The sequence below is a fragment of the Pelobates fuscus genome, chromosome 5, assembly GCF_036172605.1.
Source record: "Pelobates fuscus isolate aPelFus1 chromosome 5, aPelFus1.pri, whole genome shotgun sequence".
Lineage (NCBI taxonomy): Eukaryota > Metazoa > Chordata > Amphibia > Anura > Pelobatidae > Pelobates > Pelobates fuscus.
In genome coordinates, this window is record NC_086321.1 from 183,802,050 (window position 1) to 183,874,138 (window position 72,089).

A 72,089-nucleotide genomic window follows, 5' to 3' on the forward strand; every position below is an offset into this window, starting at 1 on the left:
CTGGGCAAAATTAGGACCTGGGCCCCCTGTAGACCAATATAAATGATGGTGTAGATGTACCGTGTATTTGATTGTATGTGCATGTAAAGTGAATGAATGTTTCTGTGTGCATATTCACTGTGAGCTCTGATGTAAGTCTTCAGAGTATAGTCCTTTTTTTTTTCTCTTTAAATAGGGTAGTAATTTTTATGTGTGTTTACGTAGCATGGCAATATGTATAAAAGGGTATGCAGGCCTCCAAATTTTGCGTCTTAAATTACAAATCAGGTGTTAACCATTATGAGGAACACTATAGTGTAAAAAAATAGAAACGTGTATTCCTGACACTATAGGTTTAAAAATAGACGTTTAGGTCCCAGCCCCTCCTCTCCCCCCATTAAAAAGGTGCAGCCCGGGTGTTCTTCTTGGCTGAGATCATCGAATTAGATCTCAGACAATCCAATACTTTCCCATAGGAAAGCATTGGAAGGAAATTGCACATGAGCAGCAAAATGCCATGCTGCACCAATCAGCATCTCCTCATAGAGATGCATTGAATCAATAATTTGTATGTGTGCAGGGTCAGAGTACGTGAACATATGGATATAGGTTTATGAATGCTGGGTCATGTGTGTGCACAGTCTGTAAATGCAGCTGTGTATTTGTATGGAGAGTGAATGTGCTTGAATGCAGGGGTTATTGTGAATTAATACAATAATAATAACCACCACTAAGGCTGTAGTGGGTATAGGGGGCTGGGGTTAATAGGGACTGTAGAGTGGGTGTGGGCTGTAGTGGGTGCAGAGAGTATAGGGGATCTAGAGGGTGCCTCGTGGAAGGACCTGTAGTGGGTGCAGGGGTCAATAGGGGCTGTAGTGGGTGCAAGGGGGTATAGGGGATCTAGAGGGTGCGTGGGGGTAGGGTCTGTAAAGTGTGCACTGACTAATTGCCAGCCTCTTGCCTTGTGACTATGGCCCCTGGGAGAGTTTGCCCTTTAAAAACATTATTTAGGCATATTAGATTTTATTGCACTGTTTCTGCCCCTTTTATTCCATGGAAGAATGTGCCTCTTCCCCTCCCCCTTTTCCTGTCCATTATTCTCCAGCAGGGCGTTGTCCCAGGGCCACTGCCAGACCAGTTGAAACTGTCTGCTTTGCCCCTTCTCAATCTCTCATCAGCCCTTGCTATTGTTTCACCCCATGGCGATCCAACTGTATTAGTGGGATCTGAGCGCTTTTTGGACATATTGAGCGCTCAGATCCAGGCTATCTGGGGATATGTTGGACACATAGGTTAAACATTGTATTATATAAGTTATGTATTTTTATGTAGTTTTTGTAACAGTTTTTGGACTTAGAGATATTTTCTGTACCTGGATATAATTGGCTTACCACACCCAATTATCTCCAGAATAGAGGAGAAGATAGACCGGCTGCACAGCCTAAATCTGTGGAACTGTTTTGGGCATGAAAGCCATGCTTGCAGTTGGTCAAATAGGACTTCCATTAATCTTTTGAACCACTGGACCAAATTGTATGATTTTTTAATATGTTTGTATACTGATAATGCCGGTTCAGAATGGAAATTGTATGTATAGTTTTGAAGTTATGAATATTGTGTAAAACTGTATATTTTCCTGCCTGTGATAATTAAGTTAGCCCATTGTGTTTAGTAATTATATCACAGGCAGAGGGGAGGGTTTATGTGCCTTGGCTGGGAGTGTCTGACTGTACTGTAATGTTTTAATTGGCTATTGTAACTGCATTTCCTGTATCCCACAAGGTCCACGTGGGTGGTAACCTTGTGGGAAAACCTGCATAAAAGAAGGAATAAAGCCTCAGTGCATTCTGTTCTTCTTTGACTCTCAATACGTAGCCTTGTCTCGTTATTGGAGGGAACTGCTATAATCAGACTGGGGATTGCTATGCTCTGCATACTCCCTGGAGCTTTAATCACTTAGCTCTTCTAAGAGCTGTTCCTGATACGCTCTCCTGGAGGAGAGATCTTCCCCACACAGTGGGGAAGGAAGAGGTCTTTCCCACACGGTCCTGGAAGACAGAAGCTGATTCAGGGTGGAAGGAAGAGGGCGAGACTACCAGTTAAGCTACAGCGGTTATGGAGTCTGCGGTGGTTGTGGTGTCAGGTGCAGTGCTTGTGCTCCTCGGCGCAAGCTAGGAAGCGTCCATCAACGGAAGGTACTCGGTCGGAGTACGGGTGATCCGTTACACCCATACCCACCTTTTTAACAGTCAAATGCAGACACTCTAAGTTATGGGTCAATATGTCTACAGCTTTATTAAATATTATAATATGAATAACTTCAAAACATAAACTGAAACATGTAAAGTCATTGCCTACCCCCACTCAACCATGCCTCAACAATATATATCCCATCATCGTAAATAAATGCAATGACCCATATCGTAAACATTATTGTAACAATATAACGACACATAAACATACACCCAACTAAACATAAATGTACACAAATAACTTCAACAAAACTTAATCGGCTCCTGGTAGGGGAATACCCGGATACCCCTACCCCACCAAGTTTCTGAGCCACCAACATTACACCAATATTGTCTTCAACCAACTTGTAACCAATCGACCAACATCCTTAACTCTGCTTTAACTAAAACAGAAACCTTTTTCTCCCTAGCCTTCCCCTCACCAACCCCGCCACAGTAACTAAACAAGGCCATAAATGAAAGAGTCTAACCCAACGGAGGGAGGGAGGGACCAACACAGACTGGTGAGTTAATTAATTGTGACAGGGTTAAAATGGCCAACCTGCCCCTAATCTAACCTACCAATAACCACCCTCCCATCTTCCCCAAAGCCCACCTCCTAGCCCTGTCAAGGCCCTATTCCACTTATGCTGCTCTTGTTCCATGGCGCCACATATTTTGTGCCAGAGGGACAATGCGGCAGGGCGTAGGTATGTAGGGGTGAGTGGTTATCATTTAGCAGGGCCATAACAGGGTCAGGGGACATGGTTATTTCCAGCATGGTGCTCACAATCTCAGAGAGCTCATTCCAGAAAGCTGAAATATGAACAAACACTAATCACTGCTGGTGATAAAAATATGAAAATATACTTTTTGGAATTTTTTGTCAGACTCTTTTAATCTAAGATGATGGCTTCATGTGATGTCGGTAAGATGTGGTGATCACACACAGGGCTAGCCCAACACATTGTGCTGCCTGGGTCCAAGGATAAAATGCTGCACCCACACCCCCCACCAGAACCACGCAAACATCCATTATGTTATGCAGTGTGTGTAGTGAATAAAGTGTCTGTGTAGGGAATGCAGTGTGTACACGTGTATAGTGGATGCAGAGTGTGTGTTTGTGTAGTGGATGCAGAGTGTGTGTATATATGTAGTCAATGCAGTGTGTGTTTGGTGGATGCTGTGTGCATGTAGTGGATGCAGATATATTACTCTTCACATATTTTGAAAAAGATGTTACAATATTTAATCTCCTAACGATTTGACTTACTGTAATGCCTTAAATAAAGAAATGAAAAATAAAATTTCTTGTAGATTTTTTTTTTTACAAGCTCTTCACAAGATGCAAATACTTCATATTAGTTCACAGCTTTAACACGTGAATTTTTTTTGCATGTAATTGACATTGACATTGGCAAGTCCTTTAACATCATCATCATTACTAATAGTATTTCTAATATTCTATATATAAACAATGGAACTGGAAGCAGATGTTTGCAAACAATTAAAATAAGTAACTTAATTATTAGAAACAAAATAATTTAACTTCTTGGACAGGAAGACAAGTTCAATCAAAATTAGTGTATTTTTCCATGTATAATACTAAGTTAAAAAAAATAATTTAGTCTAAAATTGGGGGTCGTCTTATAGACGGAATGTCACTGCAGGGGTTAAAAAAAAATCACACTTGTACGCGGTCCTAAGTTAAGATCGTGCCTGCGGCATTTAAGTGTGCCACAGCCCAGACACATACAAGGCCTCTCTCCCGCTGATCCACTTCTGAATGTTGTGGAATGGAGGAAGAGGACCCTATTTGCGTGGGAGCTGCAGCAGACATCAGCACTTACCACCAACAGAGCTCTACAGACATGCCACACCACACCACAAAAGCAGCAGCCATATTAAGGTTTGCTCCACCTCAGATAGGTCCTGCTTTCTGAATTATATTTACAGGGGAGGAAATGGGGATCAGTGAGCAGAGGGAATACTACTGTGATGTCCCAGCATGCCCTCACACCACCTGCTGTATCGTGAGAGCTGTAGTCTCCCAGCATGCACTATGGAGCCATCAACTTCACAGAGTACTGTAGCACAAGGAAGGCATGAGAATCAGAAGTGTGTTGTTCTCCTCAGAAGTCACCTCTAACATCTATTTGATGTTCAAAATATAGATTTTTTAATTTTGGGCTCAAAAAATAGGGGTCGTCTTCAGGGTCAGACTGGGGATACGAAGTAGCCCTGGAAAAAAATCTATGCCAGCCCCATGAGTCATTGTTCTATGTAGGGTATATATATATATATATATATATATAGACTGTGCTGTTGAATTCTTTCAGTCTGAACTCCTACAAATTTGGAATCTGCATGCCCCGCTGCGTAAGGTGAGGGTAAAAGGAGCACATATGAACTGGATCACAGCTGACCTCATCCAAATGTACCAGTTTCGGGATTCTTTGTGGTCAAAGTTTAAGCGTACTGGCTCTATGAATGATCACTGTGCATATAGACAATGGCGAAATATATGCACAAAACAAACAAAATTGGCCAAAGCCCAATATTTCTATGACAATCTGAACAATAACATCTCAAACCCTAGAAACTTTTGGAAAGTCATAAATAAACTACAAACTCCCCCAATCCACTCCCAACCCTCCACTGTCAAAGTGGATAACCAAACCCTGAAACTTCCCTTAGATGTAGCAAATGCCTTTAACAATTATTTTGTCGGATGCTCTACTGCCCTGATTGCCAAGCTAATAAATGGCACACATCCTGAAACTACAAATGTGGATCAGGTCTCACTAAATTTGCAAACGCCCAATATAGACAAGTTCACTTTTAGACCTGTACCTGTTAGTGTCATTGAAAAACATCTTAATAATCTAAAAATGGAAAAACCAGTCCGGACCTGACCAAATCCCAGCAATGCTGTTGAAGCTCAGTGCACCGGCAATTGCTAAACCCGTCGCAACCCTAATTAATGAATCCTTGGTGTCTGGATACATACCCAAACTTTGGAAGACTGCAAGAGTAGTGCCTATCCATAAAAGTGGTGACACTACCTTGGTTTCTAACTATCGCCCTATATCATTGCTCCCGGTATTGTCAAAAATCTTAGAAAAATGTGTCCACACGCAACTATGTGAGTATTACCAACAATCAAACTATCTGACCCCTGATCAATCGGGCTTTCGCCAGAATCACTCCACTACAACTGCCCTCTTAAAAGTTTGCAATGACATCCAAACTGGCATGGAACAAGGAGACCTAACTGGAGCTATTTTCCTTGATTTTGCTAAGGCCTTTGACACAGTAGACCACGACATTCTACTGCACAAACTCAAAAACTCAGGTATTGGTGATCATTCGCTAAACTGGTTTCGATCGTATGTATCGGAACGCTCGCAATATGTGTCCATTTCTGACAGCGACTCCCTCCCTCTCCCAGTCACGTGTGGTGTTCCCCAAGGTTCCATTCTCGGCCCCCTACTATTTTCATTATTTATAAATGATCTGCCTAATGTCTGCAAATCCTCAAATGTACACATGTACGCAGATGACACAGTAATCTATGCGAGCAATTCCGATCTACCGCAGCTTGAGGCTGTGCTCCAAGACCAGTTTACAGAGGTAGAAAAGTGGATCGCAAAAAACAAACTGTTCCTGAACACTGACAAAACTGTCACAATGATCTTTGGAACAGTACCTAAATTACACAAATTACACAATCCCCACCTATCCATCAAAACAATTTCAAATGGCACACTGACCGCAGTCATTCTTTCAAATACTTGGGTATGATGTTAGACCCCAATCTATCTTTTGGCCTGCACATAGAAAAGCTTGCATCTAAACTTTATCCAAAACTAGGTGCCCTGTACAGAAACAAATCCTGCCTAAGCCCTTCAGTAAAGGAAAAGATTGTACAGCAAATGCTGATGCCAATCATTGATTATGGGGATGTAGTATATGCATCTGCATCACAATCCCACATTAATAAACTCAACACATTGTATAACTCGTTCTGCCGATTTGTGCTACAATGTAATTACAGGACCCACCATTGTGACATGCTAAAAGAACTAAACTGGCTGTCGCTGGAATCCAGACGCACCCTTCATCTTTCTAGCCTTGTGTTTAAGAGCTTTTCTGGGAAACTCCCACCCTACCTGAACGCAATGCTTTCCCCGGCTGTTCCCACTTCCTACAACCTCCGATCCAGTACCAACACTTTACTTAGTCTACCTCAATATAAAAAGAAAGCAGCCCGATCCTCCTTCTCCTACAGAGCACCGCATTTGTGGAACGACCTCCCGCACAAATTAAAATCTTCCCTAAGCTTAAAGTCCTTTAAGAGATCCTTCTCTACATACCTCAAAACAGAATGTACCTGTCATGGTTGATTATATATTTCCTACCTGTTCTATGTTAAATGTTGTATATATTGTATATTAATTTTGTATTTTATTGTACACTAACTGTAACAATGCAATGATTTGTGGACCCAGGACATACTTGAAAACGAGAGAAATCTCAATGTATCTTTCCTGGTAAAATATTTTATAAATAAATAAATATATATATATATATATATATATATGCAATTGAAATAGTTGGCTGCACGCTCGGATTTCCTTAAAACTTAACTTTTATTGAAATATTTAAGAGAAGATCAACGTTTCAGTTCCTCTTGTGGACTTTCATCAGGATCATGATGAAAGTCCACAAGAGGGACTGAAACGTTGATCTTCTCTTAAATATTTCAATAAAAGTTACGTTTTAAGGAAATCTGAGAGTGCAGCCAATTGTTTCAATTGCCGGGATACTGGAGCCCTGGTGATGCACCCGGTCACACAACTTTGAAGCCTGAGTGCAAGGTACAACAGTATATATATATATATACATACACATATATATATATATATATATGTGTGTGTATATATATATATATATATATATATATATATATATTATTGATACATTTCTTCTTCTAATTCAAAATATTAGTTCTTTCAGGGTAATTAAACTATACAGTAAAGTATACTCACGCACAATCTTACTGATGCACACAAATAGGCTCATTGACAGACAATCTCAATGACACACACAGACAAGGTTACTGGCACACACACAAATTTAGTACAGACAATCTCTGATACACACACAAGCTTACTACAGACAAGCTCACTGTCACACACATACGCTCACTACAGACAAGCTCACTGATGCGCACACACTCTCCCTACAGACAAGCCCATTGACACACACATGCTCCCTACAGAAGAGCTCACTAACACACAGATTCACTACAGACAAGCTCACTGACACACACAAACTCATTAGCAGGCGCACACAGACAGAGGCTCCCTCACTAGCAGATGCATGCGCGCACGCACGCACACTCACACACAGAAGCTCGTTTGCTCACTCACTAGCAGATGCACAAACACAAAGGCAGACAGTCACTGACACCGAGGCAAACATCCACACATACAGAGACAGGCAGACAGCCACACACACATGCAGACCGTCACACACAGAGGCAGACCGTCACACACACAGGCAGACAGTCACACACATGCAGACAGTCACACACAGACAGTCACATACACACAGAGTCACACACACACACAGACAGTCACACACACACACACACAGTCACACACACAGGCAGACAGTCACACACTCAGACAGTCACACACACACACACACAGTCACACACTCACACACACACAGTCACACACAGGCAGACAGTCACACACACACAGTCACACACACACACACAGTCACACACACAGAGGCAGACACTCACAGGCAGTCACACACACACAGGCAGACAGTCACACACACAGACAGTCACACACACACACACACAGTCACACACAGTCACACACACACAGTCACACACACAGTCACACACAGACACACTGACCTGCTTCTTACCTCCTGCTTGGAGCTTCTGGAGGCTGGGTGTTGGGGAAGCAGGGACTCCTTCCTGCTTTCCATGCTGCATTAACCAGGCCCCGGCCACACAGCAAGCTCCGCCCCCACGCACAGCAAACTCCGCCCCCGCCGCACAGCAAGCTCTGCCCCCTCCGCAATTTTTTTATTTTTTTATTTTTCAAAAAAATGAATGATCCCAGCCGGCCATGTGTGAGGTGTGCCGGCCGCCTGGCTCCCCCTGCTCCCATGTGGTCCTGTGCGGCGCACACCTCACACATGGCCGGCCGGGATCACAGGAGCCTGATCACTGATAAGGGCTGTCAGCCCAGCCCCAGGTGCCGCGGCCCAATCGGAAATTTCCTGGTATCCCGGTGGGCCAGTCCGGCCCTGGTCGTCTTATACATGGGGGCATCTTATACACAAAAAAATACAGCAATCTTCTTTCCCATATCCCTCAGGTATGAATCGGTATGGCTTTAAGGAAGTGTGTAATCTTTGCCTTAGCCATACCTCTAGTGGAATTGGAGGAGGGTGTGTTCAATGGTTTAACACTGTACCAGGGGATCCCAGGCACTATAGCCAATTCAATTAGATCAAATAGTTATAGTACCTATAGTGTTCCTTTTAAATCAGTTTGCACTAAAACAGATTTCTTCATATGGTACCAGTGCAAGTGTATAATCAGGCAACATACCCTATACATTCCAACTTAAGTGGGAGACTTCACTCTTTCTCATTTTATCATGTCAAACACAACAACTATATGCTCTCATTGGTCACAAGAGATGGGTTGATTTTGAACATCTTATTTTAAGTGTTTCTTTCCATCTCTGTACATCTGGTTCCACAACAAAGATTACCTCTCTAATGGTTGATCTCTATGGACTTGAATCTCTTTTCAACCTAGATTACTATGTGACTATGTAACCTCTTCTCAATTGACTTCTTGAGTGCTCAAACACTGATACTCCTTGTGGGATACTGTAACGGACCGTTTCAGCAGACAAGGGGTTAAAATCCGTTTAGGCGATAATCCCCTTTTTGAGAGACAGGCACAGCTACTGCAGAACACCAAACTCCCGAACTGGATACAAGATAACACTCCGAACTGGAACAGCTGAACAAGAAAAGCATACAATCCGCTTACACTCCTGGCAGTCACCATACAATCCAATTCCCCCCAAGAACGAGACGACACTTCATTTTGAGGGTTAAACAGGAACTCAGGACTGGCTCATCCAGCCTGGCTTTTATTTCCAACTCACACATACAGGCCACACCCAGGGGGAGGCATAAAAGAACCAATGACATAGATGTTACATCCCACACATCCCCTCCCCTTAGTGTGAAACATAATCCCATTATGCATACAGTTTAAAATATACTTTTACACAACTTTCATAACTTTGAAACCATACATCGCATCCACATAAAAATCACATATTCAGACTCAGCATACTTTAAACATAAACACTCTCAAAAATCATACCAATCCCTTCAGTAAATAAAAAGTTACACGGAAGTCCTTTTATGACCGACCGCAAGCACCTTTTCTTGCCCAAAATAGTTCCATGGATTTGGGCTGTGCGGTCGGTCCCTTCCTGGTATAAAAACGACTAAGTCCTGTTCGAAGTGTGTTCGGTACTTCGACTTTAGTCGAAGTGTCGAAGTGCAGTCGATGGTACGGGTCGGCGGTGTTCGAGTTAAAATGGCCGCTGCCACGTGGTCCTTTGTCCGATGCCGGTCACTTCGACGACTTCGACAACTTCGGTAACTTCGACACTTCGGCAACTTCGGCACTTCGGCTGCATCCGAAGTGCCCTCTAGTAAGTGCCAATCCTTCTCCCATAATAATTAAAGGGGCGAACACTGTGTTTAAAGGGCCCAATCTTCCAGGGCCATAATCACTGGGCAGGTGTCAGGATCGGGACAGGGATTCAACACGCAGAGTACAAACAGGTGGTAGGTACGTATACCGGACCTTAGAATGGCCGGACTTAACGTAAGGAGTAAGTAGAGAATAGTCAGGGACAAGCCGAGGTCGAGGGAACGAGAGGACAGGTAAGCGAGAGGCAAGCCGAGTCAAAGGGTAACAGAGATAAACAGGGTAGTACAAACAAGCCGGGTCAAAACCAAAGAGACAACTAGAATACAAGAGCGCTGAGTGACTAGACAGGCTAGAACCACGACAGGGCAATGAGCAGATGCCAAAAGCCATACTTTATACCTAGATTCTAGAGGGTAATCACGCCCCCGACAAGTCCTGATTAGTGCTCGGAACTTGACTGACAGGTCGACCCGGGTTGGCGTCATGACGTCGACTACTGAGTGTCGCGTCATATAAGGAAGTGGATCCCTCACGGTCGGCTTGTAAATGGCCGAGAGGACCGCGAGGAACGGCAGAAACAACCCCTCTGGGAGGATAAACGTCTAAGTCTCTCACCTCCTCTGAGGTAGAGACTACAGGTACCCTGACAGTACCCCCCCTCTCAGAAACGCCCACCGGGCGGAAGGAACCGGGACGAGATGGAAAACGGGAGTGAAAAGCCCTGCGGAGGCGAGGAGCATGTACATCCTCCTGAGGTACCCAAGTCCTCTCCTCAGGACCATATCCCTTCCAGTCAATAAGATATTGTAACTTCCCCCGGGAGATTCGAGAATCGATGATGGAGTTGATTTCATACTCCTCCTGACCCTCAACCTGAACAGAGCGAGGAGAGGATATAGTGGAGGAAAATCTGTTACAGACTAACGGTTTCAGTAAAGAAACGTGAAAGGAGTTAGGAATGCGTAAGGCAGCAGGAAGAGCTAGGCGATACGCAACTGGGTTAATTCGAGACAGAACCCTGTAAGGGCCAATGTAACGAGGAGCGAATTTCATAGAAGGAACCTTTAAACGAATGTTTCTTGTACTCAGCCATACCCTATCACCTGGAACAAAAACCGGAGCCGCCCTTCTGTGCTTATCAGCGTGTTTCTTGAACAACATGGAATTATGTAGGAGAATTTGTCGAGTCTGATCCCACAACTTCCTCAGATTGGCAACATGAAAATCAACCGACGGTATCCCTTGGGAAGGAGAAACCGAGGGAAGAATGGAAGGATGAAAGCCATAATTCATGAAAAAGGGGCTAGAACGAGTAGAATCACAAACGAGATTGTTGTGTGCAAACTCTGCCCAAGGAATCAGACCAACCCAATCGTCCTGGTGTTCGGAAACAAAACAACGCAAATATTGTTCAATCTTTAGTTGGTGCGTTCAGCAGCTCCGTTAGACTGAGGATGATAGGCAGAAGAGAAATTCAATTTGATACCCATTTGAGAACAGAAGGATTTCCAAAAACGGGAAACAAATTGGGAACCTCTATCGGAAACAATTTCGGAAGGTATCCCATGTAAACGAAAAATCTCTCTTGCGAATATCTCAGCCAATTCAGGAGAAGATGGAAGTTTAGGTAAGGGCACGAAATGTGCCATCTTAGTAAACCTGTCAACCACCGTGAGAATCACAGTCTGTTTTTTAGAAGCAGGTAAATCGACAATGAAGTCCATGGCCAAACAGGTCCACGGTTTCTCGGGGATCTCCAAGGGATGCAAAAACCCACATGGAAGTGTCTGAGGTCGTTTAGTCTTCATACAGACCTCACATGCTTCAACAAAATCCCCAATATCTTTACGTAATGAAGGCCACCAGAAATCTTTAGATATTAGGGAACACGTCTTGCGAATGCCAGGGTGCCCAGCCACCTTACTGTTGTGAAAGCATTCTAATAGTTCCCGTTGCAGCTCAGGAGGAACAAAGTACCTTGCCCCGGGTCCCTGTCTAGGAGCCAGATGTTGTAACTTCATGATCTCGGCAAGCAACGGAGAATGAATCCTGAGACTCGTGTTGGCGATAATATTACACTTGGGAACTATAGAAGACAAAACCGTCTCAGATATAGTAGAAGTCTCATGCTGGCGAGACAAAGCATCGGCCTTAGAGTTCTTAGAACCAGGTCTATAAGTGAGCACGTAATTGAAATGAGTGAGGAATAAAGACCAACGAGCTTGCCTGGAGGACAAGCGCTTGGCCTCCCCAATATAGGACAAGTTCTTGTGGTCTGTTAAAATAGTAACAGGATGTAAAGTGCCCTCCAATAAATGTCTCCACTCCTTTAAAGCCATGTCTGCTTTCAGGACCTGATAGTTTCTTGGAAAAAAAACCACATGGATGTAAGGGCTTATCCACACCTAACCTTTGGGACAGGATAGCACCTACACCTGTCTCTGAGGCGTCTACCTCGAGTAGGAAAGGCAGAGTCGTATCAGGGTGAACCAAAATTGGTGCAGAAGCAAACAGTTCCTTGAGTGTTTTGAAGGCAAGAAGGGCTTCAGTAGACCAGTTCTTGGTGTCAGCCCCCTGTCTGGTCATATTGGTAATAGGAGCTATAATTGAAGAGTATCCCTTAATGAAGCGCCTATAATAGTTGGAGAATCCAATAAACCTCTGAATGGCCTTGAGGCCCCTGGGTAAAGGCCAATCCAAAATGGACTGGAGCTTATCCGGATCCATCTTAAACCCTTCCCCAAAAATCACATAACCAAGAAAGTTTATCTGGGATTGGTCAAAGCTGCATTTATCCAATTTGCAGTACAAGCCATGTTGGAGAAGCTTGCGCAATACCCTTCTGACTTGTCTGTGGTGAGTCTCAATCTCTCTAGAGTGTATAAGTATATCATCCAGATATACAATAACGCAGTCATGTTGAAATTCCCTAAGAACTTCATTGATCAGGTCCTGAAATACTGCCGGTGCATTACAGAGACCAAAAGGCATTACTGTGTATTCATAGTGCCAGGGCCGGCGCCACCTGTAAGGCGACCTAGGCAGCCGCCTAGGGCGCAACTTACTAGGGGGCGCCGGATCCCTGTCCCCGGTGCGCCTCCTCATGCTGCGCCGCCTGAGCGCTTTAGCAAGCCCCAGGCGGCGCAGCACTGCTGTGTGAGGGCGGCCGGGTTTGAGTGACCGGCAGGAGGGAAGCGCAGAGCGCTCCCTCCTGCCGGTCTCCATGTAGCGTGGCCGGGCAGCGCGGAACGGGGACAGGAACCTTTGTTTCCTGTACCCGGCCGCCGGCGGAATGACAGGAAGTGCTCACTCAGTGAGCATTTCCTGTCATTCCGCCGGCGGCCGGGTACAGGAAACAATGGTTCCTGTCCCGCGTTCCGCGCCGCCCGGCCACGCTACATGGGCAGGAGGGGAGGGTAAGGACCACTAAGGGGGGGGGGGTGTTAAGGACTACTAAGGGGGGGGGGTGTTAAGGACCACTAAGGGAGGGAGGGAGGGTTTAAGGACCACTAAGGGGGGGGGAGGGTATAAGGACCACTAAGGGAGGGGGGGGTGTATAAGGACCACTAAGGGAGGGGGGGTATAAGGACCACTAAGGGAGGGGGGGGGGTATAAGGACCACTAAGGGAGGGGGGGAGGGTATAAGGACCACTAAGGGGGGGGTATAAGGACCACTAAGGGGGGGGTATAAGGACCACTAAGGGAGGGGGGGTATAAGGACCACTAAGGGAGGGTATAAGGACCACTAAGGGGGGTATAAGGACCACTAAGGGAGGGGGGGTATAAGGACCACTAAGGGAGGGGGGGGTATAAGGACCACTAAGGGAGGGGGGGGGTATAAGGACCACTAAGGGAGGGGGGGTATAAGGACCACTAGGGGAGGGGGGTATAAGGACCACTGGGGGAGGGTATAAGGACCACTAAGGGAGGGAGGGGGTATAAGGACCACTAAGGGAGGGGGGGAGGGTATAAGGACCACTAAGGGAGGGGGGAGGGTATAAGGACCACTAAGGGAGGGGGGGTATAAGGACCACTAAGGGGGGGGGTATAAGGACCACTAAGGGAGGGGGGGTATAAGGACCACTAAGGGAGGGGGGGGGTATAAGGACCACTAAGGGAGGGGGGGTATAAGGACCACTAGGGGAGGGGGGTATAAGGACCACTAGGGGAGGGGGGGTATAAGGACCACTAGGGGAGGGGGGGTATAAGGACCACTAGGGGGGGTATAAGGACCACTAGGGGAGGGGGGGTATAAGGACCACTAGGGGAGGGGGGTATAAGGACCACTAGGGGAGGGATGGGGGGGTATAAGGACCACTAGGGGAGGGATGGTTGGGTTAAGGACCACTATGGGAGGGGGGGGGATAAGGAGCACTATGGGAGGAGGGGGATAAGGAGCACTATGGGAGGGGGGGGGATAAGGAGCACTATGGGAGGGGGGGATAAGGAGCACTATAGGAGGGAGGGGGGGATAAGGACCCTATCCTACCCCACAAACCCTCTCTTTTACACTACACACATACACAATGCATCCCCCCACACACACACAGAAACAAACAATGCATTCCTACTCACACACAGACACACCCGAAACACACAATTCATCCCTTACGTTCTCTTACATAATTAATGCACCCCTTACAGACACACACTGCATTCAATTACATACACAGAAACAAACCTTGCACCCCTTACACACACACACACACACACACCCAGAAACATACAATGCATTCCTTACAAGCAAAAACACACTACATCCCCTATAAACACACTACATCCCTTACACAAATTGCACACATAAAACATCCCCAACTCACGGATGGGCCATGTAGGTGGATTTATGGGTGGGCATTGTAGGCGTATGCCCCCTGGGGGCCCAGACCTTGAGCTGTGTAAGGGGCCCTAAAAAATGGAGCTGCTTCCTGTTCGTTAATTGTTGTGAGCACTGTTAAAAACAGTCTCTAGAGAGCCTCTTCTACACCAGACCTGTGGAGCCAGACTGAGCCCATCATCAGCCTCTTGTCCTCATCTGGTGGTAAGTAGGCAATCCAATATATTATTAGTGGCACTAATCTCTAATTTACCTCACATTAAATGGATACTATAGTCACCAGAAGCACTACAGCATAATGTAGTGGTTCTGGTGTCTATAGCCTGTGCCTGTAGGCTTTCTAATGTAAACACACTGTCTTTTCAGATAAGACACTTTGTGAAGACTGGCGTTGGCCCATATGGGCGGGGCATTGTGATGTCACATGGTGGGCTGGACATATGGGGGGGCGGCAACATTTTTTTGCCTAGGGCGGCAAAAATCCTTGCACCGGCCCTGCATAGTGCCCATAACGGGTATTGAACGCCGTCATCCACTCGTGTCCCTGCTGAATTCTCACCAAGTTATACGCCCCTCTGAGATCTAACTTGGTGCCTTTTAGACGATCAAAGAGCTCGGTAATCAAAGGAATTGGGTAGGCATTTCTAATGGTTATTTTGTTCAAACCTCGATAATCAATGCAAGGTCTTAGTGTACCATCCTTCTTCTTAACAAAAAAAAACCCAGCCCCGGCAGGGGAGGAGGATCTCCTAATGAATCCTTTTTCAAGGTTCTCACGAATATACTCCTCTAAGACTAAGTTCTCTTTAGTAGACAAAGGATATACATTACCCCTGGGGGGCATAGTACCAGGTAGTAGATTAATCTTACAATCAAAAGACCTGTGTGGAGGTAAAGTATCAGCATTCTTTTTGTCAAATACTGCCTTTAAATCCAGGTACAGAGGCGGTATTTGTACCTCTGTAGAGTAGGTAGAATTACTCGGTGTGTTAACTGCGCAAAGCGGTGACACTGTCCGTAAGCACCTGTCCTGACAACCCTGACCCCATGAGACTATCTCCCCTAATTCCCAATCAATAATAGGGTTATGTCTCTTTAACCAAGGATACCCCAGGACTATGGGAACAGATGGAGACGAAATCAACAATAAAGATATGTCTTCCTCGTGTAAGATACCAACAGTTAATTTAACGGGTATGGTTTCACGAAAAATCACAGGCTCAACTAAAGGTCTACCATCTATGGCCTCAACGGCCAAGGGTGTCTCCCTTAACTGGGATGGGATAGTGTGTTTAGTAACAAAAACTTGGTCGATAAAGTTCTCAGCAGCTCCGGAGTCTATCAATGCCATAGTTTCTAGTACTCCCCTCTCCCAAGTTAAAGAAACGGGTAGCAGAAGCCTGTGATCTTTATAATTATGATTAGAGGACAAAATAGAAACACCCAAGGCCTGTCCTCTAGAGAAACTTAGGTGCGAGCGTTTCCCGAGCGACTAGGACAATTTAGGCGTAAATGACCTCTGACTCCACAGTACATACACAACCCCTCCCTTCTCCTGTACTGTCTCTCCTCTTCTGAGAGGCGAGTATTGCCTATCTGCATAGGTTCTGGAAGAAGTGAGGTTGTGGATTCAGCACTTTGAAATTAAGGGGCTAGTTTAAAGGAAGGTCTACGGTCTCTCTCTCGAGTGTTCTGCCTCTCTCTTAAACGTTCATCAATGCGAGAAATAAAAGAAATTAAATCCTCCAAATTTTCAGGAAGCTCTCTAGTAGCAACCTCGTCAAGGATTATGTCTGATAACCCGTTTAAAAATACATCTATATAAGCCTGTTCATTCCACTTAACTTCTGCCGCCAAGGACCTGAACTCTAGTGCATAATCCACAAGTGTTCGGTTTTCTTGTCTAAGGCGCAACAGTAATCTAGCTGCATTGACCTTTCTACCTGGAGGGTCAAAAGTTCTTCTGAACGCAGCTACAAAGGCATTATAATTGTATACTAACGGATTATCATTTTCCCACAATGGATTAGCCCATCTCAAAGCTTTCTCGACAAGTAATGTGATAATAAATCCAACCTTCGCCCTATCTGTAGGATAGGAGCGGGGTTGTAATTCGAAATGGATACCTATTTGGTTTAAGAAACCACGACACTTCTCTGGAGAACCACCATAACGTACAGGTGGGGTGATACGGGAAGAAGCACCTACAGTGGCAACCTCTAGACCTGAACTCACAGGAGAGATAGAAGTATTACGCATCTCCTCTGGTTGATTATTAGCACGAGATAGTAACGCCTGTAGTGCTAGAGCCATCTGGTCCATTCTGTGATCCATGGCGTCGAACCTAGAGTCAGAAGGACCAACCTGAGTGTTTGTGCCTGCAGGATCCATTGGCCCTGTCGTAATGTCAGGATCGGGACAGGGATCCAACACGCAGAGTACAAACAGGTGGTAGGTACGTATACCGGACCTTAGAATGGCCGGACTTAACGTAAGGAGTAAGTAGAGAATAGTCAGGGACAAGCCGAGGTCGAGGGAACGAGAGGACAGGTAAGCGAGAGGCAAGCCGAGTCAAAGGGTAACAGAGATAAACAGGGTAGTACAAACAAGCCGGGTCAAAACCAAAGAGACAACTAGAATACAAGAGCGCTGAGTGACTAGACAGGCTAGAACCATGACAGGGCAATGAGCAGATGCCGAAAGCCTTACTTTATACCTAGATTCTAGAGGGTAATCACGCCCCCGACGAGTCCTGATTAGTGCTCGGAACTTGACTGACAGGTCGACCCGGGTTGGCGTCATGACGTCGACTACTGAGCGTCGCGTCATATAAGGAAGTGGATCCCTCGCGGTCGGCTTGTAAATGGCCGAGAGGACCGCGAGGAACGGCAGAAACAACCCCTCTGGGAGCATAAACGTCTAAGTCTCTCACCTCCTCTGAGGTAGAGACTACAGGTACCCTGACAGCAGGAGGCTAGCAACCAGGCTTCTCCAGTTCACAGTGGCGAAGTTGGTTTCACCACACTTCTCCCCTTTACCAATTAGACTAACAGGGTACCTGACCTCCTGCCGGTCAGTGCCCTGGTTAGTCCAGCAACCCACCCACAACACAGAAACAGCAGTACAGCCCACCCACAATAACTGGTTACTACACCTGGGTAGAGAAGAACTTTGTCCAGGTCCAGGTGTCTCAATACGGCTGTGTGGGGGACTGGTAGTCTGCCTTGGTGGGTTGCTGAGTGGGCAGAGACCAGCGGTACTCTGCCCTGGTGCCAGTACTACTGCGGAAGTAGCCTGGTTGAAGCCTGGTTGTGGGAGGGAGAGACCGACTGTCTCCCCTCTGGCTATACTGCTCTGTGGTTGGGGGACAGGACCGACCGTCCCTACCCCTTGGGCTGTAAGTGCAGAGACTACGGTCCCATCTGCACAGTTGCGGGGCTCAACATCTCCCCTTGGTGGGTCAGGCTGCCGCTGGAGAGAGGGTGTAACAAGCTCCTCTCTCTGGACGGTGAACTGCCGCTGGGGAGAGGGGTTAGCAGGCTCCTCTCCCTGCCACTCTCTCTGCTGGTGGAAAGGGAGACCAGCTGTCTCCCCTTTCCTTCTCTTGTCCTGCTGCTGGGGTGCGAGACTGACAGTCTCTGCTCCCTGCAGGACACACTGCCGCTGGGGAGGATAGACGACACCATCAGCTCCCTGGGTTACACACTGCCGCTGGGGAGGAAGGACGATACCTTCTGCTCCCTGGGACACACACTGCCGCTGGGGAGGATGGACGACACCATCAGCTCCCTGGGGTACACACTGCCGCTGGGGAGGAAGGACGGCACCTTCGGCTCCCTGGGTTACACACTGCCGCTGGGGAGGATGGACGACACCATCAGCTCCCTGGGGTACACACTGCCGCTGGGGAGGAAGGACTGCACCTTCTGCTCCCTGGGACACACACTGCTGCTGGGGAGGATGGACGACACCATCAGCTCCCTGGGGTACACACTGCCGCTGGGGAGGAAGGACGGCACCTTCGGCTCCCTGGGTTACACACTGCCGCTGGGGAGGATGGACGACACCATCAGCTCCCTGGGGTACACACTGCCGCTGGAGAGGAAGGACGGCACCTTCTGCTCCCTGGGTTACACACTGCCGCTGGGGAGGACGGACGACACCATCAGCTCCCTGGGGTACACACTGCCGCTGGGGAGGAAGGACTGCACCTTCTGCTCCCTGGGACACACACTGCTGCTGGGGATCTGAGCCGACTGCCCAGCATCCCTGTAGGGCTGGTAGAGAGACCTCGGTCCCATCTCCACCTGCCTGCTGGGGGCCTTTCCAGTACCACTCCATGCAGTCCTCTACTTTGGGTTTCTCTGGTTTGTGTTGGAGGAGGATATCGGCTACCTCATCTCCTTGACCATGTCTCACCATGAACAGGCTGAAATCGTGCTCGAGATCACGTGACCTCTGGTTCTCTTGAAGCAGTTGCTGCACAGCTGCATCAACAATCTCCTTCCGGGGATTCGGGCCATATTTGGCTATTCTCCTCAGTACCTCAGTATCAAAATCTACGCCTTCATATCGATAGAACATGACTGCTGGTGGCGACGCTGTACGGGTACTGGCGTTGCCCTCACTTTGTAAATCCAGGGGATGGTGTTACCTGTAGCTGTCCTTCTGGTTGTAGGAACGATCCCGCCGCTTGCCACCAATTGTAACGGACCGTCTTAGCAGACAAGGGGTTAAAATCCGTTTAGGCGATAATACCCTTTTTGAGAGACAGGCACAGCTACTGCAGAACACCAAACTCCCGAACTGGATACAAGATAACACTCCGAACTGGAACAGCTGAACAAGAAAAGCATACAATCCGCTTACACTCCTGGCAGTCAGCATACAATCCAATTCCCCCCAAGAACGAGACGACACTTCATTTTGAGGGTTAAACAGGAACTCAGGACTGGCTCATCCAGCCTGGCTTTTATTTCCAACTCACACATACAGGCCACACCCAGGGGGAGGCATAAAAGAACCAATGACATAGATGTTACATCCCACACATCCCCTCCCCTTAGTGTGACACATAATCCCATTATGCATACAGTTTAAAATATACTTTTACACAACTTTCATAACTTTGAAACCATACATCGCATCCACATAAAAATCACATATTCAGACTCAGCATACTTTAAACATAAACACTCTCAAAAATCATACCAATCCCTTCAGTAAATAAAAAGTTACACGGAAATCCTTTTATGACCGACCGCAAGCACCTTTTCTTGCCCAAAATAGTTCCATGGATTTGGGCTGTGCGGTCGGTCCCTTCCTGGTATAAAAACGACTAAGTCCCGTTCGAAGTGTGTTCGGTACTTCGACTTTAGTCGAAGTGTCGAAGTGCAGTCGATGGTACGGGTCGGCGGTGTTCGAGTTAAAATGGCCGCCGCCACGTGGTCTTTTGTCCGATGCCGGTCACTTCGACGACTTCGACAACTTCAGTAACTTCGACACTTCAGCAACTTCGGCACTTCGGCTGCATCCGAAGTGCCCTCTAGTAAGTGCCAATCCTTCTCCCATAATAATTAAAGGGGCGAACACTGTGTTTAAAGGGCCCAATCTCCCAGGGCCATAATCACTGGGCAGGAGGCTAGCAACCAGGCTTCTCCAGTTCACAGTGGCGAAGTTGGTTTCGCCACAGATACAATATCTAATAAACACCACTTAATAAAGAATCCATTTATTGCTGACACCCTTACTACAGAATAAAGCCTTTGCTCTTGGCATGGCTTCGAAGACAGAGAGAATAGAGGAGCAAACCAATTTGTTCATACTACATGCAAATATGTGAACAGAGAGACAATGCATGGGCGGTAGGAATAGTAGGCTATTAAAAAGCCATAGATTGCATGAATTTGTACCCCTCAGCACCCACCCTGCCGGATGCATTTTTGTTTAAAATAGCTTGCTACATTTTCCAGATGTAGGTTTTCAGTGTGGAAAGCAATGACTTTAACCAAGACACTGTATGCATCCAACCAAATGGTGCAGGTTAAGTCAGGATGACCACAATTTAACCACATTTAGGTTCAGTAAATGTGAGAATTGCCTACCTGTGCCTCGATTACATTCTATCTGAAAACCCAAGTTGAAAGGTTTTGACTGGTATTCTTAACAAATTGAGTCTGGTTTTAATGTCAGTTGAAATCTAGAAGATGAACCTGATAAACAGCTAAGTGACTCGTGAAATATCATTGAATACATGTGCTCTGGAAGTACATTTAACAGCATTTTTAAAGACTAACTCTGTCATAAAAATTATATAAAATAAAAACCTGTGGATGTCAAAATGACTCTCACATTAGTACAAGGGAGGTATTACACATATTGTACCACCCCAGCCCCTCTGATGAGTGGCAGGTGGGAGCTCTAATGGTATAAATAAACCTGGGGACACCAGCCCCACCCATGAGTGGCAAATGTGGGATATATTAATATTAATAAACCAGGGGGATTTGAGACTCCACCCATGGCAGCGATTGGGGCTATAATTAAATATATAAGGAGTGGTGTACATGCCACCAAAAAATTGTTATCAATAAATCTCCAAGGATAGCCAGGGTTCCCTAGTTACCCCCATAAAAAAACCCTGGCTACCACACATCCTAACAGGAAAATCTCTCTTATCTTTAGAGTTGCCCAGAAAAGTTCACAAAACCAGGAGCTGAAGGGGAACATTAGGTCTCCTCATTTATTAATAGTGTTAGAGCCCCTACCTTAGGCTTTAAAAGTGTGGGGGGGGGGGGGGGTCTGGGGCAGACAATAGGACTTAAATATCAACCCTCTTACGCAGCAAAGATCCAATGATGTACTCTTAATGAGCGCACACAAACCTCACCACTCTTTTATACAGCATGTGTACTGTTTACCCAACTTGCTATTACAAATATCATGCACTGACAGTACCCTTTCAAATTGCACGTCACCTCACCATACTAACTCCTTAAGTTCTTCTGCTATAAAATGCATAGTAAGAATAATAGTAAGAATCATTAAACCTTTAGAAGGCTAGTGCTGAAAATCAAGTAGTATACCAGTGTACTTAGAGACCAAAAACAAACAACAGAATCAAAGTCCAACTAGAAGACTATTCCTATTGTTTGAAAGGGGATTTTTAAATTTTAGGCCAACAATAATGAACTGGAAAAAAATGCCAGCTCACTTTTTGTACAACCTTGGCTATTTTGGCTAAACTTTGGTACTCTCTGGTTAATCCCATATTATCCTCATGTTGGTTAAATTAAGAAATCCACAGGTTTGTAATATCTGGTCAAATAATAGAAACAATTATGCTACTAATAACTACATACATATCTCTTTGATATAACACTTTGTGTGCATAAAATGTTGAAAGTATTGGTTGATATTTATCAATTTTGGGATGAAAAAATATATACATTTTTGTTTTTGTGAGATTTTTTTATTTGTAATTTATGTGTTGATTTTCAATTAAAGATATAATAATACATACATTATCTCTAACATGAGTCTTGCACAGGAATATGCATCTCAAATCTAGTGCCTAGCTTAGTTGAAAAACTCGAGACATGGAGTTACCAAAAATATATTATGACTTTCTTAGATCCTTCACAGTTTTCTGAATGTTGAGTTTAATAAAAAGAATGTTTGGTGGTTCCGGCTCCTCACTGCTCAGTTTCTCATGAAGTCGTAGTAAGCTCAATAATACTTTTTTAAGCTTAGGACTTCCAAGGATGAGTATAATAGATTGTGCAGGAGAGTAAGTATAAATAATCATTAAGCAGGCACAGAATCCAGGGCTACTGGGTGGGAATAGATCCACAAACATCATGATCTCAGAAATGTAGAAGGACATGTAGAGTAGAAGAAGACTACCAACAGTTCGGGCTGCTCTTTGTCTGGCTTCTGCTCGAGGGCTCTGACTATTGTTTGTTTTCTCTATCATATTACTGGGGGACTTAAGTGATCTAAGTATTAGACCGTTAGATATAGCGACAAGCACTAATGGCAGTGAACAGCCAATTATATTACTAGGAAGTAGGTATGAGATACTCAACTTGGGGAAATCACTTTCAAATGTTTCATTGCTAGATACATTTCCATTAAATGGGTCTCTGTGAGTGCTCCAGATAGCAGGGACACTGATAGCTACAGAAATGAGGACTGAGGTCACAAGGAAGAATGGAACCAATGTGGCGATACCCAGTTTTAGACGCATTAAGAAAGAATTGGTGAATATAACAATCTGTAAACAGTAGTAGACACAAAGACAGACCGTGAACCAAAAACTTGAAAAAATAGGGAAGAAAAGTAATGCATTGATAATAGAATAGACTTTGTCTGAGAAGTACAAATCACTCCAGAGAAAGCTTAAGAAGTCATTGGCTGTCATTACAAATTGGAAAGTGATATTCGATATTCCAAGTGTTACCAGGATAAGATCTGAAGAACCAAGATTCTTTCCTCTCATTTTTTCAACAAGATTTACAGATAATATTATACAGTTTGATATGATTCCCATAATGGTGGTAGATCCCAAGATAGCCATGGACATAAGTAGAAAGGCAGGAAGCATAATCTCCTCTTGAAGTGAAGATCAGAACCAACTGCTGAAAGAATAAAAATGAAATACTATTAAACAAATATAGAAGGAGACAGAGGGTATAGGGTGTTGGAAGAAACCAACTCCCCAGCCTCTGTAGAGGTTACAAGAGGTATAAGGGGCTTGACCCTGAAACAATAAATAGAAAAAGAGAAGAATAGGCTGGAAAACCACAAAATCAAAGAGGTGGGAATCCTGCTCATTCACAAATATATACCTCTAAAAGTACATGTACTGTCACATAAAAGGGGGAGGGAAAAAAAAGAGAAGGGAGGGTTGTTAAACCTTTATTGGGAAAAACCTTAAATATTTAATTATATAAAGCTGGTTAGGACATTACCAGAGACAAATACACCACAAAGGTTTATAAGTGAGTGAAATAAATGCTCACAAACACTAGCTAGAACGAGCACAAGTACAAAGGTATATATATAGACCACTTAAAAGATAGAGCACTATGGAAATGCAATATATATGCTAAATAGAGTAATCATACCATAGAATTGGTATTGGAGCGAAGGGGAAGTATGGGTGGGAATATATAGTATGCCTTGGTGGTAGTAATAATGCCACTGGGAGCAGTAGCTATAGTTGCTAATACAGGCAAAAATATGAGTGTAAAGTGGATGCCATGTATAAGTAATTGACTCTCATGAAATAGTAACTTGCCCTCCATAGCATAAATAACAAAAAGAATGAGAGACAAAAATATTGAGTACAGGTGCTACTGATGCAGGAGTCCTATTTGGGATCCCCCAAATATCGCCACACACATGCCCTGAATAGGCCCTGAACTGACTAACTGTCTCCCCAAGAAGGAAAACCGGTTAAACTACCTGCTGCTTCAAGGCAGCCTCAAGGCTATCCCTACTAAGCAAACCCCTGCCCGTCCATAGAGACCCTAAATGATCTATGGAGTAACAACAAAGTGCCCCTAGCGAAAAAAAAAAAAAATGAACAATAAAACCCAAAGGAAAGACCCTCCGAGTGAATGCATCGGCATTTATAGTTTGCTCGACACGCGTTTCGGCGTACATAGCCGCCTTTGTCAAGAGCTGAATGGTGTCTGTGTAAATGGATGTTTATAAAGGGAGATACATCCCTCCCATGGAGTCCAGACCGAAAACCCCCATCCCGGACCCGCCCCTTAAGGGCACGTCATACTGGTGCCTCCTACTATATCGGAGTGTCCAATAGGAGGCAAGGGGGAGGGGAGGGGGGGCGGGAAGCTTGTGAATTTGTGAATGAGCAGGATCCCCACCTCTTTGTTGTGGTGGTTTTCCAGCCCATTCTTCTCTTTTTCTACTATTAAACAAATACAGATACAAAAAAAATGATGACTGGAGTTTGCTTGAAAGTAGGCTATTTAAAGTAGTCTCTTTTAAGTAGGAGTTAAAACAACAGGAGTTTGTTGGAGAACTGGTGGACTGGTGGGTATCAGTTAATACCAAGTGGAAAAAAGCAGGTTTAAAATTTTTTGTATTTTTTGTTTTGTATTTTATTTTTAACTTTTACCCTTTTTAATTTATTTTTCTCCTTGCTGTTTTGATTTATTTTAATTTTTTTTTTTTACTTTTTTTCCCCTTTTCATATATATTTTTTTTCTTTGCTGGATATATTTAAACTTTGTCCCTTTTTTTCTTTTTTTTTCTTCTGTATTTTCTCCTTGCTGATTTTATTTAAAATGTTTTCCCTCCTTTTTTTCCCCTCTCTTGTTGTTTCTATTCCCCTCCTTGTGGGTGCTGCTGCTGCTGAGCTAATTAGGGGGAGTGCCCCTTAATTTCCACCTGTGTGGGATTTGTATTGCCAATATAAACCCACTACTGACTCACAGAGCTTGCTCACTGGAGTTTGCTTGAAAGTAGGCTATTTAACGTAGTCTCTTTTAAGTAGGAGTTAAAACAACAGGAGTTGAAATCAAGAGGGTAAATATTGTTTTTGCTCACTTGTGTTTTTTGTAACTGGGGATGAGTGCTAGCAAGATTACAAGTTGTACTCAGTGTACATCCTGCTGCATGTATGCATGCCTGGATAAATCTGTCCAGGGTCCATACCTCTGTGGTGGGTGTGAGCGAGTGGCTTTTCTGGAAGCTCGGATTGGAGATCTGGAGAGGCAAATTGCAACACTGAGGGAGATTGATAATCTTGAGAGGAGTCTGCTGCTCACTGAGCAGAGTTTAGTGGGTGCAGGTAGTGGAGTGGGATGAGATGAGACAGTTGGAGAACAGGCACATAGCTGGGGAACAGTGGGGCGAGGTAGCAGAGGGGGAGGGAAGAGGAAAGGTTTAGCTAGTCCTGATTTAGTGCAGCCTAACAGATTTGCCTGTTTGAGTGAAGATGTTGGGAGCATCAGCTCAGGAGTAGCTGTACTGCAGGAAGCTGTTCCTTCTAACAGCCGTGGGAACAGCCCCTCTAGTACAGGTGGGGTTGAGAGGGTAAGGAAGTCTAGACAGGTTGTGGTGGTAGGGGACTCTATTATTAAGAGAGTAGATAGGGTAATCTGCCACTCTGATCGACTCAACCGGACAGTTTGCTGTCTCCCGGGTGCTCGGGTCCAGCATGTTGCCGACAGAGTGGAGGGATTATTGGGAGGGGCTGGGGATGACCCAGCTGTCATTATCCATATTGGTACCAATGACAAAGTCAGAGGAAAATGGAAGGTCCTAAAGAGTGAGTTCAGGGATCTAGGAAGTAAGCTAAAGAAAAGGACATCCAAGGTATATTTTCAGAAATATTACCTGTGCCACGCGCTACAGCAGAAAGACAGCGGGAGATTAGAGAGGTCAATGCGTGGCTGAAGTCTTGGTGCAGGAAAGAGGGTTTTGGGTTTTTAGAGCACTGGGCCGATTTTGCGCTTGGGTACAACCTGTATAGTCGTGATGGATTGCACCTAAACGGAAGAAGGTCTGCTGTGCTGGGGGATAGGATGGCTAGAAGGTTGGAGGAGATTTTAAACTAGTAGTAGGGGGGGAGGGTCAAAGCAATCTAGAAAATGGAGATAGGATAGAAATGAGATGGGCTCTAGCTCAGAACAAAGGGGGTGGAGATGGGGGAGGGGAAAGCTCAGAACAGAGGAGGTATGTAATATTGATAATTCACAAAAAGTACAAATGACTCATGGTAATATTAAATGTATGCTTACTAACTCAAGGAGCCTATATAACAAAATGGGGGAACTAGAGGCAATAGCATACACAAAACAATACGATATAATAGGCATAACAGAAACATGGTGGGATGAGACACATGACTGGGCAGTTAACTTAAATGGGTACACGTTATTTAGGAAGGATAGGAAAAACAAGAAGGGTGGTGGGGTATGTTTGTATGTCAGTCATGAGTTAAAGTCAAATCTTAGGCATGTGGAGTGTGACGAGGAAAATGTGGAAGCTTTATGGGTAGATATCTGCTTGGGGCAAACAAAAGGAAATACGTTATTGGTTGGGATATGTTATAATGTAAACATTAATGAGGAAGAACTGCTGTTAGAGCAAATTGGTAAAGCTGCAAATCGGGGTAACACGTTAATTATTGGAGATTTTAATTACCCAGACATAAATTGGGATAGAGGGACTAGTACTTCAGCTAGGGGAATCCCGTTTTTGAATGTGTTAAATGACACCTTTATGTCACAACTGGTACAAGCACCAACTGGAAAGGATGCTTGTCTGGATCTCGTTATAACAAACAATGTTAATCTTTTAACCAACATTCAAGTAGAGGAGCATTTGGGAAATAATGATCACAATATGGTAACTTTTGAAATAAACTCAAAAAAGCAAAAGTATATTAAAACGTATAATTTTAAAAAAGCCAATTTTAATAAGATTAGGGCAGCTCTACAACATATCGACTGGCATAAACTCCTTAGTGATAAAAACACTGAGGAAAAATGGAAACTATTCAAACAAATATTAGAAAGGTACATTTCACAGTATGTACCATTGGGCAATAAATATAAAAGAAACACATTAAAACCAATGTGGCTTAGTAGAGAAGTAAAACAAGAGATTAAAAATAAGAAAAGGGCTTTTAAAGCATTTAAATCGGACAAATCAGAGGCATCCTATATAAGATATAAGGAAGCCAATAATACTTGCAAAAAGGCAATTAAAGTGGCTAAACTAGAAAATGAGAAATTGATAGCCAAAGAATGCAAAACCAACCCCAAAAACCTTTTCAAGTACATTAATTGTAAAAAAAACAAAAAATGAAAGTGTAGGTACACTGAAAACAGAGATGGGTCTGTTAGTCAATGAAGACCAGGAAAAGGCAGAAATTTTAAATAACTATTTTTCTTCAGTATATATTAATGAGGATCCTATGGCAAGAGATATGCAAATGATTGCTGCAACAAGCTTGCAGATAACTTGTGATTGGATAACTCGAGACAAGGTGCTACAGCTATTAAAGAAAATGAATGTTAATAAAGCTCCGGGGCCTGATGGTATTCACCGATGAGTACTTAAGGAGCTAAGTGGGGAAATAAGTGAACCTCTGTATTTAATTTTTCAAGATTCTTTTGTTTCAGGTGTTGTACCGGAGGATTGGAGGAAGGCAGATGTTGTTCCTGTATTTAAAAAGGGTTCAAAATCCTTGCCTGGAAATTATAGACCTGTGAGCTTAACTTCTGTAACTGGGAAATATTTGAAGGGCTATTAAGGGATAATATTCAGGAATTCATTGGGAAGAACCTTGTTATTAGCAATAATCAGCATGGTTTTATGAAACATAGGTCATGTCAAACTAACCTAATTGCATTCTACGAAGAAGTAAGTAGAAATATAGATCAGGGTGTTGCAGTTGATGTGATCTACTTGGATTTTGCCAAGGCATACAGTTCCTCACAATAGGTTAGTCTTCAAACTAAAAGAAATTGGTCTAGATCAGGGGTTCTCAACCCAGTCCTCAGGACCCCCTACCAGTCCAGGATTTGGGGATTACCTGGGTGTGTCTAAGGTGTTTAGTAAAAGGGGAAAAAAACACCTTAGATCAGGGGTAGGCAACCTACGGCACTAGTGCCATGCACGGCACTCGAGGTGCCTTTGCACGGCACTCAAGGCTGCTAGAGCCAAACAGGCTCTGGCCTATCAGGAGTCCCAGTAAAACTTCAGATATCTGCTAATACGAAGAGGTGGTGAAGGACAATCCTCAATTTATGCATTGCAGCACATAGAGGAAGTGATCTCAGAGCACTTTATTCCAGCACTTGTGAATAGGAAGCCACTCTGTAGTAGAGCAGCTCGTAGTTGTTGTTGCAGCTCCTGTCCTTGGCCTGTACCTGGCTGGCCTGGTCCCCACTGGAACCCAGGGAAGCCACCCACACTGCTAGATATACACAGAAATGCAGAATAACCCTCCCCTCATACAAATAACACGGACAGCCCACACACAAACATACACACAATCCGCACAAACGCAACACCACTAACAATCCACATACATGCACACAACCCCACATGCAGCCTCTCACATGCTATACCCCAAACAGCCCCCACACACACTACCAAACACACAATGTGACATATCCATCCACACACACACAATTCCACAAGCTGCCCCCATACACAGCCCATATTCATATGTATCATACACGATACCACAAACTACTCATGAACATATACAATATAACAGCTCATATACGCACAAATACAACGATGCAAAGCAATTACAGTATAAATAACACAAGCAGAATACAGCAGCATACACACCTCAATTAAAAAAAAAAAATAGGACCGGCACACTCTGGGACATCACAATCCTATATCGGCACAGTGCTGCTAAAAGGTTGCCTACCCCTGCCTTAGATTATAAGGTGTTTTTTTTTTTATTTTTCTAAACACCTTAGACACACCCAGGTAATCCATAAACCCTAGAAAAAAACACCTTAGACTCTAAGGTGTTTTTTTTTCTTTTTCTAAACACCTTAGACACACCCAGGTAATCCCTAAACCCTGGACTGGTAGGGGGTCCTTGAGGACAAGGTTGAGACACCCTGGTCTAGATGAATATTCTTGTTCTTGGGTAGAACATTGGCTTAAAGACAGAGTACAACGAGTTGTCCTAAATGGTAAAATTTCAAGCTGGACAAAAGTGGTAAGTGGTGTCCCTCAGGGTTCTGTTTTGGGACCGCTTCTATTTAACATATTTATAAATGATCTTGAAATGGGCATTGAAAGCTTGATCTTGAAATGGGCATATCAGTGTTTGCAGATGACACAACACTTTGTAAAGTAATAAAATGTGAGCAGGATATTGCCTTGCTGCAGAGGGATTTGGATAGATTGGGGGACTGGGCACTAAAATGGCAGATGAAATTTAACGTAGAAAAATGCAAAGTTATGCACTTCGGGGTTAAGAATGCACAAGCAATTTACACCCTAAATGGTAGTGAACTAGGGATAACCACACACGAGAAGGATTTGGGAATTGTTATAGACAACAAATTAGGTAGCAATATGCAATGTCAATCTGCCGTTGCTAAGGCCAGTAAGGTTTTGTCATGTATAAATAGGGGCATAAATTCTCGAGATGAAAATATAATTTTGCCTCTTTATAAATCGCTGGTAAGACCACACCTTGAATATGCTGTGCAATTTTGGGCACCTGTTCTAAAGAAAGATATCATGGCACTAGAAAACGTGCAGAGACGAGCTACAAAATTGATAAAAGGAATGGAGCATTTTAGTTATGAAGAAAGGTTAAAAAATTAAATCTCTTTAGTTTGGAAAAACGGCGCCTGAGAGGGGATATGATAACATTATACAAATATATTCAGGGCCAGTACAAACCATTATCTGGAAATCTATTCATAAACAGGGCTATACATAGGACACGAGGTCACACATTTAGGCTTGAAGAAAGGAGATTTCATCTAAGGCAAAGAAAAGTTTTTTTTACAGTAAGAGCAATAAGGATATGGAATTCTTTGCCTGAAGAGGTGGTTTTGTCAGAGTCTATACAGATGTTTAAACTGCAATTGGATAAATACTTGCAAAAACATAACATATAGGGATATAATTTCTCATTAGTGGGGTAATAGCTGATTGATCCAAGGAGACATTTGACTGCTATTTTGGGGGCAAGAAGGAATTTTTTCCTAGTTTGTTGCAAAATTGGAAGCGCTTCAGACTGGGTTTTTTGCCTTCTTTTGCATCAACAGCAAAAGCATATGTGAGGAAGGCGGAACTTGATGGACGCAAGTCTCTTTTCAGCTATGTAACTATGTAACTATACTATGTAACTATGAAGAGATTGTTTCAGCAACATGGTTTCCTTACTTTTAAATCTGTCAATCATGATTGGGTTAGTTTGCTTAAAAATGTTTAAGGAGGGACTGAAGAAACATTTATTGAAACTATTTTCTCAAAAAGTAAAACATTTCCTTATAAGCAAGCAACGTTAATTTTGTTAAATAAATCATGACACGGTGTAATATGTCAAGTGTTCATCTGAGGTTGTATTTTTCTAATTTTAAGACCGGCTAATGGACAGATGTTTGTTATTATGGCCCGATATGTAAGCCATAGAATTCAAAGCGGGTGTACTTTCTATTTCCCATGACTCTCTCAATTTTGTGATTACAACTCATGTGTGTAGCTTTATCACCTAAATATTGATACTAATAATGCTGGGAACTTTAATTCAAACCATACTCAACAAGTGGACACCTAGCTATGACGTACGGGAGTTACAGACAACATCAACTAACATCAACCAGAATTTGGGACCAATGTGGGCCCAGCTTTATAATGGTGCTCTCATTTAAGTTGCTTTAATGATGATACTATCTTATGAATGTAGCACATTTGCAAAAACACAGTTCTGGTGCTCAACATTTGCAGTACACCTCCTTGACATCACTGTATCATTAAGATGAAATGAAATGTAGATATTATTATAAGGAGCTATGAATATCATTAGGAGACAAATAGGTGCTAAATGAGAAGGAAAATTGGAGACCAATAAAACAATAAGATTTCAGTTTTTTGTATAAAATAACTATATTTGTGAAGTACATGATGTTGACATGAAAACAATAGGAAACAGAATATAAACGTTTTTGATAATGTTGTCGTACCTCATCTTACCTTTTACTTTGCCTTATTACATTTCGTCCAAGCAAAACTTCTAATGGTAGAAAAACAAAAGAATGAAAGGCTGAAGGGAATTTATACCGAAACAACCATGGTAAACCTTAGAGGCCATAACAGGCTAAATCTTTTTTATTTTTTTTATTTAAAGTTTTATCATGATAGGTTACCATTGATAATCAACTTTTTTCAACAAGAAACCTGCCCTTGAAATGTAACTGCGACAGATGTAGAGTAATGTGAATGTCCCTTTTTGTCACTTTGTATGTCCACAAGTCTTAAAATAGTAGTAACAGCCCCCTTATATCTCCGGCATCTTTATTTAGTACTTTGCACTTAACTATTTCAATTCTGTTTTCATCAATGTGTCATAATAATCAAAGTGTTACATTTAGCAATATGCCATTGCTCCCCATTACCAACGTAACTGTATCCTCTGAGTGAAAGGCTAAGCCTATTAATGCTTTATAAAAGAATATGATACAAACCTCTCTTGGAAATCTTCAGCTTATTGATTTCCATTAAGTTATTGATTTTACTTTTGTAAGGGCCAAATGTAAACACAGATGTCGTTATCTCGTAAGTGTTTTTTAACTGATCGTAATTGCTATTGAAAGCAGACATACAATGCTAAAGGTTGTAAAACTCAAATAACATATGAAGACGCGCAATTTTGTATAACACCCCTCTTTCTTTAGATTACCTGTGGTTGTATACCTATCTTACCAATGTTGAAGCATTAATAAAAGAAACCTTTTGATGACTTAATAATCTTCTCTTGTGCTGTTTGTGTTTTCCCACTTCCGTCCCAGTAAAGCTATGAGTCCTCTTTATTCTGATAGTGAGACCATTTACATTCTTATATGTACCCCTGTAATTAAGAGGCGTATCAGTGCTCTAAGCGTAATTATATAGTGTCATTAACTTACAATTCCCATAACAACTACAAATGATAGGTTTTCATTATTTTATCCACATGGCCATTTTCCTGTAGGGACACTCTATTTAAAGCTGTAACCTCCCTATTGGATTCTGTTTTACTTTCAGGCCATGGAAAAATCTCACTAGAGATTGTACAGGTAATTTAATATTTCTTACTAGTTGAATTATATAATAGATAGATAGAATACTTTATGATAGACAAATATTCCATTGCAGACAGGGATGCAAATAAATATTATAAAACCACCTATGTTAGGTGGGATTTAGTTAGGTAATACGGCCATACAATGTATAAATCTGACACTCCTCCAAAAAAAAACTTTTTTTTTTTTTTAGCAAGTCCTAACTTCAGGGTTTCTCTATAATTCACTGTTCTGTCAATAAGAATACGCTTGTGCAAGGGTTAATTCACCAAGTTTGTGAGTTTATACAAGTGCACCAATTCTCCTCGGTACTGCTGGAGTGTAGGATGGGCATGCCCGGACTCAGAGCTAATGCAAGAAAGACTATTTTGCACCCTAGGCAAGACCAGCTACTTGCGCCCCACCTCTCAAAAAAAAACAAAAATTCCCAACTGTGTGTGTTTCTTTCTCTTCCCTAGCCCCTGTGTGTCTCTTTGTCCCCCCCAGCAACTCTGTTTGCCTCTTTGTCCAAGCAGTTCCTCTGCATTCTCTTTGTCCCCACAGCGCCTATGTCTGTCCCATTCTCCCCCCAGCTCCTCTGTGTGTCTCTTTGTTCCCCTTAGCTCCACTGTGTGTTTTTTTTGCCCCCCTTCAGTGCCTCTTTGTTTCTCTTTACCCCTTCCAGACCCTCTGTGTGGCTCTGTGTGTCTTTTTGCCTGCCAGACCTCTCTGTGTCTCTTTGTCCCCATAGCCCCTCTGTGTGTCTCTTTGTTCCCCCACCCCTCTGTGTGTCTCTTTCACCCCAGTCCCACTGTGTGCTTCTTTGTCCACCCAACTCCACTGTGTGTCTGTTTGTCCCCCCAGACCCTCTATGTGCCTATTTGACACCCAGCACTCTGTGTGCCTCTTTGTCCCCCCAGACTATTTGTGATCTCACGCTCACCCCTTTATGGTCTTTCACCCCCCATGTCCCTTTGTGATCTCTCACACCCCATCCCTTTATGATCTCTCATCCACCCTGTCACTTTATGGTCTCTCACCCCTGTCCCTTTATGCTCTACCCCCCAACACCCTGTGCCAGCTCACCTGCCTCATGTAGCAGGGGACATAGTCTCCGGGTGACTGACAGGAAGGGAGTGCACTTCCCTCCTGCCAATCTCAGCATGAAGCGTGGAAGAGCCACGGACCACGATTGTTAGGCTTCCAGCCTGCCTATATCTCTGGTCAGCTGCAGGTGCTTCGGATCCCTCTGGCATTCCATCTGATATATACATATATATATATATATATATATATATATAAATGCGACCGAACAAAGTACCGAATTTGGCATTTGCTGGACCGAACGCAAAATTCGGTAGACTGAATTTGGCGCTTAAAAATGACGTCAGAGGTCAAAATAGAAGGGTCAAGTACTCTCCATGAATAGCAGTTAATTCCAACCAGAATTGGACCAATCAGAATTAAGTGATGCCTATATATAATTACCTCTCCCATTCCTGTTGTGGTTCTTGGAAGTCTTATAGCGCGTTTCTCTTTAATGATTATTGGTATTATTTCTGGCTTTTGTTAATACGTTTCTCTTTAATGATTATTGGTATTATTTCTGGCTTTTGTTAATACGTTTAACCTGTCTTCTGTACTACTTTGGCCTCATGTTGTTTATACGTTTATCCTGTCTTCTGAGGATGCATCAGGGTCCTGGTATGTGAACGCTGGTGCTCAACACCAGGGGGCGTGAGGTTACCCTGCACCAGACCCTGCTAATCCATTCCACACTGTGACTCCTAACTTCAACATCAGGCATACTGGGTCCCGGTGGTCCGACCGCTGCCCAGACAGTGTCTGGGTCCCGGTCACCGGACTGCGAAACTGCGAATGGCTCGTTAAATCTGTTATGGTTCTTTTTATCACTTCAACTGTTACTTGGATAACTGTGGGAATTCTAAAGATAATACATGCCGACGGCTGCTCCACTTTTGCACTCTGCTCCCTCTTATGCTGTGCTGGTGCCTCTGTGCGACCAGTGCCTCTTCCACCAAACTGCACACGTCACTTGCACGACCTTGATTCCATGTGGGGTCTAGGTCCTCATCATCCTCCACATCATCTTCCACCCACTCTTCAACCCTGCCCTCCTTGCCGGTCTGCACACTGCAGAAAGCAACAGCAGTTGGCACCTGTGTTTTTCCAGCATGTAAAGTCTGCAAAGGACATATGGAAATTGTTTTAGAATTGTATCCAGGCAACAGTTTCCCCTATAAACTGACCTCCCAGTTTGACTTGTGAGGGTATTGCCCCCAAATTACAATATTGTTATATTGGTATTTGACGGTTCTATTTGACTGTCAGATATGAAGTGAAGGCCGCAAATGTACTATTTAGCACCCAAATTTTTTTGAATTGGTCAAACTGCGCTGTAATCACAGTATCTGACGGTTCTATTTGACTGTCAGATATGAAGAGCACGCCACAAATTTACTATTTAGCAGATTAGCACCCAGAAAATAAGAATGTTTCAAACTGCGCTGTAAGCGCAGTATTTGACGCTTCTATCTGACTCTCAGATATGAAGTGCACCGTGGGCCGCAAATGTACTATTTAGCAGCCAAAAAATGTTTAAAAATGCTACGTCACAGCACTATTTAACAGTTCTATTTGACTCTCAGATATGAACAGCACACCCCAAATTAACTATTAAGCAGATTAGCACCCAGAAAATATGAATGCTTACAATTGCGCTGTAACCGCACTATTTGACGCTTCTATTTGACTCTCAGATATGAAGAGCACACCCCAAATTTACTATTTAGCAGATTAGCACCCAGAAAATAAGAATGTTTACAATTGCGCTGTGACCGCACTATTTGACGCTTCTATTTGACTCTCAGATATGAAGAGCATGCCCCAAATTTACTATTTAGCAGATTAGCACCCAGAAAATAAGAATGTTTCAAACTGCGCTGTAAGCGCAGTATTTGACGCTTCTATTTGACTCTCAGATATAATGCTTGTTGATTGGCTGCCCTGCAGCCTTTCAAAACGCGCCATTAAATCGCCGAACACCAAACTCCAACCCGAACATACAGTGATATGTCCGTGTTCGGGTCCGGTGTCCAAAAAACGTAATGTTCGCTACGAAACCGAACTTTACAGTCCGGGTTCGCTCAACTCTACTCGTGAGACTTCACGGAAGACAAATATTAGTGTTTAGGCCCTGGGGAGATAGCACAGCTAAGCGGACAAGGGCACATGTAGGAGTGTGGGGATAGATGCATGGGATTGGTAGGGAAAGAGTCTGTGGGTGGGATTATGTTCTGTGTAAGTTAGTGTGGGGGAGGTCTTACCTCAGTGCCACTTGGGATTCGGGCCAGCAAACAGCTTCCCTCCCGCCCACCCTATAGTATATTTCATCGCAGCTAGCCGGGGGTATGTCCTGGCCAATTGAGTTTTAGGTTACGTTTAAGTATATGGAATGAGATGAACAAGTTTTTTAAGGTCTCAAACCTCCCCTGCTTTAAAGGTTAAACTTTAGGTTGCCTGAGGTCTCGTGCCCATCGAGCGTGGATAAGGTCGGCTGATGGCAGGCATTGGAAATATGTGATTTTTATGACGAGTGGGGAGGTGAGAGCGAGTGGTGATTAGGAACCACTCTATGTTTATTGGCAAGGACGGTTGGGTCACTGTATAACACTATGGGTGGAGTTATATATGTATATATGTTAATTTATGCTTATTTATGTCTAACGTTTTGGTTACAGAAAAGAAGAGATTTAATAAATAAAGGTATGGATGTGTTATGCAGTAATTTAGTTTGTGATAATAAATGCTGTGGCCTGTTTCAGCCATACTAAGTGGTCTGTCGTTACTGGGGGGTTGAATGCAGGGGCGGGCTGGGCCGGGGGGCAGGGAGGCAATTGCCCCCCAGGCCGCCCGAAATTCTTTTAGGACCGGCCGCGGCGGGCCGGCCCTTTAAATGCTGCAGCCGCCGAGCGCTCTGTAAAGAGCGCTCAGACGGCTGCAGCTGCTTTTCCCTCCCTCCCCTCCCCTGTAGGTGGCCGAGTTGCACTCCGGTCCGCGGTGCCCGGCCGGAGTGATGGGAAGGTGCACACTGAGTGTGCACTTCCTGTCAGTCCGGCCGGGTACAGGAAACAGAAACTCCTGTTCCGCGCGGAACAGGAGTTTCTGTTTCCTGTACCCGGCCGGACTGACAGGAAGTGCACACTGAGCACCTTCCTATCACTCCGGCCGGGACCGCGGACCGGAGTGCAGCTCGGCCACCTACAGGGGAGGGGGTAAGAAGAAGGGGGGGAGGGGAGGGGGTAAGAAGAAGGGGGGGGAGGGGAGGGGGTAAGAAGAAGGGGGGGGAGGGGAGGGGGTAAGAAGAAGGGGGGGGGGGGGGGAGGGGGTAAGAAGAAGAGGGGGGGGGGGGTAAGAAGAAGGGGGGGAGGGGGGGGGGGGGTAAGAAGAAGGGGGGGAGGGGGGGGGGGGGGGGGTAAGAAGAAGGGGGGGAGGGGGGTAAGAAGAAGGGGGGGAGGGGGGGGGGGGGTAAGAAGAAGGGGGGGGGGGTAAGAAGAAGGGGGGGGGGGGTAAGAAGAAGGGGGGGAGGGGGGGGTAAGAAGAAGGGGGGGGGGAGGGGGTAAGAAGAAGGGGGGGGGGGGGAGGGGGTAAGAAGAAGGGGGGGGGGGAGGGGGTAAGAAGAAGGGGGGGGGGGGGGAGAGGGGGTAAGAAGAAGGGGGGGGGGGGGAGGGGGTAAGAAGAAGGGGGGGGGGGGAGGGGGTAAGAAGAAGGGGGGGGGGGAGAGGGGGTAAGAAGAAGGGGGGGGGGGAGGGGGTAAGAAGAAGGGGGGGGGGGAGGGGGTAAGAAGAAGGGGGGGAGGGGGGAGGGGGTAAGAAGGGGGGGGGAGGGGGGAGGGGGGAAGAAGGGGGGGGGAGGGGGGAAGAAGGGGGGTGGAGGGGGGAGGGGGTAAGAAGAAGGGGGGGGAGGGGGGAGGGGGGAGGGGGGAGGGGGTAAGAAGAAGGGGGGGGGGGGGAGGGGGGAGGGGGGAGGGGGGAGGGGGGAGGGGGGAGGGGGTAAGAAGAAGGGGGGGGGAGGGGGTAAGAAGAAGGGGGGGGGAGGGGGTAAGAAGGGGGGGGGAGAGGGGGTAAGAAGAAGGGGGGGGTAAGAAGAAGGGGGGGGGAGGGGGTAAGAAGAAGGGGGGGGAGGGGGTAAGAAGAAGGGGGGGAGGGGGTAAGAAGAAGGGGGGGGGGGTAAGAAGAAGGGGGGGGGTAAGAAGGGGGGGGGTAAGAAGGGGGGGGGAGGGGGTAAGAAGGGGGGGGGGGGAGGGGGTAAGAAGAAGGGGGGGGGGAGGGGGTAAGAAGAAGGGGGGGGGGAGGGGGTAAGAAGAAGGGGGGGGGAGGGGGTAAGAAGAAGGGGGGGAGGGGGGAGGGGGTAAGAAGGGGGGGGGGAGGGGGGAGGGGGGAAGAAGGGGGGGGGAGGGGGGAAGAAGGGGGTGGAGGGGGGAGGGGGTAAGAAGAAGGGGGGGGGAGGGGGGAGGGGGGAGGGGGGAGGGGGTAAGAAGAAGGGGGGGGGGAGGGGGGAGGGGGGAGGGGGTAAGAAGAAGGGGGGGGGAGGGGGTAAGAAGAAGGGGGGGGAGGGGGTAAGAAGGGGGGGGGGGAGGGGGTAAGAAGAAGGGGGGGGTAAGAAGAAGGGGGGGGGGAGGGGGTAAGAAGAAGGGGGGGGAGGGGGTAAGAAGAAGGGGGGGGGTAAGAAGAAGGGGGGGGTAAGAAGAAGGGGGGGGTAAGAAGGGGGGGGTAAGAAGGGGGGGGGGAGGGGGTAAGAAGGGGGGGAGGGGGTAAGAAGGGGGGGGGAGGGGGAGGGGGTAAGAAGAAGGGGGGGAGGGGGTAAGAAGAAGGGGGGGGGGAGTAAGAAGAGGGGAGGGAGGGGGGGGAGAGTATGAAGAGGGGAGGGAGGGGGGGGAGAGTATGAAGAGGGGAGGGAGGGGGGGAGAGTATGAAGAGGGGAGGGAGGGGGGGAGAGTAAGAAGAAGGGAGGGAGGGAGGGGGGGAGAGTAAGAAGAGGGGAGGGAGGGGGGAGAGTAAGAAGAGGGGAGGGAGGGGGGGAGAGTAAGAAGAGGGGAGGGAGGGAGGGGGGGAGAGTAAGAAGAGGGGAGGGAGGGGGGAGAGTAAGAAGAGGGGAGGGAGGGGGGGAGAGTAAGAAGAGGGGAGGGGGGGAGAGTAAGAAGAGGGGAGGGGGGGGAGAGTAAGAAGAGGGGAGGGGGGGGAGAGTAAGAAGAGGGGAGGGGGGGAGAGTATGAAGAGGGGAGGGAGGGGGGAGAGTAAGAAGAGGGGAGGGAGGGGGGGAGAGTAAGAAGAGGGGAGGGAGGGGGGGAGAGTAAGAAGAGGGGAGGGAGGGGGGGAGAGTAAGAAGAGGGGAGGGAGGGGGGAGAGTAAGAAGAGGGGAGGGAGGGGGGGAGAGTAAGAAGAGGGGAGGGAGGGGGGGAGAGTAAGAAGAGGGGAGGGGAAGGAGGGGGGGAGAGTAAGAAGAAGGGGGTAGTAAGAAGAGGGGGGAGTAAGAAGAGGGGAGGGGGAGTAAGAAGAGGGGAGGGGGGAGTAAGAAGAGGGGAGGGGGGAGTAAGAGGGGCGGGGGGAGTAAGAAGAGGGAAGAGAGGGAGTAAGAAGAGGGAAGAGAGGGAGTAAGAAGAGGGGAGGGGGGATAATAAGAGGGGGGAGTAAGAAGAAGGGGAGATAAGAAAAAGAGGGGGGTAAGAAGAAGAAGGGGGAGTAAGAACAAGAGTGGGGAGTAATTAGAAGAGGGGGTAAGAAGAAGAAGGGGGAGTAAGAAGAAGAGGGGGGAGTAAGAAGAAGAGGGGGGAGTAAAAAGAAGAAGGGGGGTAAGAAGAAGAAGGGGGGTAAGAAGAAGAAGGGAGTAATAAGAAGAAGGGGGTAAGAAGAACAAGGGGGGGAGTAAGAAGAACACAGGGAGGAGGGATGGTAAGAAGAACACAGGGGGGGTGAGAACACACAGAGGGAGGAGTGAGAAGAACACAGGGAGGGTGGAGGGGGGATGAGAAGAGCACAGGGAGGGTGGGTGAGTGTGAGAAGAGACCGCTAGGGGAGGGTGGGGGAGAGGAGAGACCACTAAGGGGCAGGGGAGAGCTCTAAGGGACAGAAGGGACAGCTCTATAGGACAGGGGGCAAGACAGGGAGCTCTTTAACACTACGCGCACACACACACACACAATGCATCCCTATACATACACAGAAACACACAATGCATCCCTATACATACACAGAAACACACAATGCATCCCTATACATACACAGAAACACACAATGCATCCCTATACATACACAGAAACACACAATGCATCCCTATACATACACAGAAACAGAACAGGCTTCCCTTACACACAGAGAAACACACAATGCATCCATTACACACACACACACAATGCAACCCTTACACACAAAGACAATGCATCATTTGCACACATACACAGAAACATACACTGCAAACCCTTACACACACATGCAAACACACACACTGTTTTTCTTACATACACACAGAAACACAATGCATCTCTTACACTCAATGCACACACATACAGACACACACCTTGCATCCCTTATGCATACAAACACAGATTCACACAATGCATCCCTCACACACAACCAGAAACACATAATACATCCCTTATACACAAATACACACTGTTCCACTACACACAAACACACTGCATCACCTGCACAAACTGGTATCCCTATACACTACATACCATAAGCACACATATTAGATAACACATAACACATCCCCTACACACTCCACTCCCTGTGAGCGAGCTCATGGGTGGGTGGAACATATAAGTGGACTTATGAGTGGGCCTTATGGGCATACTCACCGTCAGGCACTGGAGCCCAGACCTTGAGCTGTGTAAGAGGCCCCCAAAAAATGGAGCTGCTTCCAATTCTCCCAGAACGTTGAATTTTGTGACCACAGTTGCAAACAGCCTCCAGAGGTCCTGTTCTACACCAGACCAGTGGAGCCAAACTGCAGCCCATCATCATCCTCATCCAATTGTAAGTAGGCAATCTAGTATATTATTAGTGACACTAATCTATAATTTACCTCACATTAAAGGGACACTATAGCTTAATGAAGTGGTTCTGGTGTCTATAGCTGGTCCCTGCAGGCTTTTTAATGTAAACACACACTGTGTGCAGCACTGGCGTTAGTTCATATGGCAGATCATATGGGTGGGGCATTGTGATGTCACATGGGGGGGTGGCGCAATGGGCCACTTGACTGGTTTTGCCCCCCAGGCCTAAGGCTGCCAGCCCTCCCCTGGTTGAATGGGGTTAGATTTTGTTCTAGACTGCATCGCGATTCCCCACTACGTACATACAAGAAACAGTAAAACATATCACAGCAATTATATCGTCAGTAAAAAGGCATTTTTTTTGCATTTTTCACACACAAACTGTACTTTCACTGACGATATAATTGTTGTGATACATTTTATTATTTTGAAACTCTAATATTTGTGTTCAACAAAGTCTCCCGAGTATAACAGTACCCCACATGTACAGGTTTTATGATGTTTTAAAAAGTTACTGAGTCAAATATAGGGCTTGAATTTCCTTTTTTCACACTGAAATTTGCACGATTGGCTATGTTGCCTTTGAGACCGTATGGTAGCCCAGAAATTACCCCCATAATGGCATACCATTTGCAAAAGTAGACAACCCAAGGTATTGCAATTGGGACATGTCCAGTCTTTTTTAGTAGCCACTCAGTCACAAACACTGGCCAAAATTAGCGTTCAAATTAGTTTTTTGCATTTTTGCCACACAAACAAATATGAACGCTAATTTTGGCCAGTGTTTGTGACTAAGTGGCTACTAAAAAAAAATAGACATACCCCATTGGTAATACCTTGGGTTGTCTACTTTTGCAAATGGTATACTATAATGCAGGGCCATCCTTATGCCTTACGCACCCTGTGCAAAACATTGTCACAGCGCCCCCTTACTTATGAACAAAGTATTTAAAGGGGTGTAGTGTTTATATAAGGGATTTAATAAATGTGTGCGAGAGGCGTGATGTCTGTGTGTGATATGTATGCTATGTGCTGGCTGTGTGAAATTTGTGCTGGGATTATTGGCTGTGTGTGATGGGTATTTAACTCAGATAAAAATATGCATGTAGGCCCATGTGTGAATGCAGGTGGGTATTTTTGCAGATTCACGTGCACACAGTATCACGGTCAGATGCACACAATTATACACATACACTGTCAAATACAGCCACATGCACAAAGTCCCAGGCACATAGTAACATACAGTTACAAGTAAATAGTTATACACACAGTTGAAGGCAGTCACACACACACACACACAGTGACAGACTGCTACACACACACAGTTACAGACAGTCTCACACACAGGTAGAAGCAGACAAAGTTACAGACAGTCTCTCTCACAGACACACGCACACACTGGCAGACTCTCTCTCTCACACACATACATACACACAGTTACAGACAGTCTCACACACAGGTACAGGCAGACAAAGTTACAGACAGCCACACACACTCAGTTACAGACAGTCTCTCTCACAGACACACGCACACACTGGCAGACTCTCTCTCTCACACACATACATACACACACAGTTACAGACAGTCTCTCTCTCTCACACACACAGTTACAAAGAGTCTCTTGCTTCCTCACACACACATTTAGACAGTTTCTCTCTCACAAACACACACACATCCCGGTACAGACAATCTTTCTCTCTCTCTCACACACACACACACACACACACACACACATTTAGACAGTTGCTCACACACACACACAGTTACAGATAGTCACACACACACATTTAGACAGTCACACACACACACACACACACAGTAAGACAGTATCTCTCTCACACACAAAGTTATAGACAGTCTCTCGATCACATACACATTTAGATAGTCTCTCACAAACACAGTTACAGACAGTCTCTCTCTCACACACACAGTTACAGCTAGTCTCTCTCTCTCTTATGGGCTGGCTGGGGGAACAGGTGTCTGGGGTATAGGTGTCTGGGGAGCAGGGACTCCTACCTGCTTCCCCCACAGTGTGCACATGTTACCAGGCAGCGTGTTCTGGCGGTGTGTAGCTCTGCCCCTGCCGCTCATGTAGCTCCACCTCCTCTGCTAATTTACCACCCCTGCCTTATTAGCTAGTCTGGCCAATAAAAATGAAATGCTCCCCTCAGGTGCAGCGCGGCCATGCTACATTATAGCAGTGCTCTGTGCACTCCCTGACACATCTCACCCAGGGAGTGTGTGAACGCTGTCGCCACATGGCACCCTCTGCTGCCAAGGCGCCCTGTGCACAGCTCGCACACCCCTCGCACAAGTCCGGCCCTGCTATCATGGGGGTAATGTTCATTCCTGGGCTACCATATGGTCTCGAACGCAACCTAACCAGTCTGGCAAATTTCAATGTGAACAAACTGAAAAATGTAATGTGTTGTATTTGACCCTGTAACTTTCCAAAACACCATAAAACCTATACATGGAGGTACTGTTTTACTTGTGAGACATTGCTGAATACACATATGTGTACTTTGTTGCAGTAACAGCTAGCATTATTATGACATTCACAGTTAAAATGCCTTGCAGAACTAAATAAATAACATTTGTTAATTTCTCAATTTTTTTATATGTTATTTGTATTAAATTATGTTTAATATGTAAATATTTTATGTGACATGAAAGCCCTGTTTCTCCTGAACAAAATGATATATAATAAGTGTGGGTGCTTTAATATAAAAGAGGTGGATTACGGTTGAACAGACACAGAAATAAATCTCCAGGTTTTGTTTACGTTTTGTTAAGATCACAACTTATTCAATTGGCTCAGTCTTTTAGGGGTTAAAATCTATGCAAAGTTTTGGTCACCCTCAAAGGTCTCAAATTTTTTTCACAATTGAATCAGAATAGATCTCAATGCCGACAATTGCAGAGCAGGGAAGAGTAGAGGAGCCCTTATTCAGGTGGTTCTCTTGTTCTCAGTCACAGTAATTACATTGCATGAGCATTAGTTGCTGTGATTACATGTGTAGCAAATATGAAGTATCTCATCATTGATGAAGATTACCCTGCTTTCTTTAGTGTCCCCAGGTCAGAGAGGGACAGGAGGAGGGATGAATATAAAGTGGGTGTTATGGCTGTGGAAAAACCACAAACCTTCATTCATTGAAAGTGAGTATTACCTTCACAACTAGTAAAACAAATATATCAATTATCACTGTGATAAAATGCATTTGCATTAGGAGATGTTATCCATATCCATGTGTGAAAACGTGTGTGTAGCAATAGAAGTGCACATGTATTAGTCTCTCTGTGTTAAAAGTGTGGATGTGCCATTACTTGTGTCAGTAGACGTGAATATATCCAGGGCCACCATTAGGTCACTAAAACCCATACTCAGGCCAGAGACTGGGTCAAGTGGCCCATTGGGGCCTTCACCAGCTGCCTCGGACCAGGCCTCTGGTTGAAAGTTGGTGATTAGACTTAGCTTCCTCTCTACACATACACAGAGTTGCCCAGGGAGAGAAAGCAGCCAATATCCAACATACACAGAGTTGCCCAGGGAGAGAAAGCAGCCAATATCCAACATACACAGAGTTGCCCAGGGAGAGAAAGCAGCCAATATCCAACATACACAGAGTTGCCCAGGGAGAGAAAGCAGTCAATATCCAACATACACAGAGTTGCCCAGGGAGAGAAAGCAGCCAATATCCAACATACACAGAGTTGCCCAGGGAGAGAAAGCAGCCAATATCCAACATACACAGAGTTGCCCAGGGAGAGAAAGCAGCCAATATCCAACATACACAGAGTTACCCAGGGAGAGAAAGCAGCCAATATCCAACATACACAGAGTTGCCCAGGGAGAGAAAGCAGCCAATATCCAACATCATTTAACAGTGGACTGGACTCGAGGGAAGCCACCCTTCTGCAATCTAAAGGAATGAAAACAAGAGAGTGGCTAAAAAATATGCATTTATTTCTCTGTGTGATAGTGTGTATCTGTGTATGGCAGTTTGTGAATATTTGTATGAGTATATCAGTGTAGGTGTCAATGTGTTTGTATCCGTAAGTGCTTGAGAATGTTTGCCATTAATTATCAGTGTGTGTCATCGTGTATCTGTGAGTTGCAGCGTGCATCTGAGTGTGTGACATTGCACATTCAAGTGTGATGTGGCAGTGTGTACTGTATTTGTGTATTTGGCAATGGCAAACATTGTCTGGGAATGCCTAGTAGTGTATATATTTATTGCAAAAGTAGATGGCTGTACTCTCGGACTTTAAATAAAAATGAACTTTTATTCCATAATCTTAACAACAGGATCAACGTTTCAGTCCTTTTCAAGGACTTTCATCAGGATGATGACTCCCAGCACACTCTACCATAGCTAATGAAGCACACACATTGTTCTTGCTATGTGGGAGACATCATATGTGGGAGACACCAGATCTGGTATTCATTTATTTATTCATAAAATATTTACCAGGATGGATACATTGAGATTTCTCTCATTTTCAAGTATGTCCTGGGTCCACAAAACATTGCATTGTTACAATGGGATACAATATTACAAAAATATAATATACAAACTATATATATATATATATATATATATATATATATATATCTCAATTGAAAAGAGCTAGCACTCATGGACTTCAAATAAGTAAAAAGTAAAAACCTTTTATTCCAGTGTCAAAAAGACAGGGTCGACGTTTCAGTCCACCGTTGTAAACTTTCCTCAGGACATAAAATACATTGTACAATGTTCAACTTAAATAAGGAAACTAACTTACCAAAAATACCTTCACCTGTGTGCTGGTGTGTTCCGCTCCCTTCTGCGCATGCGTGAGTGCCGCTATTACCTTCCGGTGTCAAAGTGCTACTAGATACATCACCATAGAAACGAGTAAACAGATCGCGAAAATAGCAATCCGGTTAAACTTGCACATCCATTAACTTGGCAAGTGCTCAGTGTCCATTCTGCAGCTAGATGGAAATGATTGCTGCAACCTATTAGCACCCAATTAACACCCAGTGAAATAATGAGTGACTAACAAAGCCGATCGTGATATATGAAATCACGTGAAGAAAATATATTTAAAGGCATAGTGATAGCATGCCGTATGAAAACTATCCATGTAGATACCATTCAAAATATTGATGGTAAGGTGTGTAGTGCTGAACACCAGGGTAACTATATTTCTACCCAATATGTATATCAAAATAAACTTATTAAACAGTGCTCATATGAAAGCCGTGATATTGTTGAAACTATTTAAAGTGACATGTGCAGAAGAAACAAACTAAATATATATTCAATATACCTGTACACAGACAGATGTGACACTGTGAAGTGACTTATACATAGAAAGCCAACATAATCTATGTTCTATGTTCCACCTAATGGCTATATTATAGAAGGGAAGGTAATATGGCTATCGAGGGGCTGGTATAGCCAGGCTAAGTGACAAAACAAAACTACCCTTAAACATATAATTAATAAAAAAAACTTAAAAAGCAAATGGTTGCCTAATACACATCTCAATATGAGTCCTAAGATCCTAAACTGGAATCAAAATCCTGTATACCATATAGATAATCCGGACTGAGATGCCCAGGGATAAAAACTGTGTTGGATAGATATTGATTCAGTACATATCTATATGGAAAAAACCTCAGTTTTGATCAGCATTTCCATTATGATCTGAAATTATGTGAAAAATTCACTTATCCCCATATAGGGGCTGGCTTATCCGTTAATAAGGACTATGTACATAATTTACCAGGACGCAAGTCCCTTGGAACAATTCATCAACAAATGATCACCTATATGGTGATTTGCATTGGATTCTAGGAGAATGCTCACTTTAAGAAACGAGTGTAAGAAAATAGGCAAACCATGGCTAAAAAAATATAAGTGAAATAATATAAAGAAAAAGGAAAAAAAGAAAAAAAGAAAAAAAATTAAAAAATTAAGATAAATGAAAAAAAGAATGCTAAAATAAAAAATAACTTATCCATACGATTAAATAAAAGATATGAATGTCAATTTTTCATTGAGGCCCAATGAAAATTGAAAACCATGTATAATAAATTCCTCATGAGGGGATACAATCGTTATACACTTGACACAGCTCTGCACAAAGCACGATTGGAGACCGGTAACATCGTGAATACCCAGCAACAACCAACAGCACCAAGACTGACTTTCCCCATGAAGTTTAATTCTGCTAGTACCAAATTAGTTCAAGCAGTAAAGAACAACTGGAACATCCTAACGGGTGATCCGACCTTGCCCACAGTTTTTTCCCACAAACCTATGATATGTTACAAGAGGGAGAGGAACCTGCGAGACCTGTTAGTCCGCACTGACCCTGAACAGAGCTATCTGCGGGATCAGAGTAAATTCCTAAACCCGGGGTGTTTTCGTTGTCTAGGATGTGTGACATGTGGGCATCTTATTCCCACTAAGTCGTTTCACGTGATTTCATATATCACGATCGGCTTTTTTAGTCACTCATTATTTCACTGGGTGTTAATTGGGTGCTAATAGGTTGCAGCAATCATTTCCATCTAGCTGCAGAATGGACACTGAACACTTGCCAAGTTAATGGATGTGCAAGTTTAACCGGATTGCTATTTTTGCGATCTGTTTACTCGTTTCTATGGTGATGTATCTAGTAGCACTTTGACACCGGAAGGTAATAGCGGCACTCACGCATGCGCAGAAGGGAGCGGAACACACCAGCACACAGGTGAAGGTATTTTTGGTAAGTTAGTTTCCTTATTTAAGTTGAACATTGTACAATGTATTTTATGTCCTGAGGAAAGTTCACAACGGTGGACTGAAACGTCGACCCTGTCTTTTTGACACTGGAATAAAAGGTTTTTACTTTTTACTTATTTGAAGTCCCTGAGTGCTAGCTTTTTTCAATTGATATATGCTTGTGCAGCTGAGCACCGGGCAGAACACTGTGGGAAGGCTGGAGTGCAACTCCCATCATCTTTGTATATATATATATATACACACGCACGTATATATATATATATATATATATATATATATATATACACACACACACATATATAAATTTAATACATAACTGGTAATAAATATATTCAACCATGACAGGTGCATTCTGTGCTGGGGTAGATTGCCATAGATCTCTTAAAAAGATTTTAGATTGAATGAAGATTTGACTGTTTCCCTAATTCCATAATTGCTGTGCTCTGTAGGAAAAGGAAGATCAAGCTACTTTATTTTTGTATTTTTGTATTGCGGTATGCTAAATATCGTGCTAGTACTGGATCGGAAGTTATAGGAGGTGGGAACAGCCAGGGAGAGCATTCTACTCAGGTAGGGTGGGAGCTTCCCAGAAAAGCTCTTATGCACAGGGCAGGAAAGATGAAGAGTGCATCGGGATTCCAGCGACAGCCGGTTTAGCTATTTTAACATGTTACAGTGGTGGGTAAAGTAATTACATTCTAGTACAAAGCGGCAGAATGAATAATATAACGTATTACATTTATTAAGGTGGGTTTGCGGTGTGGGTGCATACACTACATCCCCATAATCAATGACCGCCATTAGCATTAGTTGCACCATCTGTTTCCTTACTGTAGGGCTTAGGCAGGATTTGTTTCAGGTACAGGGCACCGAGTTTTCGGTAAAGTTTTGAAGATATTTTTTTCAATGTGAAGGCCAAAGGATGGATTGGGATCTAGTAACATACCTAGATATTTAAAAGAGCAGACTGCTGTCAGTGTGCCATATTTGGCAGCCCCCGACCAAAAAAAACATGTTGCATCTGTCACGATTAGTTCTGCCGTTTCCTTCCTCTCTTTATGGCCAAAAGATGCCACTGTAGGGGTAAGCAACTAACCATGTCAGGATTTTGGGAAACTAGAAAAAAACACACAACACATTTTAAGTGTATAGATCCCTAGGATACCTAAGACATACCTAAGGCATGATGTTGCATAATGCTGTTTTAGGTAAAAAGACATCTATCTCAGCTATATCTGTATATGCATTGTTAGCCACGGAAAAGCTGCACACACAGACTGCTGATGGTGCTTGGAGTATCCCTTTAAGATTAAGACATGGTTTAATTCAGTAATAAAAAGAAAAGCAAAAGAAGAATTGGCTAAAAATGTTAGCCCAGTCAACAACAGTGAGAACAATGGAAATCAGCAAAAACATATATTTATTTAATATGAATACAGGTACATTCCAGTATATGTAAATATATATATATAAAATAAAATTTTAATAGTAGTAAACTTCATGAATTCATCATATATAAATATTTTTAAAAACAAATAAAAATTACATTTTACACTTTTGCTTTTAATTTAAATACTTTTTATATTGAGAATGCTTCACAACAAAATACTACACACTTGTAAATAAATTACCCTGGAACACGCTTAAAAACTCTCATGATTTTATTCTATTGGAAACGGTTTCACAACAAGACTAAATCAGAAACTGAAAAAGGTAGAGTTGTCCAGGATTGTGGGGATTTTTTATTTGTTACTAATAGAGTTTATAGTAATAGTTTATAGTAATAATAATGACTTTAATTCAACTATAAAAGTAATTCAATTAAATTTCCAAACTTTTAAAAATCAATATTATTCTACCTACTTACTTCCCAAAAACAAATATTTCTTCCTTAAAGGGATACTATAGTCACCTGAATAACTTTAGCTTAATGAAGCAGTTTTGGTGTATAGAACATGCCCCTGCAGCCTCACTGCTCAATCCACTGCCATTTAGGAGTTAAATCCCTTTGTTTATGAAGCCTAGTCACACCTCCCTGCATGTGACTTGCACAGCCTTCCATAAACACTTCCTGTAAAGAGAGCCCCATTTAGGCTTTCTTTATTGCAAGTTCTGTTTAATTAAGATTTTCTTATCCCCTGCTATGTTAATGGCTTGCTAGACCCTGCAAGAGCCTCCTGTGTGTGATTAAAGTTCGATTTAGAGATTGAGATACACTTATTTAAGGTAAATTACATCTGTTTCAAAGTGAAACCAGTTTTTTTTTTTTTTTATGCAGGCTCTGTCAATCATAGCCAGGGGAGGTGTGGCTAGGGCTGCATTAACAGAAACAAAGTAATTTAACTCCTAAATGACAGTGAATAGAGCAGTGAAATTGCAGAGGAATGATCTATACACTAAAACTGCTTTATTTAGCTAAAGTAATTTAGGTGACTGTAGTGTTCCTTTAAAAATCTATAATTATGAGCTTTGGTCTGAGACAGATCAGAAAGTACGCCAGATGAGAGTATGACACGTGAGACACAAACATGAGCTGAAATTTGTTGTAAAAATTCTGCCACCATCCTGGAAACAGAAGAATCTTTAAATATATATTTGCCATACAATGTGTACTGATAAACAGCACAAAATAAAATAGGGGACAGTAAAAAGTTGTATAAAAGTCACTCTGTTTGTTGTGTTGTCTTTTTAAAGCTGAGCTTTATAAAGAAGACTGTTTTAGGAGGGTCCGTATAAAATGCCCCTGTGCATCTTAGTAAATTGAGAGAAACTTGTTTCAGTTTGGGGCTTCCAAGAATCAGAACAATAGACTGTGCAGGCGGATAACTGTAGATAACCATTAAACAGGTACAGAATCCGGGGCTACTGGGAGGAAAAACATCTATGAACATGAAAATCTCAGATATGTAGAAAAGCAAATATAGCACGAGGAGGCAGCTAATTGTCCTGGCTGCCCTTACTCGACCTTCAGCATGACCACTCGACTCTCCATTTGTATTTCTATCAACTTTGTGCCTGTGGGTCACCAGGGCTTTGAGAATTAACACATCGGCAATCCCAACAAGAACTAGTGGAAGTGAACAGCTAATGAGGTTACTTGGAAGCAGATAGATGACATTCAATTTGGGAACAGAAATTTCTGTATTTTGGTCGGACGATGTGTTAAAATCTTGTTCATCCCTGTAGAAGTTCCAGGCAGCAGGGAGGCCAGTGGTCATTGAGGTAAAGATGGAGGCTATTAGGAGGTGTGGAACCCATCGTGATACAGCCAACTTTAACCTTATTAAAAGGGGATGAGTGAATATTACAATCTGCAAGCAATAATAAACAGAGAGGCAAACAGTGAACCAGAAACTTGAGTAGACCGGGAGGATCAGCAGGACTGTGAAGGTGATATACACCTTATCCGTAAAGTAGAGGTCAGTGTGCAGGAAACTTACATAGTCATTAGTCAACATAATGAACTGGAATAAAACATTTGATGCAGACAGTGTGGCTAGGATGAGGTCTGGGGAGCTGAGGTTCTTCCCTTTGATCTTATCGATAATATTCACAACAATAATGAATGTGTTAGTTAACACTCCTATTAAAGTGCTGAGCCCCAAAATTGCCATGGAGGCTAAAATAAATATAGGTAACATCAGTAACCAAGACAGTGCCGTATTACATATATTAATTTTGAAGGGACTACTGTACTCCTAGAGATGACAATACAGATGTCTGTTCAATTTTATTGTTGAGCATCAAAGAATAATAGTGGAGGAACTCATGAAGAAGCTGGAAAGAGAGAGATTAAGACAGGTTATTTATGTAAAATAGAGGAATTATCACACAAAAAGCAAAAGCAACACAATTAAAGGATTGGGTAATTATCACAAAAGAAACAAAATAAAATCAACATTAAGTATTTGGTACAAAATGAGACTTTAGCTACCCGTGCTGTTACACCTCAATTTTCAATTTCCATATGACTTAATTTTCCTGGCTGTTTCTGTTTTTTTTTTTTAAATATATTTATTATTTAATTGTTATCTGGAAATACTATTCACAAAATTGGGGAAACCAATATTATGGAAGTGATTTTGTCTGCTCAATTTTATAAAATCCTCTAGCCTCACTACTGCTCTACATGAAGTGTGCAAAAAAGTGTGTAAAAAAAATATGTTTTACGCACAAATGGGAGACTTACAGGGTTGTTTTGAGTTTGGGGTGTCTGTGAGAGGGGTGGGCTTGAGCAAGGTGAATGTGCTTCTAAGGGTGATGGATCAGTTTTTAGTTGTATATATTTTGCATGTGGTGAAGCAGGTGTAGGTTCGTGTGTAAGTGTGTTTAAAAAAAAATACTTGAAACATAGACACCATGTACACTGGGGGTGGGGTGTTTGTCTAACTCTTAAGAATACCATGTATTATTGAATTAAGTTAATGAAAATATTTCTAAACCATTAACCTCTAGCATTACACAGTCAGACAGGCTGTCTACAAATGAGGGAAAGTTAACAACATTTATACAATTCTATAGCTACTTCTAAGATGTGTTACTTTACCTTATTAGATCTCACGTTCTAAGTTTTCCCACATTGTTGTATAGCACTTTAACTCATTACAACATTAAAGAGACCATTGCTATGCTTTTTACTTCACCTAACACACCAGGAGAAGTCAATGGTTGCACGTCAGGCAGTTTGTTTTATTAGATGACTTTATAAGTCTTAAATATTATCTAGCGTCTTAAAGATTACTTAGATATTGTCTAGCGTTGATCCAGTGTATTCCTGTATAGGCTTGTAGGGGTACTTTTATTTGTTACAATCAGGTTTAACTTGTCTGACTATTTTGTTATGTGTGACCCAGAGAGTTCCTATATCACCCATGTCTGTCTTTGATTGTTAGAGATTGGCTTCCATAAGCATCGAACATGTAAGAACTTGCCTGAACACTGGTTTCAAATCTATTCAAATCACTGTCAGGGCATAGTTAATTATACACACGTTCACAGCTGCGGATCCATTCCAATACTTCTCCTTTTATTTGTCCAGCAAACAAAGGTCCTGGTTGGTCACTTAACAGATATAAAATCAAGTTTTAATCCCAGTTTTAAGCAATAGCAGTTTTAAATTTCAGGTTTATTATAGGCAGATTTTTTTTTTTTTTTGTGGCCACTTTGAAATCACGCAATACAATACAAAACAATCTGAACAGCTCAAAACAGGCTAGTATGCATTTTTTTGAGATGCCCAGTCTGTGCATAAGATACGAAGACATAGTTCTAAATTCCCTGCACAGTCTTAGGTCAGATAACCAGTTATTCTGACCAAAGAAATAGTCACCTCCATGGAGAAAAGGAAAGGCAGGATATACACTGAAAAAATAATTTATATGTACGCATTACAAACATATGCACACAAGGCTGTATACATCTTTTTCTTTCTTTCTCTTTCTTTCTTTCTTTCTTTCTTTCTTTCTTTCTTGTCTGTCTAATAAACTGTGAGAAATAGGTAATTTGTGTAGCATGTCAGCTCATGGTTTTTTAAAACACATTAATCCTGTCTCCAAATTACTACAATGCTAAACTTACCTAAATATAGTATTCTACAATAATTAAGTTCTGGCAGTTAAACTGGAGATTATGCTCACCGTGCTGTGCTGTGCTGTGTGATCTCTCTGATTCTTTCATTTTCTTTCTGATATTGCAGTGGCAACAATTTATAAGGTGGCCTTTTCCCCTATGATTAAGGGGAGTGCCTGTAGGTTACAGTTAATTATAGAGTATTTTTGCCTTTTTATTCCCCTAACACTTTCAAATAACGATTTGGCACAAAACTAAATAATGACCTTTGTTCTTAATGAAAATGTTCTGTATTTTGAGAACCAATTATTGTGGTTGATAAATTGACTCAATGTCACTTTTGAGTTTTTCATTAAAATAGAATATTTAATTGAACCTCCAATTAAAAGTAATCAGAAGACAAAATAGTCTATGCTAGATCTGGCCATGGGCTATTGGAGAATTTAATTGGAAGAGAAGGTGAAGAAAAAGTCTGCCATCATCACTCTGTTCGGGCTTTACCAGTTTTCTGCAATTCCGTTCAGAATGAAGAACACACCCTCCACCAGCGATTAGTTGACCAGCTCCTCCGGGGACTTTGTGTGTGCTGTGACAAAATGCCTTTTGTCACTGGATTTTTATATGACCAACTGCCTTTTGCCCCTGGCTGTTGGAGGAGCCTGATTGCCAGCCTCCTCCCTCATGACTATGGCCCTGGGGTGTATTGCCATTTAAAAATACTATTTGGGGCTTATTGGCTTCTAAAAGACTGTTTCTGCTCCTTTGAATACATGAGAAGGTGTGCCCCTCCCCCGTTTTTCATGTCTATTGTTCTGCAGCAGGGTGTTGTCCCAGGGACACTGCCAGACCAGTTGGAACTTGATGCTAGACTTAAGCCCCATGGCGATTTGACTGTGTTTGTGGGATCTGGGCGCTGTTTGGATAGATTTAGCGCTCAGATTCAAGCCATCTGGGGATAGGTTGAATGTGGGGGTTCTGTTCAGTATGATAGGAGTTATATATTTTTATGTATTTTATTGAATTTTGCTGCCATGTGGCTAATGGAGTTTGCCTCTGTCCTTGGAGATAATTGGATTACTTTCCAATTATCTCCAGGATAGAAGACTCTTTGGAACTGGTTTTGGGCAGAAAAGCCATGCTTCATTTGGTCACAAAGGACGTCGATCTAACTTTTGACCCAATTTGTATGATTTTGATGTATGTTGGAGTATGCTGATTCTGAAAATGTAAGTTTTATGTGAATGTGATGCATACTTTTAAAGTTATGAATATTGTGTAAAACTGTGTATTTTCCTGCCTGTGATAATTATATTAACCCATTGTGTAAGGTAATTGTATCACAGTAGAGAGGATTTTGTGTGGGAGCGTCTGAGTGTATTGTACGGGTTTATTGGTTGTTTTACAAAACCCTGTGGGTGGTACTAATGTGTAAGAATGTATATATAAGAGCAATAAACCCACAGCTCTGTCAGTTCTGCTTCACCCTCAATTTGGAGTGGGGAATCTGCTACAAGGGATTGCTATGCTCTGCATACTCTCTTGCTATATTCACTGCTAAGCTCTTGTAAGAGCTTGTTCCTGTCTTGCTCTCTGAAGGAGTCTATGGTGGTTATGGTGTCGGCTGGAGTGCTTGGAGCCCATAGGAAGCACTAGGAGCATCCTTCAACGGAGGTACCCAGTCGGGGTGCCAGGTGATCCGTTACATGTGCATACCTAGATGATATTGCTAACTGTAGCGCTTCCTGGTCGGATCATGTACAGTAAGTACTGTTGGTTCTCAACCGGATTGGGAAAGCAAGGCTGACAATTAAATCTGACAAATGTTACTTTACCATGGGGAAGATCCAGAATTTAGGCCACTGGGTGAGGGGAGGGCAGATGAAGGCCCCAGACCAAGAAGCAGGTGCTGATCTTCTTGGTGACTTTGGGATATTTTAGGAAGTTTGTGCCCCAGTACAGTGCCATTGCAAAACCCTTGACAGATTTGACCAGGAAAAAAGTGACATGCATGTGGGAATGCTAGTCCACCTTCTTTGAGGTGAAAGAAAGCTTAAGTACCCACCCGGTGTTGGCCGCCCTGGATCACAACAAGCTATTTATAGTGCAAGCGGATGCCTCTATTTATGGCATTTGGGAGGTCTAAAGTCAAGTGCATAGTCAAGAGATTCAGCATTCAGTAGCTTTTCTCCATCGGAAGCTGTTTGCTCGAGAGGTCAGCTATGCAGCCATAGAGAAAGAGTGCCTTGCTGTAGTCTGGGCTCTCAAGAAGTTACAAACCTATCTCTATGGCAGAGAATTCACTGTGGTAACAGACCACAATCCTCTCTGCTGGCTAAACCGAGTGGCAGGTGACAATGGGCAACTGCTGAGATGGAGCATGGCACTTCAACAGTACAATCCTACCATCCAATACCACAAAGTCCAGTCACAGGACCGGCACAACCATAAGGCGGCACAAGCGGCCGCTTTAGGGTGCACCGGCCTGAGGGGTGCTAGATTGGAGTGAACGACAGGAGGTGGATGCACAGCGCTCCCTCCTGTCACGCACTCTATGTAGCGTGGCCGAGCGGAGCAGTACTTATTTATCCTGTACCTGGCCAGACTGATAGGAAGTGCTCACTGAGAGAGCACTTCCTGTCAGTCTGGCCGGGTACAGGAAACTGAAGCTCCTGTAACGCAGTCCGCTCCGCTCGGCCATGCTACAAGAAAGTTAGGAGAAACACCGAGGCCAAAGGGGGAGAGAAGGGCACTAAGGAGGGGGGGAGGAAAACTATGAGACAGGGGAGGGGGGAAAGAATGCTATGGGACGGGGGAGGGGGGAAAAGAATGATATGGGACAGGGGAGGGGGGGAAGAACACTAAAAAAGATGGAGGTTGAGGAACACTGGGGGGGGAGAGAGGAACATTAAGGGGGGGCACTAACATACAGGGGAGGGAAGGGAAGTCAAAGTGAACACTGGGGTACTGGGGGGACCACTAAAAGAGAAGGAAGAGGAACACTAAGATGGGGGGTGGGAGGAACATTAAGGGGAATGGGGGACACTAAGAGACAGGTAAGTGGGAGGGAAGAGGAACACTAAGGGACTTTCAGGATTACAAGTTGATCCAGCACGCAGTACTGTGTCACACCTAGAACTAAGGATAACGTATTACCGGACCATAGAATGGCCGGACTTAACGTCTCCAAGAATAGTCAAAATACTTGCTAAGGTCATGGACACAGAATGAGACACAAAGATGAGGGAAAGCCAAAAGTCAAGGATACCAGATATCAGGGAAGTCAAAACAAAGCCAAAGTCAAATACCAGAAAATCAAGATCAGGAACGCACTCTCTGATAACCATAGACATGAAACCACGACAGGGCAATGAGTAAGAGGAGAGTTGGGTTTAAATACCTCTCCTGTGGATATGATTGGCTGTAACCGGCCTTTGACCCCAAAGGCAATTTCCAGGTTTCCATGTGCATGATTGCTGCTTGGCACAACTTTTCCTGTCAGGATGGTAATATTGCTCGGCACAACTTTTCCTGTCAGGACAGTAAATGCCATTAACCACTTTTTTTATGTGCGGATGAATACGTGACAGGGACAAGGGAAGGGAGGGGAGTGGAATACCAAGGGCAGGGAGGGGAGATGAACACTAAGGGGCAGAGTAGGGAGGGAAGAGGAACACTATGGACATGGAGGGGAAAGCAGGAAACAGCAAGAACTTGAAAAAAACTATGAACAAGCTTACAATAAGGGATAGAGGGTGGGACAAACTTCTTCCTGCTCCAAAATTAATTTCTGGCAGTTATTCCCAGACCCATCCCAGTATATACAGTTGCAAGAAAAAGTATGTGAACCCTTTGGAATTATATGGATTTCTGCACAAATTGGTCATACAATGTGATCTGATCATCATCTAAGTCGCAACACTAGACAATCACAGTCTGCTTAAACTAATAACACACAAAAAATTAAATGTTGCCATGTTTTTATTGAACACACCATGTAAAAATTCACAGTGCAGGTGGAAAAAGTATGTGAACGCTTGGATTTAATAACTGGTTGAACCTCCTTTGGCAGCAATAACTTCAACCAAACATTTCCTGTAGTTGCAGATCAGACGTGCACAACGGTCAGGAGTAATTCTTGACCATTCCTCTTAACAGAACTGTTTCAGTTCAGCAATATTCTTGGGATGTCTGGTGTGAATCACTTTTTTGAGGTCATGCCACAGCATCTCAATCAGGTTGAGGTCAGGACTCTGACTGGGCCACTTCAGAAGGTATATTTTCTTCTGTTTAAGCCATTCTGTTGTTGATTTACTTCTATGCTTTGGGTCATTGTCATGTTGCAACACCCATCTTCTGTTGAGCTTCAGCTGGTAGACAGTAGTGATGTCGCGAACACAAAATTTTAGGTTCGCGAACGGCGAACGGGAACTTCCGCAAACATTCGCGAACCGGGCGAACCACCATTGACTTCAATGGGCAGGCGAATTTTAAAACCCACAGGGACTCTTTCTGGCCACAAAAGTGATGGAAAAGTTGTTTCAAGGGGACTAACACCTGGACTGTGGCATGCTGGAGGGGGATCCATGGCAAAACTCCCATGGAAAATTACACAGTTGATGCAGAGTCTCGTTTTAATCCATAAAGGGCAGAAATCACCTAACATCCCTAAATCACAATGGATATGGATTGACACCTGACATATGACATATTGACACCTTGACATATGATTGACACCTGTCCTCAGAGACCCTGATACAAACTGACACAGAGCAGAATAGGGACTATTCCCCCTACATAGGGTCACTTGGCAGATATGGATTGACACCTATCCTAAGGATCCCTGATACACACTGACACAGAGCAGAATAGGGACTGTTCCCCCTACATAGGGTCACTTGGCAGATATGGATTGACACCTATCCTAAGGATCCCTGATACACACTGACACAGAGCAGAATAGGGACTGTTCCTCCTACATAGGGCCACTTGGCAGATATGGATTGACACCTATCCTAAGGATCCCTGATACACACTGACACAGAGCAGAATAGAGACTGTTCCCCCTACATAGGGTCACTTGGCAGATATGGATTGACACCTATCCTAAGGATCCCTGATACACACTGACACAGAGCAAAATAGAGACTGTTCCCCCTAACATAGGGTCACTTGGCAGGTATAGATTGACACCTGTCCTCAAAGCCCCTGATACACACTGACACAGAGCAGAATAGAAACTGTTCCCCCTACATAGGGTCACTTGGCAGATATGGATTGACACATGTCCTCAAAGCCCCTGATACACACTGACACAGAGCAGAATAGAGACTATTCCCCCTACATAGGGTCACTTGGCAGATATGGATTGACACCTATCCTAAGGATCCCTGATACACACTGACACAGAGCAGAATAGGGACTGTTCCCCCTACATAGGGTCACTTGGCAGATATGGATTGACACCTATCCTAAGGATCCCTGATACACACTGACACAGAGCAGAATAGGGACTGTTCCTCCTACATAGGGCCACTTTGCAGATATGGATTGACACCTATCCTAAGGATCCCTGATACACACTGACACAGAGCAGAATAGGGACTGTTCCTCCTACATAGGGTCACTTGGCAGATATGGATTGACACCTATCCTAAGGATCCCTGATACACACTGACACAGAGCAGAATAGAGATTGTTCCCCCTACATAGGGTCACTTGGCAGATATGGATTGACACCTGTCCTCAGAGACCATGATACACTCTGACACAGAGCAGAATAGAGACTGTTCCCCCTACATAGGGTCACTTGGCAGATATGGATTGACACCTGTCCTCAGAGACCATGATACACACTGACACAGAGCAGAATAGAGACTGTTCCCCCTACATAGGGTCACTTGGCAGGTATAGATTGACACCTGTCCTCAAAGCCCCTGATACACACTGACACAGAGCAGAATAGAGACTGTTCCCCCTACATAGGGTCACTTGGCAGATATGGATTGACACATGTCCTCAAAGCCCCTGATACACACTGACACAGAGCAGAATAGAGACTGTTCCCCCTACATAGGGTCACTTGGCAGGTATGGATTGACACCTGTCCTCAGAGACCATGATACACACTGACACAGAGCAGAATAGAGACTGTTACCCCTACATAGGGTCACTTGGCAGATATGGATTGACACCTGTCCTCAGAGCCCCTGATACACACTGACACAGAGCAGAATAGAGACTGTTCCCCCTACATAAGGTCACTTGGCAGATATGGATTGATACCTTTCCCAGAGCCCCTGATACACACTGACACAGAGCAGAATAGGGACTGTTCCCACTATATAGGGTCACTTGGCAGATATGGATTGACACCTGTCCTCAGAGACCTAATTGTGTAATAATGGTAATACTATTACCTATTATATAATATTGGCAGGGGCAAGGAAATTCCCTCTAAATAGATGGGTATAGGCAGAGAGTATGGAGACCGGAGTGATAAAATGTCAATAAGGTGATATAAAGTTAAATGTATCACAGACACACAGCCACCCTTTCTCTTAGCTAGTTTCCAGAAATGCTGGATAGGTAGAATGGCTATAAAGACCCAAAGAGGTCTAAGAAGAATCCTCTAAACTAGCCCTAATCTCCTTAAACACCTTCAAGGGTGTTCTAAGCTAAAGCTCAATATAAACGTTTAGATGACTGCCTGATTTCCCATCACAGATGCTGGCTAGGAATAACAGTGTGCAAGACAAAGAGTGGGTCTAAGTGCCCATAGTGCAGTAAAGTGTCCCTAGTGAAGTGAAAAAGAGAATAACGAGCTGGCGCCCAAGAGAATAACGAGCTGGCGCCCTATCAGGGGACGTGTATATGGCATCGATTTTAGGAACCGGGAGATGGAAAAAGATGCTTGGTCGGTCCTCCTACTTCAAATTTGGGGCACTGCGCGTGCAATCTAATGTGCCACCAGATAGGAGTGGTGTGTTAAGTAGTACTATTCTTATCAGTTTAATCCATGTTATGTGCCTTTTTTTTTGGTTTGGTTTTTGAAACCACAGTGCAGCACCAGAGGGCCGAAAAATTAGGCATGTACACATGCCTGAAAAATTAGGTATTGTTGCAGCCGCTGCTGTAGCAGCGGCCATAAAAATTGATGTTTGTTTTCCAGGCAGAAAGTGCCCTAAAACATTGCGGCTTGAACCCTAGTTGGTGGCGGATAAGTCACGCAAGTCAACCGGCAGCGTGTGGACCATTTTTAGCCCAAAGCAGCTCATCTCATCATCATTTTTAGTTGAATGTATCGCCCAGTGTCAGTCCCTTCGGGATCCATCCCTCATTCATCTTAATAAAGGTGAGGTAATCTAGACTTTTTTGACCTAGGCGACTTCTCTTCTCAGTGACAATACCTCCTGCTGCACTGAAGGTCCTTTCTGCGGGGCAGGCCAGAAGTTCTATCGCAAATTTTGATAGCTCAGGCCACAGGTCAAGCCTGCACACCCAGTAGTCAAGGGGTTCATCGCTCCTCAGAGTGTCGATATCTGCAGTTAAGGCGAGGTAGTCTGCTACCTGTCGGTCGAGTCGTTCTCTGAGGGTGGATCCCGAAGGGCTGTGGCGATGCGTAGGACTTAAAAAGCTCTGCATGTCCTCCATCAACAACACGTCTTTAAAGCGTCCTGTCCTTGCCGGTGTGGTCGTGGGAGGAGGAGGATGACTTTCATCTCTTCCCCTGTTAGATTCCCGTTGTGCTGTGACATCACCCTTATACGCTGTGTAAAGCATACTTTTTAATTTATTTTGCAAATGCTGCATCCTTTCCGACTTGTTGTCGGTAACATTTCCACCACTTTCTGCTTATACCAGGGGTCTAGTAGCGTGGACACCCAGTACAGGTCGTTCTCCTTCAGCCTTTTTATACAAGGGTCCCTCAACAGGCATGACAGCATGAAAGACCCCATTTGCACAAGGTTGGATGCCGAGCTACTCATTTCCCGTTCCTCCTCCTCAGTGATCTCAATGAAGGTATGTTCTTCCCTCCAGCCACGTACAACACCACGGGTACCAGATAGGTGACAACGAGCACCCTGGGATGCCTGTTGTGGTTGGTCTTCCTCCTCCTCCTCAAAGCCACATTCCTCCTCTGACTCCTCATCCTCACAATCCTCTTCCAGCGTTGCCGCAGGTCCAGCAAGCGATGCTGCTAAGGCTGTTTCTGGTGGTGATGGTGACCACAACTCTTCCTCTTCCTCTTCACGCTCATCTACGGCCTGATCCAACACTCTTCGCAGGGCACGCTCCAGGAAGAAAAATGGTATGATGTTGCTGATGGTGCCTTTGGTGCGACTGACTAGGTTTGTCACCTCCTCAAAAGGACGCATGAGCCTACAGGCATTGCGCATGAGCATCCAGTAACGTGGCAAAAAAAATCCCAGCTCCCCAGAGGCTGTCCTAGCACCCCGGTCATACAAATATTCATTAACGTTTTTTTCTTATTGGAGCAGGCGGTCGAACATTAGGAGTGTTGAATTCCAACGTGTCGGGCGGTCGCAAATCAAGCGCCTCAATGGCATGTTGTTTCGCCGCTGGATATCTGCAAAGTGCGCCATGGCCGTGTAGGAACGCCTGAAATGGCCACACACCTTTCTGGCCTGCTTCAGGACGTCCTGTAAGCCTGTGTACTTATGCACAAAGCGTTGTACGATCAGATTACACACGTGTGCCATGCACGGCACATGTGTCAACTTGCCCAACTTCAAAGCCGCCAATAAATTTGTTCCATTGTCACAATCCACTTTGCAGATATCCAGTTGCTGCGGAGTCAGCCACTTTTCCACCTGTGTGTTCAGGGCGGACAGTAGTGCTTGTCCGGTGTGACTCTCTGCTTTCAAGCAAGTCAAACCCAAGACGGCGTGACACTGTCGTATCCGGGATGTGGAATAGTACCTGGGGAGCTGGGGGGTGCCGTTGATGTGGAGCAAGATGCAGCAGCAGAAGAGGACTCAGCCGAGGAGGTGATGGAAGAGGATGGAGTAGGAGGAGTAGAGGAGGTGGCAGCAGGCCTGCCTGCAAGGCGTGGTGGTGTCACCAACTGCTCTGCAGAGCCACGCATTCCATGCTTGGCAGTCGTCAGCAGGTTTACCCAATGCGCAGTGTTGGTGATATACCTGCCCTGACCATGCTTTGCAGACCAGGTATCAGTGGTCAGATGGACCCTTGCCCCAAAACTGTGTGCCAGACATGCCATTACTTCCTTTTGCACAATCGAGTACAGGTTGGGGATTGCCTTTTGTGCAAATAAATTTTGGCCGGGTACCTTCCACTGCGGTGTCCTAATAGCTACAAATTTTTGGAACGCCTCAGACTCCACCAGTTTGTATGGTAAAAGCTGGCGGGCTAAGAGTTCAGACAAGCCAGCTGTCAGATGACGGGAAAAGGGGGGACTTTGTGACATTGGCTTCTTACGCTCAAACATGTCCTTGACTGACACCTGACTGTGGGCAGATGAGCAGGAACTGCTCAAGGCGAGAGACGGAGTGGCGGATGGTTGAGAGGGGGCAAGGAGGACAGCAGTGGTTGACGTGGTTGAAGATGCTGGACCAGGAGGAGGATGGCGGCTTTGAGTTTCCGTGCTGCTTGTACTCATGTGTTGATCCCATAGGCGTTTGTGATGTGCGATCATGTGCCTACGCAAAGCAGTTGTACCTAGGTGGGTGTTGGACTTCCCACGACTCAGTTTCTTTTGGCACAGGTTGCAAATGGCATCGCTGTTGTCAGAGGCAGACACACACAAAAATGCCACACTGCTGAGCTCTGCAATGACGGCATTCTGGTGGTGGACACAGCATGCATTGATTGGCGTGCTGTCGGGCTGACCCCGGGTGCCGATGCATGCTGTCTGACTGTTCCACTAGCTCCTTGCGACGACCTCCCCCTGCTTCCAACTCGTCTCCTCCTCCTCCTCTCTGTCTCCCCATCTGAACTTTCGTCCTGTTCTTCTTCTTGCCGAGCGGGCACCCACGTGACATCCATGGACGCATCGTCATCATCAACCGCTTCACTTGTATCTGACAACTCAGCAAAGGAAGCAGCAGCGGGTACAACATCATCATCACACCGTACGTCCATGTGTGTAATGCTGCCTGCCTGAGACATATCCCTGTTATCTACATCCTCTGGCAATAATGGTTGCGCATCACTCATTTCTTCAAACGGATGTGTGAATAACTCCTCTGACATAGCAAGTGAAGCGGCTGTGGTGCTAGTTTTGGTGGTGGTGGCAGGCGGGTGAGTGGTATCTTGAGAGGTGCCCGAAGCTAAGCTGGAGGAGGATGGTGCGTCAAGGTTCCGAGCGGAAGCTGTAGAAGATTGGGTGTCCTGTGTTAGCCAGTCAACTATGTCCTCAGAACTTTTCAAGTTCAGGGTACGTGGCCTCTGAAAACTGGGCATTATTCTAGGGCCAAAGGGAATCACAGCACCACGACCACGATGGCCCCTGCGGGGTGGCCTGCCTCTGCCTGTCATTTTTTTTTTGATTAGTGGTACTATGCGTGCAAGCTACTGTGAGACCAGATATGGCACTGTGCACTGGCAGAGGTTGGCAGAGTACACGCTGAGGACCTGACACACCCGCTTGAAGACAAGTAACTGCTATTCAATCTATAACAGTGAAAAACTTTTTTTGTTTTTAAAGGCACGCTGTAGTCACACCAGATATGAGTGGCAAAGTGCACTTGCTGAGGTTGGCAGAGTACACGCTGAAGGCCTGACACCCAGATGCTAGCAGACAACTAACTGCTATTAGCTTACAGTGGAAAACTTTTTTTGTTTTTAAAGGCACACTATAGTCACACCTGATATGAGTGGCAAAGTGCTCTTGCTGAGGTTGGCAGAGTACACGCTGAAGGCCTGACACCCAGACGCTTGCAGACAACTAACTGCTATTAGCTTACAGTGAAAAACTTTTTTTGTTTTTAAAGGCACACTAAAAGCCAGCACCGCGGTGACCTCTCTGTCATACGCCTGTTGAGTGTAGCTGGGTGCTATGCTTGCTCTGCTGAAGTTGGTTCCTTAGAAGATAGGGGCGCTGTACGGGTACTGGCGTTGCCCTCACTTTGTAAATCCAGGGGATGGTGTTACCTGTAGCTGCCCTTCTGGTTGTAGGAACGATCCCGCCGCTTGCCACCAATTGTTGCGGACCGTTTCGCTCACAAGAGGATAAAAACCGTTTAGGCGATAATCCCCTTTCCCATAGACCAGCAGCTACTGCAATCACCAATCTCCCGAACTGCAAACTGTACGAATTCACCAACTCCCGAACTAGAAACACACGAACTCTGGAATCAGCCGAACAGGAAAAGCATACAATCCGCTAACACTCCTGGCAGTCAGCATACAATCCAATTCCCCCAAAGAACGAGACGACACATCACTTTGAGGGTTAAGCAGGAACTGATTTACTGAGGGCTACCTGGCCAGTATTTATGCAGGTCTCCCACCTGGTGGACACTCCCCTAAGGGACCAAATGGGAGACTGAAACAGCAGACAGACATGTATCAGATTAGTACATACAGCCACAATACTTTCCCACAATGCATCCTGGCTTCCTCCTCTCTGTCCTGGAGATAATTAGAGAAGTAATTCAATTATCTCCCAGGACAAAGGCAAAACTCCATTACACACGTGGGGACACAAAGACAGACTATCACTTTAAAATACATAAAGACACATTTTATACATAAAACACAGACATGTAACATATCCCCAGATAGCTCAGGTCTGAGTGCACATTATTAGGTGAATGGCACTCAGACCACACGAATACAGTTTAATTGCCATGGAGCTAAAGTCTTTAATTATACGAACAGGCTCCATGGCATAGCTATCTGGGTTAAAGCATTCACATAAAATAAACTACCGAATTTACATGCATTCGTTTAATCCATACGAATTAGAACCAGGGGCTGGAGGTTCAGCGGTGCCTGCACGTAAAAGTGTCTGGTGCATGTAAAAGGGTTTGGTGCATGAAATTTGGGCAGAAAAGCGCTGGCTGCCCGGGGAGCTCCAGAACACCGCCACCTAGCGGCCGCTAAGTGTAACAGCGGCCACTCAGTAAAAATCAATTAAGCTGCGGTTAACCGCAGCTTCAGGGAGGTAAATTGGCAGCACACTCCAGCTTCTGGGTGGCCAATTAACGGCGCCGGCCGGCTTCCCACTGCTCTGGGGAGGTTGCAAACAGGCCGTTTGTTCGGTAGATAGAATCTACCAAACGGCTGTGCAGAAAGGGAGAAATAAATCCTTCCGCACAGTAAAATTAACCCTTTAGCTGCCGGTCCATAATCCAAAGGCAGCAGGCGGGCAACCAGGCTCCTCCAATGCAACGTGGCGAGGTTGGTTTCGCCACACACACTATAGTCACACCAGATATGAGTGGCAAATGCACTTGCTGAGGTTGGCAGAGTACACGCTGAAGGCCTGACACCCGCTTGAAGACAACTGACTGCTATTCAATCTATAACAGTGAAAAGAGTTTTTTGTTTTTAAATGTCAAGCTTAAGCTATTGTGACACCAGATATTCGTGGATGCACTGGGCAAGTGGGCACAGTATCCACTGTGAGCCTGACACAGAAGCTGGCAGACAACTAACTGCTATTCAATCTATTAGAGTGAAGAAAAAAAATATTTTTAAATGTCAAGCTTAAGCTATTGTGACACCAGAAATGAGTGGTGGCACTGGGCAAGTGGGCACAGTATCCACTGTGAGCCTGACACAGAAGCTGGCAGGCAGGCAGGCAACTGCAATTACATTACACAGAAAAAAAAACAGACTGATGTTCTAGCCCTAAAAAGGGCTTTTTGGGGTGCTGTTCTTACAGCAGAGATCAGATGAGTCCTTCAGGACTGTAGTGGACACTGAATACCCTAGCCTAGCTATCAATGTCCCTATCTAATGAGCATCAGCTACACTTGCCCTCCTCTATCTAAGAATGCAGCTTCAGAATGAATCTAAAATGGATGCTGTACAGGAGGTGGGAGGGTCTGGAAGGGAGGGTTTGCTGCTAATTTGCTGGAATGTGTCTGCTGACCGTGAGGCACAGGGTCAAAGTTTACTTAATGATGACGAATAGGGGGCGGATCGAACTGCGCATGTGTTCTCCCGCCGTGGCGAACGCGAACACGCTATGTTCGCCAGGAACTATTCGCCAGCGAACAGTTCGGTACATCACTAGTATATAGTACAGAGTGTGACATATAATGTTACACTCCCCAAAAATACTAATCACATATGGTTTATTAGGCAATGATGTCTAAAAAATGCCTACAATTAGCTATCATTAAAAAGAGAGTACACAGGAAAAAATGCAAAAAGTGCATTAAAGGCAAAGATGACAAAAAGAAGGACAGAGGTGACAATGTCAATCAAAGAAAACAAATTAAATCGAAATCAACATTCAGTCCCCTTGGTTGCATTGTTTGTAAGGTGTGTATCCAATAGCCCTCTCTTTTTCTCAATAGTAGCAGAAGATCTCCACCTCTTTCATCTAAGGCTACTTGTTCAATGATGGTACATTGGAGGGCATTAAAACTAAAAAGTGGACATTTATTACAATGCACTGGTACTGAATGTGTCAACATATGGTTTTTAATGTTGTTCATATGTTCTTGGAACCTAACCTTTGCCTTTCTTCCTGTTCTTCCCACATATTGCAACCCACACCCACATGTGAGTAGGTATACAACATGTGTCGAAAAGAGCAGGATACCGTGCCTTTGATCTTGAACTTTTTCTTATTGTACGTACTGGCAAAACCCGTAGTACTTTTATATTGGTGATTGCAACTAATGCAATTCCCACATGTATGGAAACCTTCTTTATGTTTAACTTTATTACTTCCAGATCAAAAAGTGCTTGGTGCCTAAATTTGCTTCAGATTAACTCCTCTCCTAAGGATGACCTTAGGAAAATGAAGAATCTGTCTATTTAAATATTCATCCTCTAGTAATAGCCCCCAATGCCTTTTAATAATTCTCTGTATGTCAAAGGCCTTGGAACTATATTGTGTGTCAAAAGAAAAATCAAATACAGGATTTCTAAGGGCATCCTTTCTTTTATCTATAAGAAGATCATTATGATTAATGCTTTCCACCTTTTTAATCTCTGCATCTTGCTGGTTTCCAGGAAGGCATATCTGTGGTTTGTGGCAACCTTAACTCCCCCTGGACCCTAAATTAAATACATTTGTAGATAAGACCCACATCCCTTTCAGACACCTGCGTTGCATGAAGCTATCACTACACAGTCTTCATCGGTTGGATTGCTGGCAGGCCCCGCATCTAGAGATAAAATATTCTATAACTCTTCACATAAATCATACCATACTTCAGGGCTGCCATCAGAAATTGTGGGGCCCCTAACACAGCTCAAGGTCTGGGCCCCCGTGTGCCCGCCTCCAAGCCCCACCTCCAAATCCCGCCCACAGGAATGCACACACAAAGACAAAAAGGACACAGACACAGACACAGAAAGATACACACATACTAACAGACACACACACATTTAGACACATACACAGATACAGATACTCACACATACACTGATATACAGACACACACACGGACGTACGTACATACTCACATACTGACAGACACACATACATACATACATACTGACATACAGATATACAAACAGACATACATACATAATGGCATACATACACATACATACTGATATACATACAGGGAGTGCAGAATTATTAGGCAAATTAGTATTTTGACCACATCATCCTCTTTATGCATGTTGTCTTACTCCAAGCTGTATAGGCTCGAAAGCCTACTACCAATTAAGCATATTAGGTGATGTGCATCTCTGTAATGAAAAGGGGTGTGGTCTAATGACATCAACACCCTATATCAGGTGTGCATAATTATTAGGCAACTTCCTTTCCTTTGGCAAAATGGGTCAAAAGAAGGACTTGACAGGCTCAGAAAAGTCAAAAATAGTGAGATATCTTGCAGAGGGATGCAGCACTCTTAAAATTGCAAAGCTTCTGAAGCATGATCATCGAACAATCAAGCGTTTCATTCAAAATAGTCAACAGGGTCGCAAGAAGCGTGTGGAGAAACCAAGGCGCAAAATAACTGCCCATGAACTGAGAAAAGTCAAGCGTGCAGCTGCCGAGATGCCACTTGCCACCAGTTTGGCCATATTTCAGAGCTGCAACATCACTGGAGTGCCCAAAAGCACAAGGTGTGCAATACTCAGAGACATGGCCAAGGTAAGAAAGGCTGAAAGACGACCACCACTGAACAAGACACACAAGCTGAAACATCAAGACTGGGCCAAGAAATATCTAAGATTTTTCTAAGGTTTTATGGACTGATGAAATGAGAGTGAGTCTTGATGGGCCAGATGGATGGGCCCGTGGCTGGATTGGTAAAGGGCAGAGAGCTCCAGTCCGACTCAGACGCCAGCAAGGTGGAGGGGGAGTACTGGTTTGGGCTGGTATCATCAAAGATGAGCTTGTGGGGCCTTTTCGGGTTGAGGATGGAGTCAAGCTCAACTCCCAGTCCTACTGCCAGTTTCTGGAAGACACCTTCTTCAAGCAGTGGTACAGGAAGAAGTCTGCATCCTTCAAGAAAAACATGATTTTCATGCAGGACAATGCTCCATCACACGCGTCTAAGTACTCCACAGCGTGGCTGGCAAGAAAGGGTATAAAAGAAGAAAATCTAATGACATGGCCTCCTTGTTCACCTGATCTGAACCCCATTGAGAACCTGTGGTCCATCATCAAATGTGAGATTTACAAGGAGGGAAAACAGTACACCTCTCTGAACAGTGTCTGGGAGGCTGTGGTTGCTGCTGCACGCAATGTTGATGGTGAACAGATCAAAACACTGACAGAATCCATGGATGGCAGGCTTTTGAGTGTCCTTGCAAAGAAAGGTGGCTATATTGGTCACTGATTTGTTTTTGTTATGTTTTTGAATGTCAGAAATGTATATTTGTGAATGTTGAGATGTTATATTGGTTTCACTGGTAAAAATAAATAATTGAAATGGGTATATATTTGTTTTTTGTTAAGTTGCCTAATAATTATGCACAGTAATAGTCACCTGCACACACAGATATCCCCCTAAAATAGCTATAACTAAAAACAAACTAAAAACTACTTCCAAAAATATTCAGCTTTGATATTAATGAGTTTTTTGGGTTCATTGAGAACATGGTTGTTGTTCAATAATAAAATTAATCCTCAAAAATACAACTTGCCTAATAATTCTGCACTCCCTGTATATACATACAGACAAACACACACACACACACACACAGATAGATCTATACATACACACATACAGACATACTGACAGACATACTGACATACACACTCACAGACATACATGCATACTGACAGATATATACATACATACACACATACACCCAGACATACATACACACAGATATACACACTGACATACATACACATACACATACAGACATACATACACATACAGACATACATACTGACATACACGCAGACACACATACTGACATACACACACATACTGACATACACACAGACAAACATACAGACAAACATACACACATACACACACACATACTGACATACACACAGACATACACACACAGAGACATACACAAAGACATACATACACACTGACATACACACAGACATACATACTGACATACATACTGACATACACACAGACATACATACACATACATACATACACATACAGACATACACATACAGACATACACATACAGACATACACACACATACTGACATACACACAGACATACATACTGACATACATACACATACAGACATACACACACATACTGACATACACACATACATACATACATACACACACACTGACATACACACACAGACATACATACTGACATACACACAGAGATACATACTGACATACACACAGACAGACATACATACACAAACATACATACACAGACATACACACACAGACATACATACACACAGACATACACACAGACATACACACAGACATACACACAGACATACACACAGACATACACACAGACATACACAGACATACATACACACAGACATACATACACACAGACATACACACTGACACACACATACTGACATACATACACACACATACTGACATACACACAGACATACATACATACATACACACACAGGCATACATACTGACATACACACACAGACATACACACAGAGATACATACTGACATACATACTACACACAGAGATACATACTGACATACACACAGACATACATACTGACATACCCACAGACATACATACTGACATACACACAGACATGCATACTGACATACACTCTGACATACACACTGACATACACACTGACATACACACAGACATACATACACACATACATACTGGCATACATACACACACATACTGACATACATACACACACATACTGACATACACACAGACATACATACACACAGACATACATACACACAGACATACACACTGACATACACACAGGCATACATACACACACATACTGACATACATACACACACACACATACTGACATACACACAGACATACATACATACACACAGGCATACATACTGACATACACACACAGACATACACACAGAGATACATACTGACATACATACTACACACAGACATACATACTGACATACACACTGACATACACACAGACATACATACACACACATACATACTGGCATACACACACACACATACTGACATACATACACACACATACTGACATACACACAGACATACATACATACATACACATACAGACATACATACTGACATACACACAGACATACATATTGACATACACACACAGACATACATACTGACATACACACAGATATACATACTGACATACACACAGACATACACACAGACATACATACATACATACACATACAGACATACATACTGACATACACACAGACATACATATTGACATACACACACAGACATACATACTGACATACACACAGATATACATACTGACATACACACAGACATACACACAGACATACATACACAGACATACACACACAGACATACATACACATACAGACATACACACAGACATACACACAGACATACACACAGACATACACACTGACATACACACTGACATACACACTGACATACATACACACACATACTGACATACACACGGACATACATACACACACACACACACTGACATACACACAGACATACATACTGACATACACACAGACATACACACACATACAGACAGACATACATACACACACACACACAGAGACATACTGACATACACACAGACATACTGACATACATACATATATGCAGACACATACACACCTCATTTATCAGCCACCCTCCTCTTACCTTTAAGTTGCAGGAGGGTGGCTGGGGATGATGGGAGTGAGCGGATGCCTCTCCTCTCTCCTGTCCTTTTTCCTCTCCCTCCGGTCTCCTCCCGCGCGCAGTAAGCTGGGAGGAAGTGACCGGCCGTCACTTCCTCCCAGCAGCCCTTGCGGTGTAGCCGCATTTCTTTTTTTTTTTTAAGGGGGCCCGGTCGCGCAATTACCCGGCTGCAGCGCTGACCGGGCCCCTGAAGATATGGGGCCCATCGGGTGGCCCTAAATGCTTGGGCCACCTAATGGGCCCTGGTGCAGATGCACCTGCGGCAGTTTTGCCGCTCCACGTGGGGCCCGGATGGCCGTTATGGTTGTCACCCCCTGATGGCGGCCCTGCAATACTTCTTCCTATCATTTGGCAATCTACATCTATTGATCTCTTTTACTATACACCCCATGACATGGTTGATCACCTCTCGGTTATCATTACTTTAACTTCTTCTCTCTACTGACCTAAATTGTCCCTATAGTGAGTTAATTAAACTCTATTTGATCTCCCTGAGATTAGAGATGGCCTCCAACAACAACTATGTCGAGTTGTTTTTGGAAAGGATGTCAGAGGAGAACTCTTCCACGCTAGTGTGGGA

General features: G+C 44.2%; 2 protein-coding genes across 2 annotated transcripts; both read right to left on the reverse strand.

Moving 5' to 3' along the window:
- Nucleotides 1-22,436: 22,436 nt before the first annotated feature.
- On the reverse strand, nt 22,437-31,581 carry LOC134612691 (taste receptor type 2 member 40-like). The gene is made up of 2 exons (XM_063457112.1): nt 31,541-31,581; nt 22,437-23,457 (listed from the first exon to the last, which is right to left on the reverse strand). The coding sequence occupies exon 2, from the start codon at nt 23,421-23,423 to the stop codon at nt 22,437-22,439; it is 987 nt and encodes a 328-aa protein (XP_063313182.1). The 5' UTR covers nt 23,424-23,457; nt 31,541-31,581.
- An 18,548-nt stretch (nt 31,582-50,129) lies between these two features.
- On the reverse strand, nt 50,130-51,107 carry LOC134612120 (taste receptor type 2 member 40-like). The gene has a single exon (XM_063456498.1). The coding sequence runs from the start codon at nt 51,105-51,107 to the stop codon at nt 50,130-50,132; it is 978 nt and encodes a 325-aa protein (XP_063312568.1).
- Nucleotides 51,108-72,089: the final 20,982 nt, after the last annotated feature.

What these genes read in the sequence shown, in the direction of transcription:
- LOC134612691 (XM_063457112.1), bottom strand. Translation starts at nt 23,423, where the DNA reads ATGCTTCCTGCCTTTCTACTTATGTCCATGGCTATCTTGGGATCTACC.
- LOC134612120 (XM_063456498.1), bottom strand. Translation starts at nt 51,107, where the DNA reads ATGTTACCTATATTTATTTTAGCCTCCATGGCAATTTTGGGGCTCAGC.